Genomic DNA, 72,089 nt, shown 5'->3' with positions numbered 1-72,089 from the left:
AATAATTTTTACCAAATAATGCATACTTATCCCAACCTTTTAAGTCTTTACACTTGTCAAATACAAAAGTATTCTATTTATTTGCTGCTATAACTTGTATGTCTACTGTGCTTCACTTTTCTCTTTTTATTTCTTAGCCAGTACCAGATAGTTTTGATAATTATTGCCTTATAACATAGTTTAAGATCTGGTACTGCTAAATCACCTTCCCTTACATTTTTCATTTGATTTTATTTAGTTCCTTTGATATTCTTGAGTTTTTATTCTTCCAAATGAATTTTATTATTATTTTTTTCTAATTTAGCAAAATAATTTTTTGATAATTGAATTGGGATGATATTGAATATGTAAATTAGTTTAGGTAAAATTGTCATTTTTATTATATTGGCCCAGCCTACCCATGAACAATGAATATTTCTCCAATTATTTAAATCTGAGGTTACTGGTATAAAAAGTTTTTTTAAAAATAATTTTATTTATATAGTTCTTGGGTTTTTTCTTTGGCAGGCCTACTCCCAGGTATTTTATACTGTCTAGAGTTATTTTAAATAGGATAACTTTTACTATCTCCTATTGGAGGGTTTTATTTGTTATACATAGGAATGCTGATAATTTATGTGGATTAATTTTATATACTGCCACTATGCTAAAATTATCATGTTTTAACTAATTTTTAGTTGATTTTTTGGGATTTTCCATGAGGGACTAGCTTTCAAACCTGATCACTTGTGGAGAATACTCAACAGCTTCTCCTAGACTTCATAATAAGAATTCTTTTGACAGTATAGGAAGGAGCAGTCAGGTAGCAAATACCTACTTGTCAGTTGCACAAAGTGGTTAATTCTATGATTGTACCTGCCTGACTCTGAAGGCAATGAATGGTCCCACAGTTGCCTCTAAAAGTCTTTTGCTAAAATTATTTATGTAGGGGTTTCATTAGTGATTTAAAAACTGGAGTCCCTAAAGGCCTTTTTATTATTCACCTAGTTGATCCCTTTGCACCTGTTGCAGATTAAACAAATAAAAGAGAGATCATTGGTTCTTAGTATTTCATTTAGAGGGAAATCTGTGTCCTTTCCAGATTGTACATGTTTTCTCTATGATGCAGACAAGGACAGGTCTTGATGTTCCCTTAATTTTACAGTCCCTGTCCTCCTTTCTGCTGTGTAGAGCAAATGGAAACGTGTCCTACTTTTAACTTGGATAGGCTCCTTGATGAGACATCATTTTAGAGCTGGAGGGTGGGAGAGCAAGTTGGCTTAGGATTCTTGGATGTCTGAAGATATGGTAGAGCTGTGGCAAAGTCTACATTTGGTTGTGAGTGAGAGGGGGTGGGTGCACAAGACAAAGTTTTCTCAGAAATGTACATGCACTTGTCCACTAACATGTTATCTCTAAGCTTTGTGTTACACCAGAGTTAAAGTGACAACTGAAATGAAGTACAGTCAGAAAAGTAAGCATGAGAATGATTTACCACATCATATTTTCCCTTTTAGGGGCTGTGGTCATAGAACATATATTGTTCTTTCCCTCATATCTAGGCACAGGGATTTGAGATCTCTCTCTCTCTCTCTCTCTCTCCTCTCTCTCTCTCTCTCTCTCTCTCTCTCTCTCTCTCTCTTTCTCTCTCTCTGCCCTCAAATCCCAAACTTAGAAAATGACTGGATTTTTTCCAGTGAGGGGAATCGACATATATGAGATGTGCTGCTTCTCCTGGTCACCCAATCTTCAAATTTTCTCCTTGGATGAGAATGGCTTTGTGGGGGCCAGCTTTCGTGTACGGCAATTATATGGCCTTCTATGAAGTTTGCAGGAGACCTCTGGTTCCCAAATTTATTTTCCATGCTCACATTATACTCTTCCTAAAGTTCAATTCAATTCAACAAACATTTATTAAAGGCTTATATTGTGTGAAGTACCCTGCATTTAGGAGATGGAGTTGCAAAGATTAAAAAAAAAAAGATAATCCCTGCTCACATGGAACTTACATTATAGCATAGGTGATGTAGTCATCATAAACCAGGTTTTCTTAGCCTTTTTTACATCATGTCTTCTTTTGGTAGTCTGGTGAGGCCCATGAATCCCTTCTCAGAATTGTGGTTTTAAATGCGTAAAATAAAATACACAGGATAAGAAAGGAAACTAATGATATTGAAATAGTTATCAACATATTTTAAGAAATACACACATACATGTGCACCCCAGATTAAAAACTCCTGCCATACATATAGTCCCTGTGTGAGAATATAAGCTCCTTGTGGACAGAGATTTTTTTTTAAAAATCTTTGCATTAACAGATAGATACAATACATAGTAGAGTGTATTGGAGAAAAAGAAGAAATTCTGAGAAAGTCCTCTAGGAAAATATAAGGTGAGAAGACACTTGAGGTAAGCCTTGAAGAGATAAGTGGTTTTATGAATGAAAGGAGATGATAAATGGCATGCTAAGTTAGGGAAATGGGTAGAAGTCTATATTAGCTGGAACATAGTGTGAAGGGAACAAATGTGAAATAAGGTTGGAAAAAGCAGGCTGGACCCAGATTGTGGAAGGCCTTCCATCTCAGCCCAAAGAATTTGTAGTTGGTGCTGTAGGAAATAGTGAGACACTGTAAGTTTTTGAGAAGTAAAATGACATGGTAAACATTGCACTAGGAAATTTATTTTGGACAGTTGGACATGATGGATGGAAGGATGAATATGGAGGGAGAGATAGTTGAGACAAGGAGATGAGGTAGGAGATTATTTCAATAGTCCAAGAGGAAAATGGTAAATATTCTTCTAGGCAAAATGTTCTTAACCTGGGATCCACGAGATATCTGAGCATCTGTGGATATGAATCAGGAAATAATTCCATCTTTGTTTTCTAATTGAAAGTAAGCATCATCTTTACTTATTTTTGGTGAGGTAATTGGGGTTAAGTGACTTGCCCAGGGTCACACAGCTAGTAAGTATCATGTGCCTGAGGCTGGATTTGAACTCAGGTCCTCCTGACTCCAAGGCCAGTGCTCTATCCACTGTACCACTTAGCTGCCCCTAGTTATTTTAATACATTATTCTAATAAAGGGTCCAGAGACTTCACCAGATTGTCAAAGGCGTCTATGTCACAAAAAAGCTTAAGAATCCCTAATCTAGGAAGTAATTAGAAAGAATGGAAGGATGGAGGAGAGGTTGTATGGGTAGAAGTAACAGGACTGGGCAAATGATTGACTTGGGGTGGAGGAAGTGAAAGAGAAGGAAGAGTCAAAGATTATTTTGGAGGCCTGAAATAAGGATCATCGTGCCATTGACAGAAGGAGGAGCAGGTTTATTGGGGATCAATGTTGAGTTCAGGTTTGGGCATGGTGAGGTTGAGGTGCAAATGTCCCTTGTTGGAAGTATGGAATTGGAGAATCCAGAAAGCTCTTCACTTACAATTCAAATACTCCTGAGAGGATTACCAGAGCATTGGAAGGCTCAGAAATGATTTCAGTTGACATGCACTGGCAAAAGGACACTGAAAGAATGAGAATGTTGATGAAGGAGAAGAGAATTGTGGAGTTTGGCATATTGGCTAAGGAAGGTAGAGCTAGGGAATAAAAGGGCCCTTAGTTTCCTGAGGATAAGGATTACAGGAAAGAGAGGTAGGCAGGACCCAAGATGACTTATGGCCAGCCCATAAATTTTTTTGTTTAGGAATTCCCTTTCTGAGTCATCAGTACTTGAATCAGAGATCTCACATACTGAGGTCAGTGTCCCTGACCTGTGATATTGTCTGTAATCACTGAATAATATAGATCAAGCACATGTGTGAGATGACAACAAACTTATGAGTGGAAAGATAATATGGTTCTTTCTCTAGTCTCAGGGAAAACACTCTCAAGGGCTCTTTGTGGGAAATGTTTTAAAATGATCAAGTACAATTCATTCCTTTAATTAACTGAGGTCTCCTGAGAGGATCTCATTCCTAGCATATGGAGCGAATATCCAAACCTAGTAGAAATTGATTATAGATGAACATATTCAAGTATTTGTAAATATTTGAGTAACTCCCAATTTAGTTAATTAGTAAATTTTGAGGAGCAACTGAGCTCCAACCAGAGTATTGGAATGCCTTCCATATGACTTTAAAAATCACTTGGCCAGATAGACTAACCAGCAGAGGTGGCATCAGCAAAGAGATAACCTCACCAGAGGAAGGAGATACTTGAGTATTGCTGTCACCTAGCCAAAGGACTCCCTTTTCACTAATTCCAAGTACCAATATTTCTTAAAGCCCCATGATGAAGCATTTCTGCTAAAAGCATAATCATTATTAAAAGGTCATCTAAATCTCTCTTTCCAAAATAATTTTGCTTCCTACCCTGAGTTCTGTGGTTCACTGAATCTGTGGATTGGGTTTGTTTGTTTGTTTTTTTAAATGAGTCTTCCTACCTCACCCAGGCTAAAATTACTACCACCTCTCATGGATCCCCATTCCAGGGCTGATCACCATGTAAACTTTGACTCTGCTCTGTTTCTGACCAAGAGAAGCTTTGAACTACTCTGTTTCCATTCTGACCTAGGTGATTCCTCCTCAGGCAGCCTGGTGTCCTCCTTGCTCTTAGAGGCTAATCGTACTATGCCAGACTTAGTGAGGACTCCCAATTTACTCTAGCCTCACTTTAGCTCAGAACTCATGACCCTCAAGCAATGCACTGGCCTCAGCCTCCCCCAACAGCAGGGATTACAGGCAGGTACCATCACACCTGGCATTCTGTGGGTTTTTGACACTTCTGATGCCTAGGCAGGTTTTTTGCTAGATTGTGCTAAAATTTTTCTTTCTGATACTTCCATCCATTACATCTACTAGAATAACTACTAACAGTTATCTCCTCTCTGCTAGCACTTTCCCTGTTTTATATGGAAAAATAAATATGCTTCAAATTCACCAAGTAAACAAACACTATGAAAATATACAAATAACAATAACTGACATTTATATAGGTTCAAAAGACATTTTCCATAAAGTAACTTGTTTAATAAATTGAATTTCTTTGCCTTCTGTTTTAGGGCAGAGAAAGTTATTCTGGTGGCTTTTTTCTTCAAAGGTTTTGGATGTCTGGTGGTAAAAGAATTCTTTTTCCTGCAGAGTATTGATGGGCTGCAGGAAGGTGCAGAGCCAAGATTATTCAGAGGGATTCCATTCTTAGCTCATCAAGAAAGCTTGTTCTTTTGTTTTTATTTCTTTAATAAAGTGTCAGATAAAAACCATGCATTTGTCCCAATAGTGTCATTTGGCTAGGTGACAGCAATATTCAAGTATCTCCTTCCTCTTGTGAGGGCATCTCTTTGCTGATGCCACTTACGCTGGTTAGTCTATCTGGCCAAGTGATTTTCAAAGTCATATGGAGGGCATTCCAATACTCTGGTTAGGGTAGGGTCCATCTTGGTTGCTCCTCAAGAATTTCTAATTAATTAAATTGGGAGTTCCTCAAATATTTACAAATATTTGAATATGTCTATCTATAATCAAGTGAGCACATATGCTTTAATAGAGCTAATGACAATCCACCAGCACAGGAGCAAATAGTAAATCAGTCCAATAGAATCAGTGATAACTACATGGTCCAAAGGTTATTCAGCAAAACAGTCTACTCGAGGGGACAATGGGACTATGGAAACAGAGTTCTATGGGTCTTTTCTGATTTCTCCCTGACAGTATTTCTTTTCTCCTTCTTATACCCTTAGAACATTAATGCGAAAGTTTTAATTATCTCTTAATGAGGGGAAAACATGTCATGTGAATATGCCCTCAGAGGAGTACAATACCTGGAGTCATTTATCCAAGAACAGCCTTTCTTAGGAGCATGACATTCTTACTTTGGTCCTAAGTACCATAATGAGGGCTAGGTTCTGAGAAGGTTCAGACATTAGGGTTTTGTTTTACTAATATAGATTAAAGAATTTGTTTCTATTTGCAATTAGATATGCATACTATCCAAATTCTACAAAGTACGAGAGAGCCATCTTTTTTATACAGTAATCTCAAATGGATATCTGTCTGCATCAGCGATAACAATACTTCCCCACATTTTTTGTCTAGTACAGAAAAACAATACTCCATGAGGTAAAGCTGTATCTTTACTCTCTTTGTCCTTATCAGAGAATTACTCTACCAAATATTTAATAATAAGCAGGGATACTCAATGATAGAGTGTGATGGTAAATGTGTAAGAATTTCTGGAGAATGACAAACTTTTAAGTTTAAAGTGCATTAGTATCATTTTCTCCATCACTTTAAGAAATTTACAGAATCAACAAAACAATAAATTAAGCCCTAATTTGTAGTGTTTGCAGATTTCTGAGGTACAAATAAATGTTCACACTGAAAATTTAACAATTGACTCACTCCTGGTAGGAAGGGAAGTCAGAGGCCATCTACTTCAATGTATGTCTAAATAGCAATCTCTTCTATAACAGCCCCAACAAGCCCTGATTCCTCTTCCAGGAAAAAGGAACAGAATACTGAAGAAGAAGCCCATTTTGGGGTATCTGTAAGTGATGGAAAGAAGGAGTGGCTGTCTACTTCTGGAGGATTCTAGATCATAGGAAGTGGACTGTGCTCTCAGGAGGCAGTTGGATTCTCACCACTGAAGAAAGGGTAGATAAACACTTGTCAGAGATGCTCTAGTAAGAATTCCTGTTCAGGTATGCCTCAGAATAGATGAAATCTATGCATTCTTCCAAAACTGAGATTGTGTTACTCTGGGAAAAAATGCCTTGCCTTTTCCCTGGTATACAACTTGAAAGAACAATGCTAATATTGGAATTATTAAAATATATATATGAGCAAATAGCTTCATTTTTCTTCTTTACTCTCTTTACTAATTGTTCACTGTTTCAGTTTCTTTCTTTCTACATACAGATCAATCAGAAATCATAAGTCAGAGATGCAAAACCACACAAGGATAACATTATTCATCCCAAGGGAACTGACAGATGACCCACAGCTGCAGATCCTGATTTTCATTTTTCTGTTTCTGTCCTACATGCTGAGTGTAATTGGCAATCTCACCATCATTACCCTCACCTTGTTGGATCCCCACCTTAAGACCCCCAAGTATTTTTTCCTTCAGAATCTTTCCTTCTTAGAATTCTCAATCACAAATACTTACATTCCTAAATATCTCTACAGCATGTCAACTGGGGACAATACCACTTCCCGTAATGCTTGCTTCACCCAAATATTTTTTGGCATCATTCTTGGGGCAATAGACTTTTTCCTTTTGGCCATTATGTCCTATGACCGCTATGTGGCCATCTGCAAACCTTTGCATTACACAGGCATCATGAACAACAGAGTCTGTAACCAGCTCCTCTTGGGTTGTTGTCTGACTGGGCTGAGGATCATTTCCCTACCACTCAGCCTGGCTGTCCAGTTGGAATTCTGTGACTCCAGTGTCATTGACCATTTTGGCTGTGATGCATTTCCTGTGCTGGAGATTGTGTGCTCAGACACAACACTCATAGAAAAGATGGTTCTCTTTTTTGCTGTGTGTACACTCATTGTCACCTTACTCTTAGTGTTTCTGTCCTATGGATACGTCATCAGGACCATTCTGAGATTCCCATCAGTGCAGCAAAGGAAAAAGGCCTTTTCCACCTGTTCCTCCCACATCATTGTTGTCTCTATGTCTTATGGCAGCTGCATCTTCCAATACATCAAACTGTCCACTACTGATGGAGTGCCTTTGAATAAGGTGGTAGCCATGTTCACAGTTTCTGTCATCCCCAGTGTCAACCCTTTTATATATACTTTGAGGAACCAGCAAGTGATACAAGCTCTTAAGGACTCAGTGAAAAGAATTACATTCTTCTTTAAGCAATAAGAGACTACTGAGATTGATGTGGCAAACGGTCTGGGAAAACCTGAGTAACCTTCAACTATCTGTCTTTAGTTCAATACTTTTTTTTTCTTTTGCTGATTGTTTTAGATATGCAGTGTGACATCCTGTACAGAGGACTAGTCCTGGAGTCAGGAACACCTAGGCTCCAGTCTTGTCTCCAATGTAGTAGATGTAGAGGTATGTCAGTCACTGAACCTTTCAGGGCCTCAGGCAACTCTGTAATACTGTAAATTGTGAATTTAAAAAATTATTTCATTTTCAATTTATGGGATAAGATAGGCATTTGCTTAACATAGCACAATAGAAAGATAATCGCACATGAAACGGCGAATCTATTATGTATAACTTGCTATGCCTTTTAAATATATAATAAAGTTGTCATGTAAATTTATTTTTCCTCCTTTTCTTCCCTCCACCCTTCCCATGCTAGAGATGGCTACCATTAGATACAAATATATATGTAATTGCATATATATGTACATACATATATATACAGACAGACACACAAAGACACACACACACACACATATATATATATATATAATTATTCTATACAGACTTCTATTTATCAGTTTTTCCTCTTGATGCAGATAGCATATTTGTTCATATGCTTTTTATTTTTAATTTGTGTATTTACAGTAGTCAAAATTATTTAGTCACTCAAAGACATTCTGAAAACAATATTGTTGTTACTGTACACAATGTTCTCTTGGTTCTGCTCACTTTGCTGTCCACCATTTCATTCCAGTCTTTCCATGCCTTTCTAAGATCATTGTAGTGTATCATAACAGTATACCACAACTTGTTCAGCCATTCCCCAGTTGATGGGGATGGCTGCAATTTCCAGCTGTCTGTCACCACAAAGGGAGCTGCTATAAATCTTATTCACATTCAAAGTTACAATTACTTTTTGTGAATTTCCCTCTATCTTATTTTCACTCACTATTTTCTTTCTCAGTCTCTCTTTTTACCCTAACCCCATTACCTTATTTTCTGCCTCCACCCTTCTATTCCCCATTGTACCCACACCTCCAAGAGCTCCCACCTTCTCTTGCCTCCAATCGCAATCCACATACTCCTCCAAAAGACTCCCTCTCACCCTCCCAAATCTCAATATACACACCCCTTTGAAAATCCCTCCCCCACCCTATCCCTCAGGTTTTCCACCTTTCTACATGTTCAGAAGACTTCTACATCCTTCCAGATGTATACATCATTTCCTCTTCAATGCAGATGAGAGTAAATTTCCAACATTACCCTCTACCCCCACCTGCTTCCTCTGTATTAGCTCTTGTTTTATGCCCCATTTTAATAATACAATTGATCCCTTTAATCTTTTCCTATGCAGTTGTATTTTTTAGAATCACTCGATGATAGGCAATTCAGGCCAAAGCTTTCTTTAAAACTACCTTAGTAATGATGACAGTTTCAAGAATTCTGATAACATTTTCATATATATATATATATATGAATATATATGTATATATATACACACACAGACACACAAACATATAGTAAACAGTCTGACCTTAATGAGTGCCTTATATTTAGTCTTTAATGTTTTCCTTATGGGTTTTCCTTCTGGATCTTTCATAGCAAAATTTCCACTGAGTTCTGGTCTTTTTGATACAAATACCTGAAAGTCATTCAGATTGTCAAATCTCTCTCCCCTGCTGCCCCCCTCTTTTTCCATTGAGGATTGTACTGAACTTTACTGGGTAAGTTATTCATGGATGAAACCTCATCTCTTTTAGTATTTGAAATATAATGTCTAAGACCTATGGTCTTTTAGAGTAGAAGTTATTAGGTCTTGTGAAATCCCAACTGTATTTCCACAGTATTTAAAATGTTTTTCCTTGTTGTTTGCAATGTTTTCACCTTAATCAGGGAGTTTTGAAACTTGGCTATGACATTCCTGTAAATTTTCTTCCTGGGATCTCTTTCAAGGGGTGAATGTGCGATTTTTTTCTATTTCTGTGTTATCTTCTTGTTCTGGAACTTCAGGGCAATTTTCCTTAAAAGTTTCCTGTAATATTCTTCACAGATTTTTTTTGATTATAACTTTCAGGTAGTCTGGCAATTCTCACATTGTCTCTCCTCAGTCAGTTCTCCAAATCAGTTCTTTTTCGAATGGGATGTTTCAGATTCTCTTCTATTTTTTCTAGTTTTATTACATCTTGGTGTCTTACAATGTCATTTGATTCCTCTTCCCCAATTCTAGTTTTCAAAGACTTATTTTCTTACTTAAAATTTTGTATTTCCTTTTCCAATTGGTTAACTCTTTTCATAATTTTCTTGGATTGCTTTTATTTTTCCCCTAATTTTTCCTCTATCTCTCTTATTTGATTTTTTAATTCCTTTTTTCAGTTGTTCCAAGAATGCTTTTTGGGCTTCTGGTCATCTGATGTTGCTCTTTGGGGTAGGAGTTGCTTTTTTTAAACTCAAATTTCCAATTTAATGGAGGAAGTTTCTCCAAAAGGAATCCTCTTTACCAGAGGTGTCAAACTTGTGGCCCCTTCCAAATGTTGGCTGAACCACATTAAAATATAATTGAGTAATGTTTAACAAAAATATAAAAAAACCATAGATAATGTCAACTTGAGGTTTTCTAAGTCAATATGCAGCCAGCAAGAATTCAGTTTCTATTTGAGTTTGACAACATTGCCCTATCCTGATGAAGTCACAGGTTTCTGTCTCCTCTGGGCCTCGAATGTATTACATACAATCCAGTCATTTTAACCTCACAAATCCTTTTCTCTTATAGGCAGAACCACCAAACATAAATGTTCTCTTTTATCCTCCTAAGCTGAATTCCACTTGAAGTTTGAGATCAGTTCTTGTTCCCAGCTCCTCGTTGAGACACTCATCAATCCTAGTGAACTGTAAGACTGTAGAACTCTTCCAGCCTCTTTAGCACTGTATAAAGTTGCCCTTGTGGTGGTGATATTTTATCTGTTACGTTGATTTCTTGTCTGGATTCTGTCTTTTATTTCTCCATTTCCTTGTCTCAGTCCCTCACTCATGTTTCCCACTTCCTTATCTTTACTGCCTAATTAACCAACTAAATAGGTTCCTTATTTTCTCCTAGCACTGAATTGCAGGAGAGATGAGGTTAATATTTCAAAAACTTGCTTGTAGAATGGGATTTAAAGGGTCCCAATGTACTTTTTGTGCACCTCCATAAGGAAAAAGAAAGTCAGGAAAGATCTCTGTAAGTCTCTTTCAGGGTTCAAATTAACTTTCTACCCTTGTTTGCTCACCTAGTTTTCCAATCTCTTGCCTGCTTCTGCTCTTTACTGCTAGGAAATGACTCCATTTTGACTGTGACTTGATCCCAAGCCTGAGCTATACTGTGACCAATATACATGTCAGCTATGTTCTGCTGTTCTCTGGTTTATTGCATATCCAGTCTTTGCTATGACTCTTTTCAGCCTGTCCTTTTCTGGCAAAATCTGTCTTTTTTGCTACCCAATGGTGGGATTGAAAGTATACTATACCTCACCTCATAATTGCCCTTATTGGGGCCATCATGAATCTTGTCCTCCAATTGGTGCTGGACATCCATGGTTAAATGAGCTGGAGAAGGAAATGGCAACCCACTCGAGTACCTTTGCCAAGAAAACCCCACATGGTGTCACAGGGAGTCAGATAGGCTAAATTTGCTCACAAGATAAAAAAAAAATTACAAAAGAAGATAGAAGAATGGATTAGAAAGTAGGAGCCAATGATGTGTTACCTGGGCTCTTTGTTGAGCATAGGCTTCTTGGGCACTGATGTTACTTTGTTTGCTGTTGTAGTTCTTGTGGGCTGATTCCATGCTGTGCCGTCCACCTACCTGGCATATTTACTCTCTGAGCCTCCATCGGTTTCTGGTAGTTTTCTTGTGAAGTCCTAAGGTGTATGGATGCCCTTGTCCCAGTTTCCTTTTGTTGTTCTTTGTGGTGCAGTTTTAGAGCTTCTCTAGCAGCCTACTTCCATCTTAGCTGAAGAATGACAAAGTGTGTGAGTGATAACATTGGTACTTATGTAAGGTTGTGGGATGAAATCCATGAGTAGACTTGGTCTTTGAATGGATATCTTTTTTTTTTCAAAAGAAACAGAGTAGGTAATAAGAATTGGGGGTAGTAGTATTATGTATTGAGAAGGTATACTCATGTAAGGATATCTATGATCACAGTGAGAGGTTATTTGGATAAAGGTCAATGGAGAGAAAAATAGAATTGATTTTTGTGGTTGGAATATAGTATAGACTTCCTGAACAGAAAGAGGCATTAGATGAGGAGTTTGGGGAACAGATCTCATGCTTGGTAGAGAGTCATGATATAATAGTGACCTCCTCTTGCCCTTCCCTGCCTTTTCCCTGGAATTCAGATTCCTCATTCCTCAATTTCCTTGCCTGGAAGCCTGATCTTTCATATTGAGAAGAAGCATAATATAATGGAGACAAGAATAAGAAGCATTTATTTAGCATTTATCATGTGCCAGGTATGGCGCTAAAATGCTGGGAACATAAGTATGAGCAGAAAGAAAAAAACTGTCCTTCCTACCCAGGAGTTTACATTCTATGAAGAAGCTAAGAATGAGAGAGAGGAAGCAAGGTGGCCAGTGTCAGAGCATGCTATGGAACAGAGAGGTCAGAGACAGCCATATACAGTTCACAACAGTCCCAAGTCTGGCTCAAACTAGAGAAAAAGGTAGTTGAGAAATAAATAACAAGTAAAGAAAATGTAATAAAATAGATAATGTCAATCTTTCTAAAAGATGTCCTTATGTGCTTTAGTGGCCCCCAATTCTATTTGAGTTTGACACCACTGTTACAGAAATTCCACAGATTTGGGAGTATAGACTGCAGAGGAATGAAGACATGGTTGGTCTAGGCATCCTCCTTAAAATGGAGGTTCTGGTAGGTACCAGCTAATCAAAGGGAGGAGCCCTAGGGATTGAAGCTTATGATGTGAAACGTATTCCAGTGGTGGAATAAGCTTCCAGGATGAAGAAGTTTCTTTGGCATGGTAGAGAAAGTTCTCTTTACAGTTAGGTGTATAACCTAGAAAGAGTCCTGAATTTGAATTTAGTGAAATGATTTAAAATCTTTGAGCCTCAGTTTCATCACCTGCAAAATTGGGATAACATTTAAAACTACATGCTTTACAGGATCATTGTGAGGAAAATACTTTTAAAGGTGGCATATACATGTGACTTGCTACCATTAATATAGATGCATTTTGGATTATTCCCTTACTTGAGCATAGTAAACCCCTCTATAACAAGAACTATCCTTCCAGATACGTGGTATAGTGGATAGAGCGCTGGGACTCTAGTCAGGAAGATCTGAGTTCAAATCCAGACCCTGACACTTACTAGCTGTGTGACTCTAGGCCAGGCACTTAACCCCTATTTGCTTTGGTTCTTTATCTATAAAATGTGGACATCCTGGAGAAGGAAATGGCAAATACTCCAGGATCTTCGCCAAGAAAATCTCATGGACAAGTCTGTGGGGTCATGAAGAGTTAGACAAGACTGAAAGGCTGAACAACAATTCTTGTTTTTGGTTATAAATCATTTTTTCCAATAAAGTTGGAAAATTTTATAGTTTATCTTTGTACGATTCTAACATTTATGAGTTCTAGCTTTTCATCATCCTCTCAACTTGTTGGATATGGGGTAAGACCACAGAGTTGTAATAATGTTCATCATTTATTATAGACTTAGCAGTAAATTTTTCTGGACGTTTTGCATTTTTTACCCATCTAGGATTTGTGCTAAGAATTTTAGAATTTGGTTCCTTGCTCAGTTTCTACAGACTGAGTAAAGAAATCTTCAACTCTGCCCTGAAAGCATTTAGCCTAAACAGATATCTAATAAAGGACAGATTTTCACCCCACAGAAAATGCAAAACCCAATGGACTTACCCCTGAACCCTTCAACAAGCAAGATAACTCTCCTTTCTCCAGGGGTTTCCACTCCCCAGGGAAGGGAAACATCCTTGAGGTGTATACAGATTCCTCATCCTCCAGAGACCTCATTATGATGAGATAAAGACCAATTCATCAGCTTTGATTTTCTGTATCCATTGTTATCATATTTCTCTTAGGATTCCACAGTATATAGTACACATTTTACTAATCAAGTGCATTGTACCAGTTGTACCACTGTGCTAGTCCTGAGGCTGAACATGTGCTGGTTTTCTCCCAGGTGCTTCATTATTTTCAATCAACAGTTGCTTAACCCTCCTTAAGCTTTGTTAAATTAGTAAGACTTAACCTCAAATCCTGCCTTTGAATGTTACTTAGGAAGACCTAAGTTCCAATCCTGCCCTAGAATTTAACTAACTATGTGACTCTGATGTGGAAACATATAAAGCCCCATTCTCCATTTTCTCTTCCCACCCCAGGACTCTGCATCCACTTTTAGAAATATTAAGAAACATTTTACAAGTATCTTTGTCTGAAGCCTTTGGACTAATAAGAAAGGGGAACCCTCCTCAGTCTTCCTCTAAGTATTAATTTCAAAATGAGATCCTCTTTTCATTTCTCAGGTTAGCCCAGGGAGGCCTCCCTCATGAATTAATTAGGGTGGTGTCTGGGCAAAGAGAAAGGAAAGGGACTCTTCACTGATCAACCTTGCCTGTATTAGGGCTATTACTCATTTTGGAAGAGCAGTATCTTTTTCCATGACTTGAATGGAGTGGTCACAGAGGGACTGAGGGAATTTAGTAAAATGGTTCTCCAAGATTCGTGACTTTTTTTTTCTGGATAGATGAACTAAAGTGTTAACTTTACCATGAGTTGTGTAGTTATGTTTTATGATACAGTGAAATTTCCATTTTTCAATTTGTGGTGATATAAATATTCCTCCAAAATGTTTTGCGTAGAGAGCAATGTTTCAGTGCATGAGAAGATTCTGTCACTTCTCTTTCTAAGAAGACTGATGCATGGCCTAAAATAATGATAAATCAACACAATTTTTTTTGGCATGCCTAAAATTGTGCCCACAAGGTGGGGTAAAATATATATTTTTCTTTCCATGTTGTACAAATCACTTAATCTTCATCAGCTTCAGTTGGCTAGTTGGTAAGATAAGGCCAATAGTAATATCTACTTCACAGAGTGGTTGTGAGGATCAAATGAGATGATTTATGGAAAGCACTTTGTAAAAATTGAAATACTGTCTAAAAATTTTGTATTCTCATTCCTTGCTGAACAGAATTTACAGTTGTTTTTGCCAAGAGTCAGCTCCTATACACTTTTCAGTCTTTGCCTAGGTCAGTGTCCAACTATTTTACGATCTCATTTACTCCTGTGTGGAATGCCACTCAAATTAAAAAAAAACACAGAGGTATCCAAGGAGAAACAGAGAGTTAATTTATTAGTTGCTATTCTCAAGAATAGGGTGTCCCTCCACCAGTATGCTCTGATGAGGAGAGACAGAGCACAGGAGTTAAGAACCAGATTAAATAGCCCTAACAGGGAAATGCCCCCTCCCACCAACTGGCCAATGTTTTGGCTCACAATCTGTGGAAACAGAAAACAAAACAAAGAGAGCAATATACATGTCTGTATTTAGCCCCTTAGTTTGCTGAAGTAATACCAAAGAAGCAATTAAAGATGTGCAGTCAAGCTAGACACTGTACTGTATAACCAGTTCATCATGACCGAAATATAGCAACAGATACAACAAGATATTGGGGGGGGGAGGGCTCCTTCAGGAGTTTCAGGCTTGGCAAACTTTAACTACTGATATAACAATGGCCTAGAAAGGAGGGGGGTAGTTGGGACTGGACTCCTGTAACTCAGGTGATTTCTAGTAAACCAAAACTTAGGCCTGTCAGGCTGTTATGCCTGCCTTGAGTCTAATACAATTTCTATTTATTCTTCTAAGAAGTCTTCACAGGACCCCTTATCCCACTCAGCCTTATCCCAAACCTTAATTACACTGAGGAGTCTTCACTGGGACGTCCCATTCAATGCCTCCTCTTCTTTCATACTATCTGAAGACTCCTCGCAGCTAATCATCAGGGTGGTCTTGGACTGGCACCCAACCCTGACCCTTTCAGAACCATCAGCTTGATTTCTCCTTTCCCTTCCATCTTAACCAAGGTGAACAAGGAGTCTTGCATACGGGGGAGACACACCAGGAGTAGGACAATATTTCCCTCAAATTTTACAATCTAAGAATTTTAAAAATACAATACAATTTAGAACCAGTAATAACTTTTGTAATACCAACAATATGCAGCTGTCTGGCAGAGAACATCATCAATGAAGTCCTCTGGTCCTTGGTGTTTGTTCCAGCCATCTCCAGCACAGCATCTCAGCATCTTCTTCTTGTCTTCTTGTAGGAACCAGCTTTCTCTCCATTTTCCTACAAAAGTCATCTTAGCATGATTTAAAATTACCATTTCTAATAAAAACTCAAAATTGGAATCATGGCCAATTGTCATATTTAAGAAATTCACATCAGAACCCAGTGTCTTATAATTTACATTAATCCATTATTATTTTCCTCACCAGGAGGATGAGATTTCACTAAAGGAATAATAACAGGCTACAGTACATACATAGATATATTAAATAGTCAATTTTAACACAGTACATATATGATCTTAAACTTTTAGTCATGCCATGTTTCTCTGATGACATTTACAAAATAAACCACAAGCCATCCTTCTTTTCACAAGCCCTTAAATGTCTCCATACCATTACCAAGCATTAAAGTACCCTAACTCATATGACAACACACACAGGAGCACTAGTCCCAGTTCTATAGTAATCTAAGATGTCTCATAATCAATTATTTTAGTAAATTTGTTACTGTACTTACAAAACCTTCTGATTATAGAAACTTGCCACTAAGAGATTAGAGTAAGGGAACAATATTTCCCCCAACTTCCTGTCAACTCCAGGCAGAGTGTTATGTCAAACTGCAAACTGCATTGAGCCAGACTTAAAGTCTGCCAAGTTTCAGTTAAGGAATCAAGTCAAAAGGGTCCCACCTCAGCACATGCAGAACAGTTGCCCTCTCAACCTTCCCATGACATCATGGAACAGTGGCTCAGACAGCCTTCCTTGATATTTACACCTGGAGTTAGACTCAGAAACAGTCAGTCATTAGTCCCAGCAAGTTCCAACAATCCGTTTAAGATAAGACTATAATCTCACATTGCCTAAGGAATATCTCCAAAGTAAGCCCTAGATAGCTTGCATGCATATCCATTCTTGTTCATAAAACCTTACTAAATTGGTACAAAAGTTCTTAAGTAACACAAATTCCAGAGTATTATCAAGAAACTAAGTTCTTAGTTATCACAGAATCCCTAAATATGACAAAGTTCCTTGGTTATAGTGAAATCTCACATTGGTAACAGTAAGAGACTGATTACAGAAAAAAAAACTACTGCTCTTAGAATCCTTTTAAACAAAGGGAACATCTTAAGGTGAGTCTTAAGCGGTTTGCATAAGTTTCTGCGCATGTTCTAGATTTAGATAAAAATATTATTAGATTTCCCAGTAAGATAACACAAAAGAGCTCATATCTTATACTGACTACTTGCTCTGATCATAGGAACTTAGTATAGAAGGGGAAAAAAAGGAGGGACATCTGACATGTCAAATATGACAGGACAAAACATCCTTAGTTTTATTTAAATTCAGATAGAGTCATAGTTCTCCAATCATGCACTATCTGTTTCACATCATAGCCAGACTCAGGAATAGTCAGGTGGGAAACAGTCCTTTCTAAAGGAACACAATGGGAAAATGAGCCAGGAGAATCCCATCCTAGATTGAGACTAAGGTTGTCCCCTTGGCCTTTTCCCTAAATCTAAATAGACCTCCACCAATACAGAATCACATTCACTGGCATGTCTCAAATACTGATTTTAATGCAGACAATTATATCCAATTTCAAACTCAAAACAAAATTAATTATAGTCCCAAGAGCCTTTTACTTCAAACAGCAAGTCTCACTAATCACAGATTAAAGCCAGATACAGTTAATTTTACTCCCATGGAGTTGCAATAAACAATAAAAATTTTCCAGGACTCACATACATGAGAGATTTCACTTTACATCTTTCCTTCTTAAATTTAAACTTGTCTTGGTGTAAAAGCCAATCATTAGCCAGGGACCTTGGCAAGTTTACAAAAGAAGGGGGAATTGCCATGTGTCCCTCCTTTTCACACACAAGTAATCAATTAACAATTCTAGGTTTTAACATTAAAACAATAACCCCAAATAACTTAGTTAACAATCTCACAAATTTCATAAATGATAACAAAACAATTATAACTGAAAATTCCCTTTACATAAAGACAAAATTTGGAAATTTTATGCTTTCTTAAATTACAATACTTAAAATGAAATGTTACAAAACAGGATCATATAGGATGTCCCAACAGCCAAATTCATTCCTTTTTCTCTTTTCTCTGATTTCACAATTAATTTAACATTCCAGATTATAAAAGAAATTGCCCTTCCAGCAACATAACTAATACAATTGAAAACAGACCCAATAAAAAATCTTTCTTCCTTTTTAGACCCCTTCACCAGGTCCAACTGTCTTCTGGGGCCACTCTCACCCCTATAGACTGGATTCCTTTTTTTTTTTTAATGTCTGCTAGCCCATCATTGTCTTTTACTGGTCTGATAGCCCCAGACTACATCCATATTCGTGATTCTACCTGAATGCCACTCCCAATCAAAGTACTTCAAAGCCTAGGCTTCCCCAGGACCAGCAGTCCCTGCTTTAAGAGCCTGGCTCATACTGCCCATCCCCCAACAAACCTGGTTGTTAGCCTAAAGAAGGAAGCTAACAACATTTAGATTATAAAAAAATTGCTTTTTCTAACAACACAGATGATACAGTTGCTTACCAAATTATGCAATAAAGAAAAAAAATTAGAAATACAAGAATACCATACTTCAGAAGCAAAACCAATTAATTACCACTCTGGTGGTATAATATCCCTGGGAATGAATTCCACCACCATCCCCTTACTAAACAGTAAACTAAAGTAAATAGAATTTTCTTGGGCCACATAGTTAATAAATTTCTTAATGCCAAATATCAATATGTGCTCTTAAACTTATACAAATATACATTTCTAAATTCAATACCCTTGGCCCTTTATAAAGGAATATTATCCATAAATTCATACATTTCTTCAATATTTCAGTTCCCATTCATGACCATGTTTTCTTGCAAAGTTTTACAGTTTGGAATTGCCTATTGTAATCAGGTCAGTTTAAAATGTACTGGGCCAGTATTCTAACTATTTCTTTTTGCTTTCCCTCCAGGTAGACACCTCCGGAGATTAATAATTAATTGAACACTACACAGCTTTCTTTTTGCATTTCTGAAGGGAGATAATTGAATAGGGCTTTCCCTCCTTCTTTTTCTTGCCAAACTGCTTTTACAGCTCTACTATGCATTCTAAACAATTCACTCGTCCTACACAATTTTTTCCCATTATTCTTTAGTTTCTTTCAGTTTACTTTAATAGCATTATCCTTACGTTTTCTCAATTTATCTTAGTGCCAAACAATGTAATAAGTTCTGAACATCACATTTTACTACCTCAGCAGCCACCGAACCCAGTCATCCCCAACAAGCCGCCGCCCTCAGCACAGCCCCAGCTGCCCATAAATTACCTTCTGTTCATGTTCTAGTACACAAAAACTTTTCTCTTTAGCTAAGGCAGGGAATGGTTAAAAGCTTATTCAGCCTGCCTCCCTTTGATCTGATTTCCCCCCCTCCTCCTCTCCCTTTTCTACATTCAACAATTTGGCCAAAATTGAATGCAGGAGAGAGGAAGAAAATATTTTCCAACAACTCTTCAAGAGTTCCAAACCTTTTTACTTTCAAAACCTCTATTCATACTACAAAGTATTTCTCTCTCTCTCTCCCATCCACCCCACTCCTTTAAGGTTGCTGTTATCAGGGAGGAAGGGGTGGGGGAGAAAGAAAACTGAGTCCAGCCTCAGCCCTTGGAATGCTCTTCTTGCTGCCTGACTGCAAAAGATCAGATTACGCATGTGGACAATCAATCATATCACACACACAGAGGCACAAACACAGAAATTAGACATATAACAAATTGCTGTAAAATCCTCAAGTCATCTTTTCTCTTTCCCTTTATATTTTGGTGGTTCATTCCAATTCTAAAGCTTATTCCCTAAGGGACTATTTTCTTGGTATACCTTCCTTCTGCTCTGTGGTTCTGGGTTTGGACTGCTCCTTACCCATTTTAAAATTTGGTTGAAGACCTGTGGCCAAGCCCTCCCAGGTCAATGACCTACGAACTTTCTCAGGACCTCACCTTAGGCCCTCCTGGAGGGGTCACCCCCTTCCCTCAGTCACTTGAACGCTCACTTGTTGGCATCTCTCTAGGGATAGTCCATCCTATCCCAAAGATTCACAAGTTCTGGCACATCCTCAGGTTATATGCCTATAACTTACATGACTGCTCTCTCCACCAGCTGGAGTTTCTCACTTGCACCACACTACTGGAGATTTCCTTCCCCCCCCCCTTTTTCCCAGGGTAGTTTCTGTTCCTCCCAGTTCCTCTCTTTGGGACACCTGCCCCCCAGGAGGGAGACGGATTCCCAAGTCTGAGAGCCACCAAGAGAAATGGTTGGTGGGCACTTGCTCTCAGCCCTTAGAGAGACTCCACTCCTGAGGGGCTTATTTCCCGGCCAATGCACCAAACTGTGTGGGATGCCACTCAAACTAAAAAAAACAAAACACAGAGGTATCCAAGGAGAAACAGAAAGTTAATTTATTATTTGCTATTCTCAAGAATAGGGTCTCCCCTACCTTTGTTTTTTTTTTTAATTTGAGTGGCATCCCACATACTCCTGACCCCTTTTGCCAGAAACAACTTCAGCATTTTCTCTCATTGACAAATTCCATTTAAATACATTTTATTGAATATCTGGTATGCACAAAGGACTTAGCTGCATGTTCCACATCATCATGAAGGTGGATATAAATAAACCTGGCCCTAGGAACTTCTAATTTTGTTATGGAGGGAGGAAAGGTACACACCTAATTATAGTGCAAATTGGAACAAAGAAGAATACATAAATGCATAGGAGAACTATAATTAATGTGTTCCAGGGCTTCTGAGGAGAGGCTGATGCTTCAACCTAATAGTGACAGGGAAATGGTGAGAAAAATTAGTTAGGATAGTGTGAGAGCGAATGGACCAGGAAGTTGATTAATCAGTCAGCAAAGATAAGGGAACTAGACATGGAAATGGGGCAACATAGGATCAGTGATAGTAGAAAGGAAATTTAAACATAAAGGAGAGAATCTAGGCAAGAAATGTTGCAAACTGGTATGGGCACTGGCAATAAGAAAAATTTATTTTGGTGCAAAGTAATCTGGCTCTATGACTTTTTAAAGTTGCTTGGCTCTTACAGGTTTTAATGTTTTTCTTTTCAAACATATTTTATTTGTTTCCTCAATACATGTCAAAACAATTTTTAGCATTTTTTTTCAAGTTTTGAATTCCAAGTTCTATTCCTCCTTTGTTCCCTCCCTTCTCCCTTCCCTGAGCTAGTAAGCAAAGTATCCCTGATAAAGGCACCATGAGAGTCTTAAAGAATTTTCTATAATTTTCTGGGAAGGTTTTGGATTCTATGCCTTTGTCAATTTGGGCTTTCCTGTTGCTTTGTGATGCCAAAGCAGGAATTAGTCTGAGAGGGTGGGTGTGCTTGAACCTACAGGTAGAGATAGAAACTTCCCTGGGGAGAGAGGTGAGTGAGGTGTCAGAAAGCAGGGCAGATCCTGACAAAAAGGAGCAAAAAAGAACTCTCTCTCTCTCTTTCTCTCTCTTTCTCTTTCCCTCATTTTCTCCCAGAATGGGAAAATAGGCTAGAAAGTTAAACAGTATAGCCTATAGCTAAGGGATGATTAGCAAGGAAAATTGCAAAGAATTGCAAAATCTTGGAAAGCTTACCCCTTTGGCATCTTGAACTCAGTAGCCTCTTACTGCTTGGAGAGAAACACAATCCTTTTAACTAAATCCTTAAAGCTTGTACAACTTGCTTATTCCTCAGAGTGCAAATAAAGGGGTTCATTACTGGGGTGACAGATGTTGTTAGTACTGACACTACCTTGTTCAAAGCCACTCCTTCCTTTGCAGAAGGTTTCATATACATGAAGATGCAGCTGCCATAAGTGATGGAGACAACAATCATGTGGGAGGAACAGGTGGAAAAGGCCTTTTGTCTGTGCTGGGCAGGAGGGAATCTGAGGACTGTTCTTATAATGTAGGCACAGGACCAAAGCACCATGAGTAAGGTGATGATGAGTGTCAATATAGCGAAAATTAAAACCATCTTCTCCATGAGCTCTATGTCTGAGCTCACAATCTTCAGCAGGGGAAATGCATCACAGCCAAAATGATCAACGACATTGGAGTCACAGAATTCCAACTGGAGGCCCAGGCTAAGTGGTGGGAGGATGATCATCAGCCCAGATAGCCAGGAACCCAGCAGGAGCTGGTTACAGACTTTGCTGTTCATGGTAGTTGTGTACTGCAGAGGTTTGCAAATGGCCACATAGCGGTCATAAGACATGGTGGCCAGAAGAAAGAACTGTGCTGCCCCTAAAAAGATGACAGAGAATATTTGGGTGAAGCAAGCATCAAGGGAAATGGTATTGTCCCCAGTTGACATACTATAGAGGTATCTGGGGATACAAGATGTTGTGAGTGAGATTTCTAAGAAGGAGAAGTTTCTGAGAAAAAAATACATTGGTGTTTTCAGGTGGGGATTCACCAAAGTGAGGATGATGATGGTCAGGTTCCCAATTACACTCAACATGAAGTTGAAAAACAGAAAGATAAAAAGCAAAACTTTTAGCTGTGGGTCATCTGTCAGTCCCTGTAGAATGAATAATGTAATCCTCGTGTGATTTCTCATCCTCTCCTTTTGAATTCTGATGGACCCGAACACAGAGTAGAGAGGGAGAAGTTCAGCCTGAAGATGAGGATGGAGACAAAATAATAGTCATAGGAGTCAGGAAGAAAGAGGAAGCAAGGAACTCACATAAGTTTTGTCTTAAATATGGTCACCTCATTATATTCCACTTTTTTCTAGGTTCTATCAGGATTGCTCTTTTCCATGTATCTTTAGAAGTAACATTTTTTGCCCTTTCAAACATGGTCTTCTGTCAAAATTTTCTATTTTATCCATCTTCACTCAAAGCCCTTTCCTCCCCCTTTACCTTAGCCATATCCAAGAGAATTGAACTTTGAGTTAAGATATCTAATTTCTAATCCTGGAGGTGACGTCTACTGGCTCTGTAATATAAGTGACTCTGAACCCACATTTCCTTGTCTGTAAAATGGTAGTTGCACTACCTACTATTTATGGCACAGGGATATTTTGAAAAAAAATACCCACCTTTGTAAAGCTTAAGTGTGAGCTATTATCATTATTGGTGTTGTTACTCTGGGCAGATTGAAAACTACCTCTTACATTCCTCATATGACTTCACCTTTCCTTCTCTACTCCCCTATATATGAAAATTTTTTTCTTGGAATCGTTTACCAGTACACTCTTTCAAGGAAAAGTTAGGAACCTCTGACCTAAGATGGTAAGCAGGTTGGCCTTGAGAAATATTGTGGGGCTCTCCACAGTCCCTCTCCCTGCTATTCATGCTTCCAATTTCCTTTATCATTCAGTCTGCCTGAGGTTTTCCCCTTACTGTCTGAAATATGTCCTGGATGTGTTCCTTTGTATAATTCCTCCCGGGTTTTGTTTTTTGTGAGTGACATGAATCTCATTCTGTAGGAATCTACTTGCTGTACCTGTGATGTCTGGAAAGACGTACACTTGAAATCAGAGTTTCAAATTCAGCCTCTCTTCTTAAAATTTTTTATCTTTGGTAAAGTTCTTAATTTCTTAGGGTCCAGTTTCTTCATTTATTACATGGGTGGATTGTACTACTTTGTTTTTCAGTTTCCTTTTAGCTGGAAATCCTACTGTCCCATGTAAATGAGTTGACAATAAGATGTAAACAATGATTTCTTCTAAGGGGGGTAATTTCATTTCAAGTGGTCATTGAGTTGCTATTTTCCTAGAAAAATCTCAAATTCTTTCTCCCCAGAGAGATGTGATTATAGACTTTATTGAAAATGATCTTATTAGATGTCCTACTGTTTTTTACTCAAATTCTTTGTTATATTACATTTGTTCTCTCTTTCTAGTATGCTGAAATGAGCTATTTCAGATAGATTTTGTTAAAAACAATTAACTAAGGGTTGCATGGATTTTTAAACAATGGAAGTTGTGTCATAGGAAGGAAATGCCTTCACTTGTGAAATTTTTGGAAGGAGGTGGCACAGTGGCATTTCTGAAGGAAGTTTTGAGAAAAAGAGAAGCTTTTCTAACACTTTTCAAATCAAACAAGCAAGTGCATAATCCACTGTCAGTGCAGCTGTCTCTGTGACCCAACTCTGAAGAGAATATTAAATTCAAAGGTTTTCCTATTCTGTGTAAAATGCGACATATCAGAAATTATGGTTGAATATTTCTCTGAAATTGCCCTAGTAATTCCTAAAGATTTAAATAGTAGGAATGGCTGGATCTGGTCATTTTGCTTCTGTTGGAAAGGAGGAAATAAACAATACAACTACTATGTGCCAGGCAGCATGCTAAGTGCTTTATAAATATGATCTTATTTGTCTCTTTCAACAACCCTAGGAGGTAGGTGGGTTATTATCCTCTTTTCACAGTTGAGGAACCTGAGGCAGACAGAAGTTAAGTGAGTTGTCCAAGGTCTTCCTGACTTCAGCCCCAGTGCTCTACCCACTGTGTCACCCCAATCTTTTGTATGCGGGAAATAGCCATATAAATTTGATCTTGCTAGATCCAAAAGAAGGAAAATATATGACCTAATAAATTGTTGCCATACCTACATTTCTGAAAGTTCTTCATAACATCAATGGCCAGAATAACCCCAAAAGTCCTTTGTGTGACTCAAAACTGCAAATAGAGTGGAGAGAAATGATGGTAGCATGGGATGATTGGAAGGTCAACTTGATTTGAAAACTTCTAGTTATTACTAATGACTTGTGTGAAATTAGATATATCACTTTACCTCTTGGATTCCCAAGTTCCTCACTTGCAAGTAATAAGGTTAGATTACATGATCTCCAATGCTTTTTACAGGTTTACTTCACAGATCCTGATTGTAGTCATTTTTATCAAAAAGATCTCTGGGTTCTAGGACACCATCACTTTACAGGCAACTTTTTGCACGATTCCCATTTCCCAGGATACCCAAAGTTCCTGGACTAACCTCTGTCAAAACTGCCTCTAAATTGGTTATGAATTAGTGATCCTGTACCATTTTTAAAAGTCAGAAATCATACCTTGAAGCTGAAAGGAAGACTGGACTTCTGGAAGAGGAAGGTGATGTTATTAGCACTTGCTTCTGTATCCTTCGGGTGAGAAAGTGTGACATGCCTGGGCAGGGAGATGAGTTCTTCTCATTTTATCTTCTCAGTCTGCAAATGGCATTTGGAAAATTAAGTGAGTACACAAACAACAGGTTCCTTGGGGATTAAGGTTCAAAATAAGTCATGAATCTACCATGTAATCATTAGACAAAAACAAACAATACCTCCCCCACAACACCAACCCTAAAATTTAAATGCACAGTGTTGGTGTTGGTGTCCATTGCTTCTGTTTATCCTTCCTTCTAGAAGAGGACCATGACATCAGGGAGGTGATGCCATGACATACAAATGATTTGGATTTAAGTGAGCGAGCACTGTGCAAAGTAACCAGCCTCACTTTCCCTTCAGGAGCCATCTGAGTCCAGTGGCCAGATATGGATCAGGACAACTGGAGATGGCCCAGAATGCAGTGGGGGATCTTGCCCTTTTTAAGCTAGGGTCTTTGACAAGTCTCAGTTTGACTGAGGCAGTATACATTCAGTCATTAAGGCTTAATAAGAAATGAGGCAAAGAATGGCCTCTTTTAAAAAATAAATAGATCTGGGAGGGGAAGACCCTCAGTGTTTCTGACCAAAATAGAAATATTTTTTATTTACATTCATTCTGAGCCAATCAGGTCCCCCAAAATGACCAAGTAGGGCTTCACCTGTGACCCATTGTTGGCCAATGAATGAAAGCCAAAGTGGTTTGGAATTAAGGCTGATGTTTAAGAGAAATAACAAAAACAAATTTCAGAGATTAAAATTTACATTCCCTTTGGGCAGAGATATTGCAGGTAAGGGTGTGATACCTTATGTGGAGGGAGAAGAAATAAATAGAGATCTGTGTTCCCCAACTGGAAGTTTTGTCCCAAGTGGGCAGCTCCTTTTCTACTCATAGAGGTTGCTATTTATCCTTGGTTCTTCAAGAGGACTGCAGCATCAGGGAGGTGATGCCATGACATGCAAGAGAACTGGATTTAAGTGAAAGAGTGCTCACTTTCTCCACTGGACCCATCTGGGTGCAGTGGCTAGATAACAAGGTTGATATCCACAGAGACAGTGCAGCTATAGTACCAGAGTTCTCAAATAGTAATATGTGGCCGAGTCCCTGACATTTTCTTGTTCCTTTGTACATCATGTAAGGGATCTAATTTTGAACTCTGAGGAGAAGCTATGGAGGGCTCCCTGAGGGACAGCAAATTTTCATGGGATTTTCAGTCACTTTATATCCCTGGGGACCCTGAGATCTTCTGTTCCTTTTTGCTGACTTTCTCTTCCATGTTTACTTTCATGGTGCCACATCTAGACATTAGTAATTTTTAATCTTATTGATGGGACATTCTTTCCACCTATGCAGCCTGTGACTCATCTATGCTTTACCATCTTGTGTGATTCTTGTCCATGTAATGCCATAAGACCCCCATGGAAATTCTGCCTAGTCGACTGCAGGTCTTTCTCTATGTCTTTTAAGATTTCATGGGTACCAATGCAGTACTCAGGCTGCCCATTTGTGACTGTTTTCTTTCCTTTCATGACAACCCCACTGCCTTCTCTGATCATTTCCTGTATGCTATATTTCATGCTATTCCTTGCCCACAAGTCATTGTTGATAATATCCTGCAGCCTGCTTTAATGTGCTCTTTGTTTATCCATTACCTCTTTAGTTGTCCAGATGTTTGACACATCATTGAGTTCTGTAATAGTATAGCACAACCATGAATATAATATATAAAAAGTATTGGGCAGAAAAAAGAGAAAGAAAAATATAAGAGAATAGGATGAAGAAAATGCACAGTTAATGATCATAACTGTGAATATAGATCAGCTAAACTCATTCATAAAATAAAAAAAATTTAAAAAGATAGAATAGATTAGAAAGCAAAAGCCAATGACATTTTTTTTGTAAATAGTAAGCACACTTAAAACACAAAAGATTTGATGGGGTACAGGCCAAAGCTGAGGCCTTTTCCCTTTACTCCAAAATGAATTTGGGTCACATTTTTCTAAAGGATTCTTCTTGAGTTCTCCCACTTGATCAAGGAGGTCTCTGGCATTCTGCTTAGGCTATAATCCTATTAACTGGCCTTTCATTATCTCCTATGCCCAGTCTCCAAATTGTCTGTTATCCTTAACCTAGCCCAGCCCTCCATTGTCTATTACCTCCCAATGGTCTCTGGCTACTTCCCACCCTTGATCCCATCTAGAACCCATTCTCAACCTCCCAGTCCCTAGATCCTTCCTAGATCCCTCCCACAGTCTTTCTTCATGTAAGGTCCATCTTGTCTCCATTAAGGTGCTCAGATTCCTTAAGAACCTAGCCAATAGCTGACAGATGTTCAGATTTTTTGAGTCTGCCAATAAGACAGGTCTTTAATAACCTTGACTTAGGCTGAAAGAACGGTTGGGTGAAATTCATTCAGGAAGGGCCCGTGTGTTGTGATTTTGGGGTCCCAGCATCCCTAAACTCCTAAATCTCAACAGATTTACCCAGAGTTAAAAAATCAGGGAATGGAGAAAAATCTTTTATTCTTCAGTTGAAGTAGAAAGGACAAGAGTCATCATCTGAAGCAAAAAAATTATAAGAATGGATGTGATTGAAAGAGATAAACATAGAAATTTCATTTTACTGAAAGGTACCATAAATGAAAAATTAATATCAATAATGAATGTGGAAGCATCAATTGGCATAGTATCTAAATTCATAAAGCAGAAGTTGAATGAGTTACCAATAGAAAAAATGTTAAATTTTAATAATGTTTGACCTCTATCTTCTTCCTGACTTAGATCTAACCAAAAACACAAGAAATTAAGACTCTGATTAGAATTCTGGAAAAGTTAGATGTAAGAGACCTCTGGGTATTAATGAATGGCAATTAAAAAGTGTATACTTTTTTTTTCCAAATGTGCATGACAGTTTTTTTAAAAATCAAGAATGAGTAGGTCCAAATCCTAGAAACATTTGATAATTTCATTAAACATGATAACAATTAAACAACATACATAAAATTCTGGGTTTCTGTCAAAGAAGTCCATAGGGCAAATTTTATATCTCTAAATTCTTTCATCAAAAAAAGATAGAATGTGTAGAGCAATAAATTAGAATGCACCTAGAAAACTAACAAATTAGCCTCCTCAATTAAACACCAAAAAAAATGCTAAAAAAAAATCAAGAAAGATACTAATCAAATTGGAAGCAAAAATCCTAACCAAACAACAATAAATAGAAAAAAGACCAAGAAAGAAAGATGTGGATTGTTGAGGTATAGACTGTAGGGGTGGTGAGACCCCAAAATCACATCACGTAGGTCTTTCCTGAATAAATTAACCCAAGTCTTCTTTCAGCCAAAGACAAAGTTTATTAGAGGTAAGCCATATAGGCCAGACTCTTAAGGAATCTGAACATTAGTGATGCCTGTAAGGATGAGTGGGCATGAGGAAATCTCAGTGTTTAAATAGAGGCCAGGATGGATTTTATATACAGCCAAATAACTTGGGGTGTTTGGAGGAGAGTCCAGGAGGAGGATCCTGAAGCTGGGGTGACTGGAGGAGGAGTTTAGGGAGAATCCTAATGGCAATATCTGGGAGGTTGAATAGGGTCATCAGGGAATAGACAATGGAGGGCTGGGTTCCATCAGGGCAACAAAAACTGGAAGATAGGGAAAGAGGAGGTTGAATGGGGTCTGGATAAGATCAAAGATGGGAAATATACTAGGCTTTATTAGGGTATCAAAAGAAGATGGGCCTAGGCCATAAGTCCAGTTGATAGGAATAAGAATAAGAGATAAGGAAAGGCAAAGAAAGTTTGAGAGTTTTCTGGGGCCCATAGACAAGTGGGACCCAAATTATTTTTTGGGGGAGAGACAAAGATCTTCGCTTGGGTCCATACCACATCAGGAAGATATGAGTTGATGGGATGATTCTGAAAAACAAAATAAAACTACATAGGCAGAGATAAAAAAGAAATAATTATCTCATACAAATGAGGCATAAAAGGAAAAAAAATTGTGATACAGAAGGGAGTTAATTGGGAGGAGGGAAGGTAGTGCTTAAACCTTATTCTCATTAGGAATGGGTTAAAGAGGGAACCATATGTATATCTAGAAGAGTATAAAAGTCTTCTAAATTCAGAAAGAAGAGGGCAAAGCGATAGGGGTGGGGGAGAGGATAAAGGAGGGACTCTTAGAGGGTTGGGTAGGTTAAGGATCAGGAGGGCAAGGTAGCAGGTAGAAGTAAAGCAGAGGAGTGAGGAGAGATAGGGTAAGTAGAATCAGAAGGATAGTTAGAAAGAATAGGATGGAGAAAAACATACAATAAGTAATTGTAGTTTAGAATGTGAATGGGATGAATTTACTCATAAAGTGGAAACAGCAGATTAAAAATTTGAATTCAACAACATTTGTTTTCAGGAAACATTATGAAAATCGGAGGGTCAACTAGGTGGTGCAGTGGACAGAACTCTGGCCTTGGAGTCAGGAGGACCTGAGTTCAAATCTGACCTGAGACACTTGACACTAGCTGTGTGACCTTGGGCAAGTCACTTAACCCCTACTGCCTCATCAAAAAGAAAAAAAATATACACAGAAAGATAAAATAAAAGGCAGGAGTAGAATTTAGTATGTGAAGGAAGCAGAGATAGTAATCATGATCTCAGACAAAGTTAAAGTTAAAACAGATTTAATCAAAAGTGAAAAATAGAGAAACTTTGCTGTGTTCCAGCAATATTATTCGCTATTATTTTAGACCATTTAATATACTTAGACAATATAAAATGCCTGCCAAAACAGACACAGGAACTATATGAACATAAATATAAAATACTTTTCATACAAATTAACTCAGGTTTCAGTAATTGAAGTAATATTTATTGTTCATGGGTAGTTAAAGCCAATATAATTTTTAAAATGACAATTTTACCTAACTAATCTATTTCTTCAATATCATCTGAATTAAATTGCTAAAATTTATTTTACTGAGTTAGAAAAAATAATAACAAAATTCATATGGAAGAACAAAAGGTCAGGAACTTCAAAGAAAGCAGGGAAAAAAGATGTAAAGGAAATAGATTCAATAGTATCAGAACTTAAAGTATATTATAAGGTGAGACAATTGTTGAAGTGTAAAAAGGATACTTTTCAGTATTTCAAATTAAAATTTTCTTGTATAAACAAAACTTGTGTAGCCAAGAACAGAAGGAATGCAGAAAATTAGGGAAAAAAAAACCTTCATAGACAATCTCTTAGGTAAGATGTGATTAGGTCAGAACATTATTGTAATGTGGGAAATGATTTGCAGGTTGATTTAGAAAAACAAGGAAAGACTTGGACTTATGCAGAAAGATGCTTTCCACCTTCAGAGAAACAGAAGACAGGAGGAAATAAGCATAGTGTGGTCATTCTTATTAGCATATGAGTGAATATGTGCATATGTGTAGGAAAGAAGGGAAAAGTATGTGTCTATGTGTAGAGAAGGGAAAGAAGAAAAAATATAAGAAAAAAGTACAGTGGAGAACAAAAGAAAACCAACAAAAAAGCAAAGAACAGCTGGGCAGCTTTGAAAACAATGTGTAATATTTATTATATAGGTTTTCTTGAAATCAAAATTTGTTTCATATTGAATCATCTCTTATGGTCTGCTGTGTGCGTGGCATATTTTCTTTTTTCTTTTTTCATTTTGTAGTTAAGTTTAAAACAAAAAAAGATTATGAGTTCCAAGGAAGATAAATGAGATTTTTCAATGTAATAGTTTAATTGTAATCTCATAGGTATCATTGAGACATGGGATGAATGAAACTAATGACTGCAATATGACTCCAGAAAGGTATACTTTATTGAAAAGAAAGAGGTAGGGAAAAATGGCATATATATTAAGAAGATATATTTATTTGAGGATATTCAAGAATTAAAGTAAGCAAATAGAATGGAGATCATGTGGATGAAGATAAATGGAAGCAAAAACAGAAGCAACATTATCATCAGAATGTACCACAGATCACCTGGACGGAAAGAGGAAATAGATGACAAATTCAGGAAACAGGTCACAAATATGGTGTGGAAGTACAATGTAGCTGTAATTCGATGTATGCTGGGACAGTCTTTCTTCTCAGAGCATAATAGCTTCATTATATCTTGACTTGCCTTAATGATAATTTTATCGTTCAGAAGGCAGAGAATCAATGAGAATGAATTCTATTCTGGAATAAATTCTCCTGAACAAGGAGGAACTGTTTGTTAGAGGGAACTAGAGTGTGAATGACTACTATATCTTACATTTTTAGATTAGAGTAGAGTTAGGGATGGTTACTAGACCTATTTCTTTGGCATAGGGAACTCGTGGATGAGGAAACCCTCTACTAATGCAAGTAGTTGGCACCTTTTCTGCAACTCATAGTCTTAGAGAGTAGTCCAGAGCTCTAAGAGGTTAGGTGATTTGCCCAGGCTCACACAGCCCATACTTGTCAGAGGTCCACTTTGTGGGCTTCAAGGTCAGTTCTTTTTTTACTATACTGCCTCTTTTGTGATCAAGTAGGAGAGAAAATTCATGCCTCTTAGTCAACCAATCATTCAACAAGAATTTATTAAATGCCCAGTGTGTGCAAGGCTTTGTGTTAGGCACCTGGAATACAAAGAGAAAAATAAAAAAGTCCTTGCCCTCAAGAAGCTTACATTGTAATTGGAGAGGCAACATGTACATAAAAAAGTACCATATATGGGGCAGGTAGATGGCATAGTGGATAGACCACCAGCCCTGGAGTCAGGAGGACCCAAGTTCAAATCCAGTCTCAGACACTTGACACTTACTAGCTATATGACCCTGGGCAAGTCACTTAACCACATTGCCTAGCGAGAAAGCAAAACAAAAAACTGACAAAAAAAAGTATACGTGATACAAGAAAAGGTAGGGTTTTTTTTTAGTGGTGGTGGGGAGCTGTTGGGAGAACAGAAAATGCACATTAAAAGGTACTACTTGAACATTTGAAGGAAACAGGGATTTTAAGAGGTATAGGTGAGTTGGGAATGCATTCTAGGTATCAGGAATGGCAAGGGCAAAGGAGTAGAGATAGGACATTGAGTGTTTTGTGTGAGGAACAGAAAGATGGTTACTGTAGAGTGTTGGGGGTTAAAAAAACCAGATAATTAAGTATAGTGCTCCTTTCAGAGGTCAGCTAGGATTGGAGATTGGACAGCTAGCCATAGAGCCAGTACTTTCATGTGGAGAGTTGTGGTTCTCCCTGGTTTGGGAGAATGTCAGAGCCTGCTCTTTGCCCTGCTTCTCCCATGACCTTCAGGAGAGTTGGGATTCTGACAATAAAGAATGGCAGAGATGGGGGAGATGGGTTGGAGAGTGGCAGGACAGCTGGCATTTTGAACTGTTATTTTTTATTTTTTATAATTCATCTCTCTCTCTCTCTCTCTTTCTCTCTCTGTCTCAGGGCAATTGGGGTTAAGTGACTTGCCCAGTGTCACACAGCTAGTGAGTGTTATATGTCTGAGGTCAGATTTGAACTCAGGGCCTCCTGACTCCAGGGCTGGTGCTCTATCAGCTGCACCACCTAGCTGCCCCGACCAGTTATCTTTTTAAAAAAATTTTATTTTATTAATTTATTTTGATTTACCAACAATCACTTCCATATGTTTTTGAGTTCAAAATTTTTCTCCCCCATCCTCCTCACCACGCTCCCCAAGATGGTGCACAATCTGACATAGGCTATACATTTACATTACTATTAAACATATTTTCACATTAGCGAAGTTGTAAGTAAAAATTAAAACCAATGGAAGGAACCATCAGAAAGAGGAAACAAAACTCAACAGAAGAGAAAAAAAAAGATAGCGATTCAACTTTCACAGTTATGATTACTATCTGTCTTTTTCTCCATCCTTTTTTCCCCTTGTTTATGCTTTTTTTTCTCCTTTCTCCTTTCCCCCCCACTAGTGTTTTGCTTTTGACCACTGCCTCCTCTCTTCTATTATCCCTTTCCCTTTTCTTCCCCTTTGCCCTTACTGCTTCTTCCCTTCCTTCTATCCCCCTTCCCTTTTCTTTCCCCTTTTCCCTCCTACTGTCTATAGGGCAAGTCAGATTTCTATACCTAACTGATTATGTTATTCCCTTCTTGAGCCAAATCTGATGAGAGTAAGGTTCAAACAATGCTCACCCCCCTCCCTTCTAATCTACTTACTTGGATCCATTTAACCCACTTGATTAGATTTTTTTTTATCATTACATCAAAGTCAACTAACATCCACCCCCTTTGTGTATATACTCCTTTAACATGGTGTAATAACAATACAATTCTCAAGAGTTGCAAGTGTCATCTTCCCTTGTAGGAATGTAAACAGTTTGCCCTTATTAAGAACATTTTGTATCTTTCTGTCCCAATTTACCTTTTTATGTCTTTCTTGAATCTTGTACTTGAAGATAAAATTTTTTGTTGAGCTCTGGTCTTTTTATCAGGAAGGTTTGGAAGTCCCCTATTTCATTGAATATCCATCTCCTTCCTTGAAAAATCATGGTCATTTTTGCAGGGTAGTTGATCCTTAGCTGCAATTGAAGCTCCTTTGCCTTATGGAATATCATGTTCCTTGCCCTGTGGTCTTAATGTAGAAGCTGCACGGTTCTGTGTAATGCTGACTGTGGTTCCATGATATTTAAATTGTTTCTTTCTGGCTGCTTGCAGCACCTTCTCTTTCATCTGGTAATTTTGGAATTTTGCTATTATATTCCTTGGCATTGTCAATTTGGGGTCTCTTTCAGGTGGTGAGCAGTGTATTCTTTCTATGGTTATTTTACCTTCTGGTTCTAGGACTTCTGGGCAGTTTTCCTTTATGATTTCCTGAAAGATACTGCCCAGGCTCTTTTTTTCATCACCAAACAGTTACCTTTTAAAGTCCTGCTTTGGATTTCCTGTTAAGCGTTTGAGACCAAAAAGCTACTGATTCTGTGTCAATTCAACTTCTTTGAATGAATGCTGGATATTGGAAAGGAGGAAGTAAGAATGTGGAGGGTAGGGAGTGAGTTCTAAATGAATGAGATTTTGCAAACCCAGTTAGGAAGCTGGCTGGGGTTTTGGAGCCACACAATCAAAAAGGACAGGAGTTTAAGTTATTTAGTGATTGCCTAGAGAGTAACTATCTGGGAAGATAGTAAGCTCAGACGATTATGATCACCAAGGCAGGTGAACAATGTAAATCGGGGCACTCGTTTTTCTTCTCTCTTGGAAGGCAATGTGTGCAGGGTTTGGAAGGAAAACCACACCCCAGAAGAGGAGTAAGTTGTTAAGGAATTATTGTCCTATGAAAGGAGGTGGGAGTGCTCTCCAGTCCCAAGTTATATCAATTAGGAAAGGTGGGTTGGGATTAGGTGGTGAGGTGATTTTAAAAAAAATGTGTTCGGTGATGTTTGATTCTAATAGCAATAGGAAGGTATAGGAGTTTCTTGAGTAGACTAGCAACATGGTCAGACTAATATTTTAGGAAAATTCCTTTTGCAGCTGAGCAGAGGATGGATAGAAAGGGGAGCAACCTGAAGTAGGAGGACCTCACTATTTCTTCCATTTCTCCCCCCGTGGATCTTTTATGAGGTTCTAGAACTGTTATATTTTCCTCTCAAGTTTCTCGATTTCCTTAGAGTCATACGTCTGTTTCAAGTTCAAGGCTATTTCACTAGCCCTTTCACTTATTCTGTTCTTTTTGAGCAAGGTATACCTTTCTAGAGTCACAAGTTCCATTGAACCAAATGTCAGTGATGCCTGAGGCAGAATTTGCTTCCTTCTATTAATATATCTATTTAACTCTGCTTATTTTCACCCCTGCTTTACACATTTGTATACGGATATCTGAAGCTGTAGAATTAATTGTGCTTCTCCTCTTGGATAGTGACTCCAACAAATTATTGATCTTTACTTCTGCTATTCTGCCTACTGTTATCTGCTGCTCTTATGATATCTGATTTGATGTGTATATATACATGCAAATATACATAGAATATATTTGCTTGTGTTCCTTAAAATGGGGAGAAGAAAAACTTGCTCACATATATCTGTGTATGCAAATATATGTATATTTGCATATATATACACATGTATTTGCATATGTATTCCCTGTATGTGTGTGTGTGTATCTGTGTGTGTGTATATGGAATATTTTCCTGCAATTTTTGAACCAAAAATGGGAAGAAAAACACTTGCCCTCCTATTTTTAATTCAAAGATTCCAGGAAAAACACACACACACACACACACACACACACACACACACACACATTTACCAGCTCTCATTAGGTACATTTCACTTAATTAAACATTTATTATACATGTACTAGAGAAATAATAACTAACATTTATTTAGTGGTTGCTATGTGCCAAGCATTCTGCTAAGTACTTTACAATTTTCATCTCATTTGATCCTCACAACAACCCTGGAAGGTAAGTGCTAATATTATCCTCATTCTATGATGGGTAAACTGAGGCAAACAGTGGTCAAGTAACTTGTCACACAGCTAAGAAACATTGGGGTTGGTATTTGAATGTAAGTCTTCCTGACTCCAGGACCAGCATTTTATCCACTGGGTTACTTAGCTGCTCATCCCTAGCCAAAAGTGCTAAGTTTGACTGTTTTTCAGAAATTCAAATCACATTCATCACTGTGTAGATAAATTCAACCTATGAGTTGTTTTCCTTTTTTATTTGTCTATTTTGGTAGGAAGTCACTATTTTTCTGTGGTTGTAGTTATGAAAATACCACTTGTGTTCCTAAGGTCTTCAGTTTTATGCCCAGGGAATGGGTGGGGAACCTGTGACCTCCAGGCCACATGTGGCTGTCTAGGTTCTCAAGTGCAACCCTTTGACTGAATCCAAACTTTACAGAACAGATCCCCTTAATAAAAGGATTTGTTCAGTAAAATTTGGACTCAGTCAAAAGGCCACACCCAAGGACCACATGTGGCCTCAAGGCTGCAGGTTCTCCACCCCTGGCCCAGGGTTTCTAATCCTGTCTAATCCAGTGCTTCATCCCTGTTTCCTCTAGTTATCTAAAGTGAAAGGCTCCTTTCAAACCTGGTCACCTGTGGGGAATACTCAACAGCTTGTCCTTGATCTCAGAATAAAAATTCCTCTGACAATATGGGAAGTAGCAGTCAGGTAGCAGATAACCTGCTTGTCACAGTTGCACAATGTGGTTAATTCTATGATTGTATCTTCCTGACTCTGCAGGTAACAAATGGTCCCACAGTTGCCTCTTATAAGTCTTTTGCTAAAATTACTTACATAGCGGTTTCATTAGTGACTTAGAAACTAGAGTCCCCAAGGGCCTTTTTATTTATTTACCTAGTTGATCCCCTTACACCTGTTGCAGATTAAACAGTGTTTCATTTAGAGGGAAACTTGTCTCCTTTCCAGATTGTACATGTCTTCTCTTTAATGCAAAGGCAGATCTTGATGTTCTCTTACCTTTAAAGTCCCTGATCTCATTTCCTATGTAGAGCAAATAGAAACATGTCCTACTTTTAAAGTGGATAGGCTCTTTGATGAGACATTTTAGAGCTGGAGGGTGAGAGAGCAAGTTGGCTCAGGAATCTTGGATGTCTGAAGATCTGGGAGAGCTATGGCAAAGCCTGCACTTGGTTGTGAGTGTGGGGGTGTGCATGTAGAAGACAAAGTTTTCTCAGAAGTGCACATGCACTTCTCCACTAACATGTTATCTCTAAGCTTTGTGTCACAGCAGAGTAAAAGTAACAACTGACAAAATGAAATACAGCCAGAAAAGTAAGTATGAGAATGATTTGTCACATCATGTTTTCCCTTGTAGGGGCTGTGGTTACAGAACATATGTTGTTCTTTCCCTCATATCTAGGCACAGTGATCTGAGATCTCTCACTCCCTTATCCCAAATCCTAAACTTAGAAAATGACTGGATTTTTCAATGAGGGGAATCAGCATATATAAGATGTGTTGCTTCTTCTGGTCACCTGGTCCTCAAATTTTCCTCTTGGATGACAGTGGCTTTGTGAGGGCCAACTTTTGTGTATGGGGATTACCTGGCCTTTTATGAAGTGTACAGGAGATCTCTAGTTCCCAAACTTCTTTTTCCATGCTCACACTATGCTGTTCCTGAAGTTCAATTCAATTCAACAAACATTTATTAAAGGCTTACATTGTGTGAGGCACTCTGCATTTAGTAGCTGGAGTTGTAAAGTTTCAAAAAAAGATAATTCCTGTTCACAAGGAACTTACATTATGGAATACGGAATGTAGTGGTCATAAACCAGGTTTTCTTAGCCTTTTTTACATCATGTCCTCTTTTGGTAGTCTGGTGCACCCCATGAATTCCTTCTTAGAATTACGTTTTTAAATGCATAAAATAAAATACACAGGCTAACAAAGGAAACTAATGGTATTGGAATAGTTATCAAAATATTAAAAAAACACACATACACACACATGCATAGTCCCAGATTAAAAACCCCTGTCACACATATATTCCTTGCGTGAGAATAGAGAATAGAATAGTTCCTTGTGGATAGAGATATATAAAAAATCTTTGAATTAGCAATACATGGTAGAGTGTATTGGAGACAAAGGAGAAATTCTGTGAAAGTCCTTTGGGAAAATAAAAGGTGAGAGGACACCTGAGGTAAGCCATGAAGAGACAGATCATTTTATGAGTGAAAGGAGTGGGTAAATTGTATGCTAAGTTTGGGAAATGGGTAGAAGTCTAGATTAGCTGGAACACAGAAGGGTTGAAGGGAACAAATGTGAAATGAGGTTGGAAAAACAGGCTGGACCCAGATTGTGGAAGGCCTTCAGTTGCAGCCCAAGGAATTTGTACTTGGTGCTGTAGGTAGGAGTGAGACACTGAAAGTTTCTGAGAAGTAAAATAACCTGGCGAACACTACATTAGAAAGTTTTATTTAAGCAGTTGTAAGATGGATGGAAGGAAAGGGAGAGACTTGGGATGAGACCAGTTAATGGGCTATTTCAATTCAAGGGGTTAAAGATAATTAGTCTTCCTTGTGAAAGGGTTCTTAACCTGGGATCCAAAATATATCTGGGCATCTGTGAACTTGGATGGGAAAAAATTCTGTCTTTGTTTTTTAACTGACAGTAAGCATTATCTTTAGTTATTTTGAAACATCATTCTAATAAAAGTTCCATAGGCTTTACCAGACTTAGATGGGTGTATGTCACAAAACAGCTTAGGAATCCCTAGTCCAGGAAGTAACTAGAAAGAAGAGAATGGATGCAGGAGAGGTCATATGGGTAGAATGAACAGTGTTGAGCAAATGATTGACTTGGGGTGGAGGAAGTGAAAGAGAAGTCAAATATTATTTTGAGGTTCTGAAATAAGGATCGTGGTGCCATTGACAGGAGGAGGAGCAGGTTTATTGGGAATCACTGTTGAGTTCAGGTTTGGGCATGGTGAGATTGAGGTGCAAATAAAGTATGGAATTGGAGCAGCTGGAAGTATGAAATTGGAGAGTCCAGAAAGCTCTTTACTTACAATTCAAATACTCATGAGAGGATTACCAGAGCATTGGAAGGCACAGAAATGATTTCAGCTGTCATGAACAGGTAACAGAGCATTGAGGGAACAGGAATGCTGATGAAGGAGAAGGGAATTGTAGAGTTTGGCACACTGGCTAGGGAAGGCAGAGCTGGGAAATAAGAGGACCCTTGATTCCTTGGGGATAGGGATTACAAAAAGGAGATGACTTATGGCTAGCCCATAAGTTTTATTGGTTAGGCATTCCATATCTGAGCCTTGAGTACCTGACCTATCCAATAATCAGAGATTTCCCATACTGAGGTCAGTGTCCCTGACCTGTGATATTGTCTGTAAACACTCAATAATATGAATCAAGCACATTTGGAAGCTTGCAACAAACTTCTTAGTGGAGAGACAATATTGCTCTTTCTCTATTCTTAGCAAAAACTCTCTCAAGGGCTCGTTGGGGGAAATGTTTTAAAATGATCAAGTATAATCCATTTTCTTAACTAATTGAGGTCTCCTGAGATGAACTTATTCCCAGCATATGGAGGGACTATGCAATCCAAGTAGAACATTATTATAGATGGATATATTTAAGTGTTTGAAAATATCTGGATAGCTCCCAATTTAATTAACTAGTAATTTTTGAGGAGCAACTAGGCTTGCTTCTTCCCCAAACAGAGCATTGGAATGTGAGGCATATGACTTAAAAAACCTCTTGGAAAAAGAAAATTCTGAGTTTTGCCACCAGACATCCAAAACCTTTGAAGAAACAAACCACCAGAATAACTTTCTTTGCCCTAAAACAGTAGGCAAAGAAATTTAATTAATTAAATGAAATACTTTATGGAAAGTGCCTTTTGAGCCTATGTAAATGTCAGTTTTTGTTATTTGCATGTTTTCATAGTCTTTGTTTCCTTGGTGAATTTGGAGCATACTTAGTTTTCATATAGGACAAGGAAAGTACTAGTATAGAGGAGATGCTATTAGTCTTTATTCTAGTAAGTGTAATGGATGGAAGTAGCAGAGAGAGAAATTTTAGCACAACCTAATAAAAATCTGCCTAGGCACGAGAAGTGTCAAAAACCCACAGAATGCCAGATGTGATGGTACCTGCCTGTAATCCCCGCTGTTGGGGGACGCTGAGGCCAGTGGATTCCTTGAGGGTCATGAGTGCTGAGTTAAAGTGAGGCTAGATTCAATTGGGTGTCCTCACTAAGTCTGGCATAGTATGATGAGCCCCCAGGAGCAAGGAGGACACCAGGCTGCCTGAGGAGAAATCACCTAGATCAGCTTTTCTTGGTCAGAAACAGAGCAGAGTGAAAGTTTACATGTTGATCAGCCCTGGAATAAGGATCCATCAGAGGTGGTGGTAATTTTAGCCTGGGTGAGATAGGAAGACTCATTAAAAAAACAAACAAACACAAACCACAGATTCACTGAATCACAGAACTTAGGGTAGGAAGCAGAATTGTTTTGGAAAGAGAGATTTAGATGACTTTTTAATAATGATTATGCTTTCAGTAGAAATGCTTCATCATCGAGCTTTCAGAAATATTGATATGTGGGATTAGGAAAATGTGAGAATCAGAGATATGCACATGTTCTTTAACAGAGCTTATGAGAACCCACCAGCACAGGAGCAAATAGCAAATCACTCCAACAGAGTAATTGATAAGCACGTGATCAGAGGGTTATTCAGCAAAACAGTCCACTCCAGAGGGCTATGGGACTGGGAAAGCCTTAATGATCCCTAAATGAGGAGGGAAAATGTCATGTGAACATGCCTTCAGAGGAGTACAAAACCTGGAGTCACTTATCCAAGAACAGCCTTTCTTAAGAGCATGGCATTCATACTTTGGTCCTAAGAACCATAATGAGGACTAGGTTCTGAGAGGGTTCAGACAGCAGGGTTTTATTTTACTAATGTGGGTCAAAGAATTTGTTTCTATTTGCAATCAGACACACATATTATCCAAATTTTACAAAGTACAAAAGAGGTCCATCTTTTTTATACAACAATCTCAAATGAATATCTGTCTGCATCAGCGATAAGAATAGTTCCCCACATTTCATTGTCTAGTACAGAAAAATAATGCTCCATGAGGTAGTCATCTCAATCCTCTTTCTCTTTATCAGAGAAACATACCACCAAGCATTTAATAATAATGGATACTGAATCATAGAGTTACTGGAGTATGGCAGTAAACATATAATAATCTCTGGAACATGATACACTTTTTCTTTTTCTTTTTTTTTTTTTTGATGGGGGCAATTAGGGCTAAGTGACTTCCCCAGAGTAACAACAGCTAGTAAGAGTCAAGTGTCTGAGCCTGGATTTGAGGTCCTCCTAACTCCAAAGCTGGTGCTGTATCCACTGGGTTACCTTGCTGGCCCAACTTACTACATTTTGAAGTTTAAACTGCATTAATAATATTTTCTCTATCACTTTCTTCAATCTAGCCAGTTAATGCAATAAACCAAGCTCTGATTTGTAGTGTTTGCAGATTTCTGAGGTATAAATAAATGTTCACACTGCAAATTTAATTGACTCATTTCTGGTAGGAAGGGAAATCAGAGATCATCCAGTTCAATGTATGTCTAAATAGCAATCTCTTCTATACTATCCCCAACAAGTCCTGATTTCCCTTCCAGGAAAAAGGAACAGAATATTTGAAGAAGCAGTCCACTTTGGGGCACCTCTAAGTGATGGGAAGAAGGAGTGGCTGTCTACTTCTAAATGGCTGTAGGTCATAGGAAGTGGACTTCACTGTCTCAGGAGGCAGTTGAATTCTTACCACTGAAGAGAAGGATAGATAAACACTTGTCAGAGAGGCTCTAATAAGAATTCCTGAGGGACAGCTAGGTGGTGCAGTGTGTAGAGCACTGGCCCTGAAGTCAGGAGGACCTGAGTTCAAATCCAGCCTGAGACCAAACACATGAGACTTACTAGCTGGGCAAGTCACTTAACTCCAATTGCTTAAAAAAAAATCCTGTTCAGGTGCGCCTCAGAATAGATGAAATCTATGCATTCTTCCAAAACTGAGATTGTCTGATTCTGGGAAAAAAGTGCCTTGCCTTTTCCCTGGTATACAATTCAAAGGAGTAATGCTAATATTGGAATTATTAAAAAAAATGTAAGCAACTAGTTTCCTTTTTCTTTACTCACTTTACTAATTTGTCACCTTCTAGTTCTGTTTTAATTTCTTTCTTGTACATACAGGTCAACCAGAAATCATAAGTCAGAGATGCAAAACCACACAAGGATAACATTATTCATCCTAAGGGGAATGACAGATGACCCACAGCTGCAGATCCTGATTTTTATTTTCATGTTTCTGTCCTACATGCTGAGTGTAATTGGCAATCTCACCATCATTACCCTCACCTTGTTGGATCCCCACCTTAAGACCCCCATGTACTTTTTCCTTCGAAATCTTTCCTTTTTGGAATTCTCAATCACAAATACTTACATTCCTAAATATCTCTACAGCATGTCAACTGGGGACAATACCATTTCCCGTAATGCTTGCTTCACCCAAATATTTTTTATCACCCTTTTTGGGGCAACAGACTTTTTCCTTTTGGCCATTATGTCCTATGACCGCTATGTGGCCATCTGCAAACCTTTGCATTACACAAGCATCATGAACAACGGAGTCTGTAACCAGCTCCTCTTGGGTTGTTGTCTGACTGGGCTGATGATCATTTCCCTACCACTCAGCCTGGCTGTCCAGTTGGAATTCTGTGACTACAATGTCATTGACCATTTTGGCTGTGATGCATTTCCCGTGCTGGAGATCGTGTGCTCAGACACAACACTCATAGAAAAGATGATTCTCTTCGTTGCTGTGTTTACACTCATTATCACCTTACTCTTAGTGTTTCTGTCCTATGGATACATCATCAGGACCGTTCTGAGATTCCCATCAGTGCAGCAAAGGAAAAAGGCCTTTTCCACCTGTTCCTCCCACATCATTGTTGTCTCTATGTCTTATGGCAGCTGCATCTTCCAATACATCAAACTGTCCACTACTGATGGAGTGCCTTTGAATAAGGTGGTAGCCATGTTCACAGTTTCTGTCATCCCCAGTGTCAACCCTTTTATATATACTTTGAGGAACCAGCAAGTGATACAAGCTCTTAAGGACTCAGTGAAAAGGATTACATTCTTCTTTAAGCAATAAGAGACTACTGAGATTGATGTGGCAAAGGGCCCAGGGAAACCTGAGTAGCCTTTAGTTATTTGTCCTTAGTTCAATACTTTGTTTCTATTGCTAATTGTTGTTGATATACAGTGTGACTTCCTGGATAGAAGACTGGTCCTGGAATCAGGAACACCTAGGCTCCAGTCTTGTCTCTAATGTACTAGACGTAGAGGTATGTCAGTCACTTAACCTTTCAGGGCCTCAGGCAACTCTGTAATACTGTAAGTTACTAATTTGAAAAATTATTTCATTTTCAATTTATGGAATAAGACAAGCATTTTCATAACAGTATAATTAATAGATAATTGCATGTGAAACTGGAAATCTATTTAGATTTATAATAAAGTTACCATGCAAATATCCTTTTTTGCACCTTTTTTCTTCCATTCCCCCATCCCACCCTAGAGATGGCCACCATTAGACACATACACTCACACGCTCACTCACACACACACACACACACAGATGTAATCTATATAGACTTCTATTCATCAGTTTTTCATCTGGATGTAGCTAGCATCTTCATAGGATTTTTATTTTTAATTTGTGTATTTATATAATCAAAATTACTTAGTACCTCAAAGACATTCTCAAAACAATATTGCTGTTACTGTATACAATGTTCTCTTGGTTCTGCTCACTTTGCTCTCCACCATTTCATTCAAGTCTTTCCATGCCTAAGATCATTGTAGTATTCCATTATAACCATACACCACAACTTGTTCAGCCATTCCCCAGTTGATGGGGATGGCTGCAATTTCCATTTCATTGCCACGACTAAGAGAACTGCCATAAATATCCCTTTCACATTCAAATTTATAATTGATATTTGTGAATTTCCCTCCATCTTATTTTTACTCACTCTTTTCTTTTTCAGCCTCTCTTTTTACCCTATCCCTGTTACTTTATTTTCTCCCCCCACCCTTCCACTCCCTATAGTACCCACCCTTCCCAAATCCCAATATACACACCCCTCTAAAATCCCTCTCCCAACCTATCCCTCAGGGTTTTCACCTTTCTACATGTTCAGAAGAATTTTATACCCTTTTAGATGTACCTGTAGTTTCCTCTTCAACTCAGATGAGAGTAAGATTGCCATGTTACCAGCCCTCCACCCCGACTTGTTTCTTCTATATTAGTTCTTCCTTTCATGCCCCATTTTGATAATATAATTGCTCCCTTTTACTGTTTCCTACCCAATTTTGTTTTTTAGAATCACTCCATCATACACAACTCAGCCCCAAACTTTCTTTTAAACTACCTTAATAATGATGACAGTTTTAAGAATAGTGATAACATTTTCATATGTGTGTGTGTGTACGCACACACACACACACACACACACACACACACACACACACACACACACACACATATATACATATATATAATGTTCCCAAACCTATGATCTTTTAGAGTAGAAACTGTTAGGTCTTGTGAAATCCCAAATGTCTTTCCACAGTATTTAAATTGTTTTTTTTCTTCTTGCTTGTAATGTTTTCTCCTTAACTGGGAGTATTGAAACTTGGCTATGATATTCCTGTAGGTAGATTTTTTTGTCTTTTTCTGCTTTCCCTTCTTGTTCTGGAAGTTCAGGGCGATTTTCCTTAAAAATTTCTTGTAATATTCTCTCCAGATTCTTTTTTTGATCATAACTTTCAGGTAATCTGACAATTCTTATATGGTCTCTCCTCAGTCTGTTCTCCAAATCAGTTGTTTTTCTAGTGAGATGCTTCAGATTCTCTTCTATTTTTTTCCAGTTTTATGATATCTTGCTCTTTTATAACATCATTTGATTCCTCTTGCCCAATTCTAGTTTTCAAGCAGTTATTTTCTTCCTTAAGATTTTGTATCTTTTTCTAATTGGTTAATTCCCCCCCCCCATAATTTTCTTGGATTGCTTTTATTTTTTTCCCAATTTTTTCTTCTGTCTTTCTTACTTGATTTGTAATGCTTTTTGGGCTTGTGACCATCTGATGTTGCTCTTTGGGCGTAGGAGTGGCTTTTTTTTAACTCAAGTTTCCAATTTAATGGAGGAAGTTTCTCCAAGAGGAATCCCCTTTATCAGAGGTGTCAAACTTGTGGCCCCTTCCAAATGTTGCCTGAACCAGATTAAAATGTAATTGAGCAATGTTTAACAAAAATACAAGAAAATATAGGTAATGTTGATTTGTGGTTTTCTAAATCAATATGCCAGGGGCAGCTAGGTGGTACAGTGGATAGAGCACTGGCCCTGGATGCAGGAGGACCTGAGTTCAAATCTGGCATCAGACACATAACGATTATTAGCTGTGTGACCCTGGGCAAGTCACTTAACCACCGTTGCCCAACCAAAAAAAAAGGTAAGAAAAGAAAAAAATAAAGAAAAAAATCAATATGCCGCCAGCAAAGATACAGTTTCTATTTGAGTTTGACAACATTGCCCTACCCTGATGAAATCACAGGTCTCTCTGCTTCCTCTGGGCCTCAAATCTGTTACATACAATCTACTCATTTTAACTCATTTCCTTTTACAGACAGAACAACCGAACATAAATGTTCTCTTTTATCCTCCTAAGCTGAATTCTACTTGCAGTTTGAGATCACTTCTTGTTCCCAGCAGGACATACACAAGTTCCTAGTTGAGCCAGTCATCAGTCCTCTGGCACTGTATAATGCTGCCCTTGTGCTCCTGGCATCATGTTGATTTCTTTCTGGATTCTGCCTTTTATTTTTCCATTTCCTTGTCCCAGTCCTTCATTCATGTTTCCCACTTCCCATTCCTGTGTTCCTTATCTCTACTGCCTAATTAACCAACTAAATAGGTTCCTAATTTTCTTCTTGGACTGAAGTGTAGCAGAGATGAGGCTAATATTTCAAAAACTTGCTTGGAGAATGGGATTTAAAGGGTCCCAATGGACTCTGTGGGCACCTCCATAAGGAAAAAGAATGCCAGGAAAGTTCTTTTCAAATCTCTTTCAGGGTTCAAATTTACTTTCTGATTTTATTCATCTAATTTTTTTTCCAATCTTTTGCTTGACTCTGATTTTTTTTTTTTTTTTGGCGATTAGGGTTAAGTGACTTGCCCAGGGTCAGAGTGCTAGTGAGTGTCAAGTGTTTGGTCTGAGGCTGGATTTGAATTCAGGTCCTCCTGACTTCAGGGCAGGTGCTCTATCCACTGCACCACCTAGCTGCCCCTTGGCTCTGCTCTTTGCTGCTGGGAAATGGTTCCATTTTGACTTTGACTCAATCCCAGGCTCCAGCTCTACTGTGACCAATGTATATCTCACCTGTATTCTGTTTTTTCTGACCTACTGCATCTCTAGCCTTAGATATGACTCTTTTCAGCCTGTCCTTTACTGGTGAAGTTGGTCCTTTTTTTGCTACCCGATGGTGAGATTGAAAGTACAACATACCTCACCTCATAATTGCCCTTATTGGGACCATCATGAGCCTTGTCTCCAGGTGGTGATGGACATCCTTGGTTAAAGAGCTGGAGAAGGCAATGGCAAAGCACACGACTATCTTTGCCAAGAAAACCCCACACAGGGTCACAGAGAGTCAGACAGGACTGAATAACAACAACAAATTAACACAAATCAGTCATGGTTTCTGGGTGGCCTTAGAAGTCTACCTCTGATAATTTCTTTTATCTATAGAAGCCCATCTCTGCTCTTTGAATCACTAGCGTTTGGCCCAGCTGTGCCTGCTGAACTCCCAAGGATTACCCCTGAATTTCTCTAGATGCTAACATTGACCCCTGAGTCTTCAAAGTCACAGAAGCTTGCTGGTGTTTCCTGACAAACACCTAAATTTGTCCCTGTTCTTTGGTCAATGCCTCAAAATTCTGCTCCAGCTGCTTTACGATTGGTACAGCTATTCCCCTGCCTCCTATCTTACTCTTATCCCTGAGTTCAAGTTCAGCCATTACCTAGGAGGTTAAATTCCATGTGCTCTGAGTTAAAGGAAAGGTGTCACCTGAATGAAGAAAGTAGATCCAAACTGGTTCATCTGAATTTTGAAAGCCACACCCAGATGTTCTCCCCTAAAACTAGGGTAAGTATTACCTGCTGTGTCAGTGGAAGAAGCACATTGTGCCTTTGGAAGAAAAACTCTCCCCTAGGTGCACTAGGTGAGCATGAGGAAAATGCATGTGAAGAAATGTCTCTTTAAGGCTCTTACTAGTGGAGTAATCGTTTAGGCACAGTTTGGACAATCTGCCTGCTGATGTGGGTCTAAGTCACTAAAGACCCTGGAAGTTGTCTTTTTTTTTTTTTCCTCCAAGGTCTCTCTTTTTATTGATTTATTTTTATTTTTTACTTTGCAAACCTAACTTTTTGAAAGTATTTTAATTTTTCCCCAGTTGTACGTAAAAACAATTTTTAACATTTGTTTTTGAAACTTTGAGTACCAGATTCTCTCACTTTCTCCTTCTCTACCCCCTGTCATCGAAAAGGCAAGGGATTCAGTATAGGTTATACATCTGTAGGCATGCAAAAACATTTCCATAATAGTCATGTTGTGAAAGAGAATATGGACAAAAAACTCAAGAAAAATAAAGTAAAAAAAGTTGCTTCAATCTGTATTCAGATACCATTAGTTCTTTCTCTGGGGATGGATAGCATTTTTCATCCTAAGTCCTTCAGAGTTGTCTTGCATCCTTTTATTGCTGAGAAGAGCTAAGTCACTCATAGCTGATCATTTTACAATGTTGCTGTTACTTTGTACATAGTACGTTTCATCAGCTTATGTAAGTCTTTCCAGGTTTTCTGAAAGCTTCTTGCTCACTGTTTCTTATAGTAAGATAGCATTCCATTATACCACAGTTTGTTCAGCCATTCCTCAACTGACTGGCATCCCCTCAATTTCGAATTCTTTGCCTCCAGAAAAGAGCTGCTATAAATATTTTTTGTACATACTCATCCTTTTCCTTTTTGTTTTTTATCTCTTTTGGGATGCAGTCTTAGTAGTGGTATTGCTAGGTCAAAGGGCTTGCATAGTTTTATAGCCCTTTGGGCATAGTTCCAAATTATTCCACAGAACAGTTGAATCACTTCACAACTCCACCAACAGTGCATTAATGTTTTATTTTCCACACATCTCCTCCAACATTTGTCATTTACCTTTTCTGTCCTATTAGCTAATCTAATAAGTATGAGGTAGTACCTCAGGATTGTTTTAATTTGCATTTCTCCAATTAATAGTGAGTTAGAGCATTTTTTCATATGGCTATTGACAATTTTGATTACTTCATCTGAAAATTGATCATATCTTTTGATCATTTATCACTTTGGGAATTGCTTTTATTTTTATAAATTTGAAACAGTTCTCTATATGTTTGAGAAATGAAGCCTTTATCAGAGAAACTGGCTTCAAAAAATGTTTTTCCCACAATTACTATTGCTAACTGTATTTCCCTCCATTAAACTCTCCCTCCATTTATTCTATTCTCTCCTTTCATCCTGTCCCTCTTCAAAAGTATATTGCTTTGAGTACCCCCTCCCGCAATATACCCTTGCTTCCATCATTTCCCCCTTCTCCTACCCCCTTACCCTCCTTTCCTATAGGGTAAGATAGATTTCTATACACAATTGAGTGTGTATGTTATTCTCTCTCTGAGCCAATTCTGATGAGGGTGAAGTTCACTCACTCCATCTCACCTTCCCCCTCTTTACCTCCACTTTAAAAACTTTTTCTTGCCACTTTTATGTGAGATAATTTACCCCACTCTACATTTCCTTTCCCCTTTCTTACAGTACATTCCTCTCTCAACCCTTAATTTTATTTTTTTAGATATCATCCCTTCACATTAAACTCACACGTATGCATGGTGTTTATATATATTCCTTCTATCTGCCCTAATAACAAGAAAGCTCTTACGAATTACAAGTATCATCTTCTTATATAGGAATATAAACAATTTAACATGATTAAGTCCCTTAGGGTATCTTTTTCTTGTTTACCTCTTTATGCTTCTCTTGAGTCATATTTGAAAGTCATATTTTCTATTCAACTCTGGTCTTTTCATCAGGAATGCTTGAAAGTCCTCTATTTTATCGAATGTTTATTTTTTTCTTCTGAAGGATTATACTCAGTTTTTCTGGGTGGGTGATTTTTGGTTGTAATCCTAGCTCCTTTGCCTTCTGGAATGTCATATTCCAAGCCCCCTGATCCTTTAATATAGAAACTGATAAATCTTGAGTTATCCTGACTGTGGCTCCATGACACTTGAATTGTTTCTTTCAGGCTTCTTGCAATATTTTCTCCTTGACCTGGGAACTCTGGAATTGGGCTATAATATTCCTGGTAGTTTTTATTTTGGTATCTCTTTCAGAAGGCAATCAGTGGATTCATCCAATTTCTATTTTGCCTGCTGATTCTAGACTGTTAGGGCAGTTTTCCTTGATAATTTCTTAAAAGATGATATCTAGGCTCTTTTTTTGATCATGGCTTTCAGGCAGTCCAATAATTTTTAAATTATCTCTCCTTGGTCTATTTTCCAGTTCACTTGTTTTTCCAATGAGATATTTCATATTGTCTTCTATTTTTCCATTCTTTTTACACCTTGATTTCGCATAGAGTCATTAGCTTCTATTTGCTCCATTCTGATTTTTAAGGAATTATTTTCTTCAGTGAGCTTTTGGACCCCTCCTTTTCCATTTGTCCAATTCTGCTTTTTAAGGCATTCTTCTCCTCATTAGTTTTTGAACCTCTTTTACCATTTGGCCTAGTTTGTTTTTTTAAGGTATTATTTTCTTAAGTATTTTTTTGTGTTTCCTTTACTAAGCTGTTGACTTGTTTTCATGATTTTCTTGCATCACTTTCATTTCTCTTCCCAATTTTTCTTCTACCTCTGTTACTTGCTTTTCCAAATCCTTTTAGAACTCTTCCATGGCCTGAGACAAATCCATATTTTCCTTGGAGGCTTTGGATGTAGGAGTTTTGGCTTTGTTATCTTCTTCTGAGTGTTTGTTTTATGTTACTTGTCACCATAGTAACTTTCTATAGTCAAAGTTTTTTTTTCTTTTCTGTTGTTTGCTCATTTTCCCAGCCTTTTACTTGATTTTTCCTCTTTGTTAAAGTAGGGCTATGCTTCCAGGTTGGAGGGCTGATTGTCCCAAGTTTCAGGGTTTTTTTGCAGCTGTTTTCAGAGATACTTTTAGGGACCAGTAAGTTCAGTTCTTTCCACAGTGGTATGATCTAAGGAGAGGTGTTTACTCCTCTCCTGGCCTATGCTCTGGTCTATGAGTGATCACAAGCATTCTTTTCTACCCTGGAACTGTGAGGAGGGTTCCCCTTCCACTGTGGCCACAAGCTCTTCTATGCTAGTGCTGCTTCTCGCCCTGTGATTGCCACCCAGGACTATATCAGAAACTGAGTATTAGCAAAGCAACAGAGTTCTGCCTGAATGCTAGCAAAAACACTCTTGCAATCTCCTTCTGACCAGTTGTTTCACCCCCTCACTGTCTGTGGGTTGAGAGCTCTGGAAGCAGCAGCAGCTGCTGCTGCTGCTGATTCAGTTACTCCCATAGCCTGCTCCTTGTTTGCTGGGGCTGCGGCTTTTGTGCTGGTGTGGCCTGTGTTGTGCTGTGCTTCTCTCTCACCTGGTATGACAGACCTTTGCTACTGACCTTCTAAGTTGTTTTTGGCATCCGTGGGCTGAGACATCTGTAAACTGACACTGCTGCCAATGATTCAGCTACCCTGAAGCTTGCTCCTGGTTTGCTGGGGCCAGGTCTGAGCTGGTATGACCTGCCCTGCTCTGCTCTCCTCTCTTACTGTGGTGTAACAGAGCTTTCCTGACAATTTTCTAAGTTGTCTTGAGCTGGAAATTTGTTTCACTCTGTCTTTTCTGAAGGTTCTGCTGCTCTATAATTTTTTTAGAGTAATTTTTTACAGGTATTTGGAGGGGTTTGGGGGACAGCTTAGGTGAATCCCTGCCTTTATTCCACCATCTTGGCTCCACCTCTTGAAGTTGTCTTTCTTTCTAGCAAGCTGAAACCAAGACATTGAAGGATAAGTACTGAAGGGCAGCAGGTCTTAAATCTCTTTCTAGAGAGAGATATGTAGAGAGAGCTGGTAAGTGTTGAGGACCTGGAGCGGCTAAGATGGTGGTGGGGTCAGATGCAGGACACTTTCCAGAATGCTGAGTAAGCCTTATCTCTGTTAGTGTCTAGAGTCTTGTTCTGTCTTGGATTTGCTGCTTATCTCATGAAGAGAAGAAAAGGGAGGAAAAGTCTTTGTCTACTTAGAGAAGCTGCTGTGTTGATGGTCAATCAACTCTCTTCCTGATTCTTCTTTTTAAAAGGGAGAATGCTTCTACATGGTCAATATTTATTACCACTAAGGGTTTCTTTGATCTTTAAATTTGCTTGTTAATAGTTTATATTTTAATGTGGGTTCTAGAAAAAGTTAAGATAATTTTTATGATGTCTTGAATTATTATGTCTTTCCTAGAGAAAAGATGGATTAAAGACTCTGTGTGTGTGTGTGTGTGTGTGTGTGTGTGTGTGTGTGTAAACCCATTAATAATTAGCTGCATTGAACTCAACAAGCTGGGTGACCAACCTCCATGCTTCTTAATTGATACATTGCCTGGGGATACAGAATATTTTGTGAATTTTATTAACAATCTGTATTTATAAGCTTTTAAACTTTTCAAAGAAAGGAAACTATGTGGGATTTGGGCCTTTTCTCTAGACTAAAACCTTGGGAGATTAATATCAGCATCATTAATAGTTGTACCAGGGATCCTTGGATTTTCTTTATCACCAATGTGAGGGGACTGGTAGAGAGAGGCAGGGGCCTCCTGAGCAGTGTTCCAGTGGGCACAGACAGACATGGTTAGGGAGAATCAATTCTGCTCAGTCACCTGAAGTAGAGGAGGCGAATGTCCTTCAGCCAAAATGCCTTTCACAGTAACATCTTCTGGCTAATGCCAGGTGTGGTATTGCTTATAGATAGTACTTTGAATGTTTTAGATCTCTAGTGTATTAGGTCAAAACTTCAAATATCAAGAGAAATGAGCAGCCTTTACTGATGGTATAGAACCAGGATAAAAATAGTGGTAATCTGTCCCAGCCATTTCCTAAGCCTGGAATCTACTCTTCCATATCAGGTTTCCATTTCATCTTCTCTGCCTGTTGAAATTCTGGTTGAAATTCAGTATGGAAAAGCACTTTATACTTCTTCTAAAAACTTGCCTTTTTCCAATTTGCATTACAATAACTTATAGCCCTGAATTTTCTGCTCAACTGGATTTTAAGCACCTGGATTACAATAATGAGTTGTTTGTCCTCATACCATCCAGAGAGTATAGAATGGTACTTTGTATATGACAGACATTTAGTTCATCTTTTTGTTCAGTTAAATGGGTCAATGGGAGAAAAGAGTAAGAATATTTCATGATCGAGGATGTCAAACAACAGGCAAGGCCAAAGACATTCAGATGCTGGCTACAGTACAAGTATAACCCAAGGCCTTGGACTGATGCATTGGATTTACATGAAGCAAGTTCCATATTGAGGGCTTCTTAATAATGCTGCTTTTTGACAAGGTTTGTTAAGTTCAAAATAAAAAATAAATAAAAGAAAACAATTTGGAACTGTGCCCTAATGGTCACTAAATTGCACATATCCTTTCACCCAGAGAAATCAGTACTAGGCTTATACTTCAAAGAGATCAAAGTTGAAGGGAAAGGACCCACATGTACCACAATATTTGGAGCAGTACTTTTGATTGCTGCAAAGAGCTTGAAGTACAGTGGGTCCAATCAATTGGTCATTGACCGTACAAACTGTGGTATCACATGGACAGTGAAATAGATGAAATGAAACCACAATTAAATAGAAAGTTATTATGCCATAAGAAATGAATGCTGATCTAGCCTTCTTTCCTGCTGTGGTGTGGGCTTGGGTTATCTGGGTTCTGTGTTGGGCATAGGCTTCTTGGACACTAATGTGACTTTGTTTGCTGTTGTAGCTTGGGTTTGTGCTGATTCCATGCTGTGCCATCCACCTACCCTAGCATATTTAATCTCAGAGCCTCCATAGGTTTCTGGTAGTTTTCTTGTGAAGTCCTAAGCTGTATGGAGGCCCTTGTCCCAGTTTCCCTTTGTTGTTGTTTGTGGTGCCATTTTAGAACTCCTCTAGCAGCATATTTCCTCCTTAGCTGAAGGTTGATAAAGTGTGCGGGTGGTAACATTGGTGCTTATGTAGGGTTGTGGGATGAAATCCATGAGTAGAGTAGGCCTTTGGTATCTTTTTTTCAGAAGAAAGAGAGTAGGTAACAAGAGTTGGGGTGTTAGCATTATATATTGAGAAGGTATACTGGTGTGAGGATATCTACATAGTGAGGGAACATGAGAAAGGTTATTTGGACAAAGGTCAATGGAGGGGAAAACAATTGATTTTTGCTGTTAGAATATACTATAGACCACCTGAATAGAAAGAAGAATTAAATTAGTAGTTTGGGCAACAGACCACATGTTTGGTAGAGAGTCCCCTTGCCCTTCCCCCTTTTCACCCCCAAATTCAGATTCCTTATTCCCCAGTTTCTTTACCTGAAACCTAGATATTTTATATTTGAGAGGAAGTGTGATAGAGTGAAAACAATAACAAGGAGCATTTATTTAGCATTTATTATGTGCCAGGTCTGATGCTAAAATGCTGGGAATATAGGTACAAGCAGAAAGAAAAACAGTCCCTCCTCTCCAGGAACTTACATTTTATAAGGAAGCTGAGAATGGGAGAGGGGAATCAAGGGGGCCAGTGTCAGAGCATGCTGTGGAACAGAGAGGTCAAAGACAGCCACATACAGCCCATAACAGTCCCAAGTCTGGCTCAAACCAGATTAAAATGTAATTGAGAAATATTTAACAAGTAAATAAAACAATACAATAGATCATGTTAATGTTAATATGTGGTTTTCTAGAAGATGTCCTTATGTGCTTTGGTGGTCCCCATTTCTATTTTAGTTTGACACCATTGGTCTAGAAATTCCAGAGAATCAGGAGTGTAGACTGGAGAGGAATGAAGACATGGTTGGCCTAGGCATCTTCCTTAAAATGGAGGTTCTGAGAGGTACCAACTCCTCAAAGGGAGAGGCCCCAGGGACAGAGGGGACTTCTGATGTGAAAAGTAGTCCAGAGGTAGAATGAGCTTCCAAGATGAAGAGGTTTCTTTGGTGCATTTGAGAAAGTCATATTTAGAGTTAAGAGTATAAACTGGAAACTTGGATTTAGTCAAATAATTTAACATATTTGAGCCTCAGTTTCATCATCTGTAAAATTGGAATAACACTCAAAACTACATGTTTCATAGGATTACTGTGAGGAAAACACTTCAAAAAATGTCAGATACATGTGACTTGCCATTATTAATACGTAGCCATTTTGGATGAGTCACTTACTACCTGTGTGACCCTGGGCCAATCACTAAACCAAACCTCTTTTTGCTTCAATTCCTTATCTATGAAATGGGGACAACTTGGAGGAGGAAATGGCAAACCACCCTAGTATCTTTTCAAAGAAAACCCCATGAACAAGTCCATGGGATCACGAAGAGTTGGACAAGACTGAAAGGCTGAACAACAATTCTTGTCCTTAGTTACAAATTATTTTCCAGTAAAGTTGGATGAATTTATAATTTATCTTTATATGATTCTAACTTTTATGATTTCTAGCTTTTCAACACCCTCTCAACTTGTTGGGTAAGGGGTAAGACCACAGAGTTGTAATAATGTTCATCACTTATTGTAGATTTAGCAGTGCATTTTTCTGGACCTTTTGCATTTCTTTTTCCCTACCTAGGATTTGTACTAAGAATTTCATAATTTGGTTCCTTTCTTATTTTCTACAGACTGAGTAAAGGAATGCTCAACTCTGTCATGAAAACAGATATCTAATAAAGGACAGATTTTCACCCCACAGAAAATGCAAAACCCAATGGGATTACCCCTGTGCTCTTCAACAAGCAAGATAACTCTCCTTTCTCCAGGGGTTTCCACTCCCCAGGGAAGGGAAACATCCTTAAGGTGTATACAGATTCCTCATCCTCCAGAGGCCTTGTTATGATGAGATAAAGACCAATTCATCTGCTTTGCTTTTCTGTATCCATTGTTATCATATTTCTCTTAGGATTCCACAGTACATAGTACACATTTTACTAATCAAGTACTCTGTATCAGATGTACCACTGTGCTAGTCCTGAGACTGAAGATGCTCTTGTTTTCCCACAGGTGCTTCATTATTTTCAATCAACAGTTGCTTAACACTCCTTAAGCTTTGTTAAGTTAGGAAGACCTAACTTCAAATCTTGCCTTAGAATTTTATGTAGGAAGACCTAACTTCAAATCTTGCCTTAGAATTTCACTTACCGTGTGTGTGGAAGCATATGAAGCCCCATTCTCCATTTTCTCTTCCCACCCCAGGATTCTGCATCCACTTTTAGAAATATTAAGAAACATTTTACAAGTATCTTTGTCTGAAGCCTTTGGACTAATAAGAAAGAGGAACCCTGCTCAGTCTTCCTCTAAGTATTAATTCCAAGATGAGATCCTCTTCCCCTTTCTCAGATTAACCCAGGGAGGCCTCCCTCATGAATTAATTAGGGTGGTGTCTGGGAAAAGACAAAGGAAAGGAGCTCTTCATTGATCAACCTTGCCTAGATTAGGGCTGTGATTCACCTTGGAAGAGCAGTCTCTTTTCCCATGACTTCAATGGAGTGGTCATAGAGGGACTGAGGGGTTTTAGGAAAGTGTTCTCCAAGATTAAGTGACTTTTTTTTTCTGGATAGATGAACTAAAATATTAACCTTTTTCTTACCCTGAATTGTGTAATTATGTTTTATCATATAGTGAAATATCCTCTTTTTGAGAATACTGTAAATATTACTCCAAAATATCTTGCATTAGAGAGCAATGTTTCAGGGCATGAGAAGACTCTGTTTGTCACTTCTCTTTCTAAGAAGACCATTGCCTGGCCTAAAATAATGATAAATTGATGGAATTTTTTGGCGTGCCTAAAATTGCGCCTACAAGGTGGGGTAAAATATTATTTTTTTTTCTTCCATGTTGTACAAATCACTTAATCTTCATCAGCTTCAGTTGGCTAGTTGGTAAAATAAGGCCAATAGTAATACCTACTTCACAGGGTGGTTGTGAGGATCAAATGAGATGATTTATGGAAAGTACTTGGTAAAAATTGAAATACCATCTAAAAGTTTCTTATTATCATTCCTTGTCTGAACAGAATTTGCAGTTGTTTTTACCCAGAGTCAGCTCCCACACACTTTTCTGTCTTTGTCTAGGCCAGAGTCCAACTATTCTATGATCTCATTTATTCCTGACCCCCTTAGTCAGAAAATAACTTCAGTATTCTCTCTCATTGACCAGTTTCATTCAAATACATTTTGTTGAATGTCTAGCATGCACAAAGGACTTAGCTGCATGTTCCAGATCATCACGAAGGTGGATATAAACAAAGCTGAGCCCCAGGAAATTATAATTTTGTTATAGAGGGAGGAAAGGCACATACATAAGTATAGTGCAAATTGGAAAAAAAAAAGAATACATACATGCAAAGAGAACTGTAATTAAGGTGTTCCAGGATCTCTGAAGAGAGGTTGATGCTTCAGCCTGATAGTGATAGGGAAATGATGATGAAAATCAGTTAGGATATCAAGAGAGAGAATGGACCAGGAGGTTGATTAATCAGTCAGCAAAGATAAGGGAACCAGACATGGAAATGGGGCAACATAGGATCAGTGATAATGGAAAGGAAATTTAAACATAAAGGAGAAAATCTAGGCAAAATATATTGCAAATGAGTATGGCTACTGACAATAAGAAAGGATTTTATTTTGTTGCAAAGTAATTGGGCTCCATGACTTCTAAAGAACTTTCTAATTGGGAAGGTTTTGAGTTCTACGATTTTGTCAGTTGGGGATTTCCTATTGCTATATTATGCCATGGCAGGAACTAGTCTGAGAGGATGGGTGTGCCTGAACCTGTGGGTAGAGGGAGAAGCTTCCCTGGGGAGAGAGGTGAGTGAGGTGTCAGAAAGCAGAGCAGAACCTAACACGAGAGGAGCAAAACCCAAACAGACAAAAAAACCAAAAAACTCTCTCTGTCTCTGTCTCTGTCTCTCTCTCTCACTCTCTGTCTCCTTTTCTCCCAGAATGGGAAAATAGGTTGGAAACTTAAACTAGCTAGTCTATTATTAAGCAATGATCAGCAAGAAAAATAGCAAAGAATTACAAAATCTTAGAAAGCTTTCCCCTTTGGCTTCTTGACCTCAGTAGCCTCTTACTGCTTGGAGAGAAATACAATTCTTTAAACTAAATCCTTAAAGGCTTGTATGACTTGCTTATTCCTCAGAGTGTAAATAAAGGGGTCCATTACTGGGGTGACAGATGTTGCTAGTACTGATACTACCTTGTTCAAAGCCACTCCTTCCTTTGCAGAAGGTTTCATATACATGAAAATGCAGCTTCCATAAATGATGGAGACAACAATCATGTGGGAGGAACAGGTGGAAAAGGCCTTTTGTCTGTGTTGGGCAGAAGGGAATTTGAGAATTATCTTTATTATGTAGGCATAGGACCAAAGCACCATGAGTAAAGTGATGAGTGTCAACACAGGAAAAATTAAAACCATCCTCTCTATGAATTCTGTGTCTGAGCTCACAATCTTCAGCAGGGGAAATGCATCACAGCCAAAATGATCAATGACATTGGAGTCACAGAATTCCAACTGGAGGCCCAGGCTAAGTGGTGGGAGGATGATCATCAGCCCAGATAGCCAGGAACCCAGCAGGAGCTGGTTACAGACTTTGCTGTTCATGGTAGTTGTGTACTGCAGAGGTTTGCAAATGGCCACATAGCGGTCATAGGACATGGTGGCCAGAAGAAAGAACTGTGCTGCCCCTAAAAAGATGACAGAGAATATTTGGGTGAAGCAAGCATCAAGGGAAATGGTATTGTCCCCAGTTGATATGCTATAGAGGTACCTGGGAATACAGGCAGTAGTAAATGAGATTTCTAAGAAGGAGAAATTTCTGAGAAAAAAATACATGAGTGTTTTCTGGTTGGAATTCACCAAAGTGAGGATGGTGATGGTCAGGTTCCCAACTACCCTCAACATGAAGTTGAAAAACAGAAAGATAAAAAGCAAAACTTTTAGCTGTGGGTCATCTGTCAGTCCCTGTAGAATGAATAATGTAATCCTTGTGTGATTTCTCATCCTCTCCTTTTGAATTCTGATGGACCTGAACACAGAGTAGAGAGGGAGAGGTTCAGCCTGAAGATGAGGATGGAGACAAAATAATAGTCATAGGAGTCAGGAAGAAAGAGGAAGCAAGGAACTCACATAAGTTTTGTCTTAAATATGGTCACCTCATTATATTCCACTTCTTTCTAGGTTCTATCAGGATTGCTTTTTTTCCATGTATCTTTAAAATTAACATCTTTTTGCCCCTTCTAACATGATCTTCTGTCAAAATATTCTATTTTATCCATCTTCACTCACAAATCTTCCCTTTTCCCCTTTCCCTTAGCCACACTCAAGAGAACTGAACTTGGAGTCAAGAAACCTAGTTTCTAATCCTGGAGGAGACATCTACTGGCTCTATGATATGAGTGACTCTGAACCCACATTTCCTTGTCTGTAAAATGGTGGTTGCACTACCTTTATTGCTTACTACACAGGGATGTTTTGGAAAAAAAGCCACCTTTGTAAACCTTAAATGTGAACTATAATCGTTATTTGTGTTGTTACTCTGGGCTGATCGAAAACTACCTCCTATATTCCTCATATGACTTCACCTTCTTTCTCTACTCCCCTGTACGTGAAATTTTTTTCTTGGAATCTTTTTCTAGTACACTGTTTCAAGGAAAAGTTAGGAACCTCTGACCTAAGATGGTAAGCAGGCTGGCCTTGAGAAATATTGTGGGTCTCTCCAGGGTCCCTCTCCCTGCTATTCATGCTTCCAATTTCCTTTGTTATTCAATCTGCTTGAGGTTTTTCCCTTACTGTCTGAAATATGTCCTGGATGTGGTCCTCTGTATAATTCCCTGTCTTTTTTTGTGTGTGTGTGAGTGACATGAGTCTCTTTCTGCAGGAATCTACTTTCTGTGCCTGTGATGTCTGAAAAGATGTGCTCTGGAAATCAGAGTTTCAAATTCAGCCTCTGTTCTTAAATTTTTTTTTCTTGGGCAAAGTTCTTCATTTCTTAGGGCCACAGTTTCCTCATCTGTTACATGGGTGGACTGTACCACTTAGTTTTTCAGTTTACTTTCAGCTGGAATCCATAGTCCCATGTAAATGAGTTCACAATAAGATGTAATCAATGATTTCTTCTAAGGTGGTGATTTCATTTCAAGTGCTGACTGAGTTGCTATTTTCCTAGAAAAATCTCAAATTCTTTCCCCCTAGAGAGATGTGATAAGATGTTTCAGACATTATTGAAAATGATCTAATATAATGTCCTACTGAATTTTACTCAAATTCGTTGTTATATTACATTTGTTCTCTCTTTCCAGTACGCTTAAATGAGCTATTTTAGATAGATTTTTAAAAAAACAACTCATGGTTGCATGCATTTTTAAACAATGGAAGTTGTGTCATAGGAAGGAAATACCTTCACTTGTGGGATTTTTGGAAGGAGGTGGCACAGTGGCATATCTGAAGGAAGTTTTGAGAAAAAGAGAAGCTTTTCTAACACTTCTCAAATCAAATAAGCAAGTGCATAATCCACTATCAGTGCAGCTGTCTCTGTGACCCAACTCTGAAGAGAATATTAAATTCAAAGGTTTTCCTATTCCATGTAAAACGTGACATCTCAGAAATCATGGTGAATATTTCTCTGAAATTGCCCTAGTAATTCCTAAAGATTTGGATATTAGAAACAGGTGGGTCTGATCATTTTGCTTCTGTTGGAAAGGAGGAAATAAACAACACAACTACTATGTGCCAGGCAGTGTGCTAAGTGCTTTACAAATGTGATCTTATTTGGTTCTTTCAACAACCCTAGGAAGTAGGTGGGTTATTATCCTCTTTTCGCAGTTGAGGAACCTGAGGCAAGCAGAAGTTAAGTGATTTGTCGAAGGTTACCCAGTATCTGAATATAGATTTAAACTTAGGACTTCCTGACTTCAGGCCCAGTGGTCTACCCACTGTGTCTCCTAAATCTTTTTTTTTTTGGCTACGCAATGGGGTTAAGTGAGTTGCCCAGTGCCACACAGCTAGTAAGTGTTATGTGTCTGAGTCTGGATTTGAACTCAGGTCCCCCTGAATCCCAGGCCACTAGTCTATCCACTGTGCCACCTCGCTGCCCCCACTTAAATCTTCTGTATGAGGGAAATAGCCATATAAATTTGATCATGCTAGATCCAAAAGAAGGAAAATATGACCTAATAAATTGTTGCCATACTTACATTTCTGACAGTGCTTCACGACATCAATGGCCAGAATAACTCTGAAAGTCCTTGGTGTGACTCAAAGCTGCAAATAGAGTGGAGGGAAATGATGGTACCATGGTATGATTGGAAGGTCAACTTAATTTGAAAACTTCTAGCTATTACTAATAACTTGTGGGATATTAGATATATTAGTTCACCTCTCTGATTCCCAAGTTCCTCACCTGCAAGTAAAGAGGTTGAATTAGATGATCTCTAATGCTCTTTACAAGTTTACTTCACAGATCCTCACTCTGTAGACGTTTTTGTTGAGATGATCTCTGGGCTCCAGGACATTACTTTACAGGAAACTGTTTATGTGATTCCCATTGGCAAGGATGCCCAAAGCTCCTGGGCTAATCTCTCTCATAACTGTCTCTAAATTGATTATGAATTCGAGATCCTGTACCATTTTTAAAAGTCATAAATCTTGCCTTGAAGCTGAAAGGAAGCCTGGACTTCTGGAAGAGGGGGGTAATATTATTAGTACTTGCTTCTCTATCCTTCAGATGAGAAAGTGTGACACGTCTGGTCAGGGAGATGAATTTCTTCCAATTTATCTGCTCAGTCTGCAAAAGGCTTTGGGGAATTAAGTAAGTACCCAAACAAAATGTTCCTTGAGAATTAAGATTCAAAATAAGTAATGAATCAACTAGGTAATCACCATTACATGAAAACAACACCCCTTCCCCCCATGTGAACCCTAAAATTTAAATACACAGTGTAGGTGTTGGTGTCCATTGCTGCTTTTTATCCTTCCCTCTGGAAGAGGACCATGGCATCAGGGAGATGATGCCATGACATACAAATGAATTGGATTTAAGTGAGGGAGGGCTGTGCAAAGTCACCAGCCTCACTTCCTCTTCAGGAGCCATCTGAGTCCAGTGTCTAGATATCAGGGTTGGTGTCCATAGAGACAGGAATGTACAGCCATAGTATCAAACAGAGTTGTCAAACAGTAACATGGGGCAAGGCCCCTGACATCTTCTTGTTCCTTTATACGTCATCTAAGGGATCTAAGGGGGAGAAGCTATGGACAGCTTCCTGAGGGATAGTAAGTTTTCATGGGATTTTCAATCATTTTGTGTCCCAGGGGACCCTGAGATCTTCTGTTAGTTTTTTTCTGACTTTCTCTCCCAAATTTACTTCCATGGTGTCACATCTAGACATTGATAGATTTTTAATCTCATTCACGAGACATTCTTTCCACTTACGTGACTCATCTATGCCTTACTATCCTGTGTGATTTCTGTCCATGTGATGCCATAAGTCCCCCAGGGAAGTTCTACACAGTAAACTGGAGGTCTTTCTTCATGTCTTTTAACGTTTCATGGGTACCAGTGCATCACTCAGGCTGCCCATTTGTGCCTGTTTTCTTTCCTTTCATGACAACACCACTGCCTTCTCTGATCATTTCCTATATGTTATATTTTACACTACTCTTTGCCCAGAAATCATTGTTGATCATATCCTGAAGCCTAGTTTAATGTGCTCTTTGCTCATCCATTGCCCCTTTAGTTGTCCAGATGTTTGATACATCATTGAGTTCTGTAATAGTATAGCACAACCATGAATATAATATATAAAAAAGATTGGGCAGAAAAAAGACAAAGAAAAATATAAGAGAATAAGGTGAGGAAATACACAGCTAATGATCATAACTGTGAATATAAATGGGTTCAACTCAACTCACAAAATAAAAAAATGAATAAAGTAGATAGAAGAATGGATGAGAAAGCAGGAGCCAATGACATGTTTCTTTTTTTAATCGTAAACACACTTAAAACATGAAGATTTACACAGAGTTAAAAAATAAGGAAATGAAAGACAATCTTTCATGATACAGCTGAAGTAGAAAGGACAGGAGCTATCATCTCAAGCAAAGAAAGTGTAATAATAGATCTGATTAAAAGAGATAAATGTAGAAATCTCATTTTACTGAAAGGTACCATAGACAAAAAATTAATATCAGTAGTAAATATGTAAACATCAATTGGCATAGTATCTAAATACATAAAGGAGAAGTTAAATTAGTTACAGATAGAAAAAGAAAGTAAAATTTTAATAGTGGTTGACCTCTATTTATCTTTTTCCAGACCTAGATCAGTCTAACCAAAAACACAAGAAATTAAGGCTCTGATTAGAATTTTGTTAAAGTTAGTTATGATAGACCTCTAGGGATTAATGAATAGCAATTAAAAAGTGGATACATCTTTTTTTCAGATGTGCATGGTATTTTTTTTTTTTAAATCAAGAATGGGTAGGTACAAAAACAAATCCTGGAAACATTTGATAATTTCATTAAACATGACAACAATTAAAAAATATAAATAAAATTCTGGGACGCTGTCAAAGAAGTCCTTAGGGGAAATTTTATGTCTCCAAATACTTTCATTAAAAAAAAAAGTCCCGAATAATAAATTGGAACTCACCTAGAAAATCAATAAATTAGTTCCCTCAATTACATACCAGAAAAGACATTCTAAAAAATCAAGAAACAGATTAACAAAATTGAAAGCACAAAACCAAACCAAACAACAACAAAAAGTCCAACCCAGCAAATTAATAGGTAAAAGTAGCATCTGGCTTTCTGAAAAAAACCCAAAATACCCAATTCATAGATAAATCATAGCTAATTGGATTTTTCAAAAAGAAAAATGAAAAACAGAGTTTAGAAAGACAGAAAAGAACAAATTTACACACACTAAAGAAGAAATGAAGGAATTTCTTAGAAATAAATTTTGCCTAATCATAAGCAAATGAACTGACATTGTAAATGAAATGGATGAATGTTTACAAAAATATAAAAAGTCCAGATGAGCAGAACAAGAAACAGAGTACTTAAATAACTCAATCTCTGAAAAATAAATTGAACAATCCACAAATGAGCTCCCAAAATAAAAAAAAAACCTTGGAAAAAAAGGAAAAAAAGCAACCCTTGAGAACTAATTGAACGTGTGGGTTGCAACAGAGAGGGGTGTTGAGGATGACTCTTGGATTATGAACTTAGTTAAATGGAAGGATGGGATTGCCCTCAACTGAAAATTGGCAATCCATAACACTGGTAATTTTGAGACAGATATAATGAGGTGTAATTTAGATATACTGAGCTGAATATACAAATAGGATATTTAATTTGAAATATCTAAAAGGCAGTTTGTGATTTGAATGTACAACATTCTCTATGTTAGTGGCTCCCATTTAGTGGATTGAAAATCCCTTGGAAGTTTTTGATTGTCTAAAAGGGTTGTGCTAATAATTATTCAATGACTCCTCAAGTAGTAAATGATTGCCTAATTATGTTACACACACACACACACGCACACACACACATTACTCTGTGATAAGCACACGCAAGTTTGAAAGACTATAGTTTTGTTTTTGCAGTGATTCAAAACAATGATGATGGTGTATACAACAATTTTGGCTTCATGCTGTTGTTTGTCCTTCCCTCTCAAAGGGAAGTCATGACATCAAGGAGGTGATGCCATGATATACAAATGAATTGGATTTAAGTGATGGAGGATTGTGAGAAGTCACCAGCCTCATTTTCTCCTCAGAACTCCAGGTCCAGTGGCCAGATGTGGATCAGGACAATGGGAAATGGCCCAGGAAGCAGTGGGGGATCTTGCCCTTTTCAAGCTAAGATCTTTAAGAGGTCTCAGTTTGACTGAGGCAGAGCTCATTCAGTGATTAAGGGTTATTAAGAAATGGGGTAAAAAATGGCCTCTTTTTTAAAAAAAATTAGATCTGAGAGGGGAAGAAGACCCTCAGGGTTTCTGGCCAAAACAGAAAAAATTGCTATTTGTGTTCACTCAGAGCCAACTGGGGCCCAAACAAAGACCAAGTAGCTCTTGGCCTGGGACCTATTGTTGGCCAATCAACAAGAGCCAGAGTGATTTGAGTTTAAGGCATGGAGCTTAAGAAAGAAATCTAGCCTGTAAACCCCAAGACATCTTGTGAGCTTTCAGTGTTCAAAATTTACATTCCTTTGGGCAGCACACCTGCAGGTAAGGGTATGATAGCCTGTGTGGTAAGAGAAGAAAGATAAAAAGACAGAGAAAGAAAGACAGACACAGACAGACAGTAAGACTGAAAGAGCCATGTTGACTACATGGCTAGCTCCAGTTGTGTCTGCAGTGAGGCAGCTCATACTACTGTCATGGAAGTTGTTGTTTGTACTTTGTTCCCAAAGAGAACCATGCCATCAGGGAGGTATTGCCATGACACATAAGTGAATTGGGTTTAAGTGAGGGAGAACTGCACAATCACCAGCCTCACTTTTTCCTCAGGAGCCTTCTGGGTCCAGTGGCAATGAAGAGGTCTAGGACTTTTTGGGGTGCTTCTGGGAACCCCAAGATTGCAATGCTGGGCCCTGCCTGAATGAATTCAACTCAAATCTTCTTCTAGCCAGAGGAAAAGTTTATTGTTAAGCTTTTCATCGGGCAAGGATTCTTAAGGATCCTGTGATCTTAAAGGGGTACAGTTAAAGTTTATATAGGATAAAATACAATAAAACATGTGCCAAATATGCTAACTAGGTGATTCAAGGTGGGATTAGGGAGTGGTTAAGGAATGGTCAGTTCTTAAAAGAACATGCACTTCTTGTACCTACTGCACAGGCGTTTTACCCAGAGTTCACTAGGAAAAGCTCACAAGGGGGTCCACATGGAGGTGTGTTTTTAGACCTGCTATGTCACTAAGTTAACTAGAGTTCAGGGGTAACTGAGAGTTGTCCAGTCTGCCACCAATCAATGTCTTGTTTGACGAGATAGATGTAGGGAGTACACATGTGTCTTAAGTCTAGAATACAAATAACGAGGAATCCAGGATGTAGATAATGAGGTAGGGCAGTAGTATAGATAGTCCAGTGGGTAAGAATATCTTTATGACCCAGTGCAAAGCCAGTTCAAACTAATAATTCCTTCAGGTGCTGTTTGTAACTGCACCAGGGAAAGAGATAAGGGTCTTGCTGGGGCCCACTCATGAGTAATTGCTAGGCACAGTGTCCTTGGGCTGGGGAGTGTTAGAAATAGACTTGACACCAAAAATTTAGTATCAAGAAAATTTATTATAAAGAAAGTCCAGAGGATTTAGACATTTCTGGCCAGAAGCGGCTCCACCCCTCTTCAGGAGGGGTGGGCCTTGAGTGTAAGGGCAAGTGTGCTTTTATGCAGTTGTATTCGGGCGCGAAACCTCCCAGGCCGGGATTGGTCCATCTCTTCCCAGGCCACATCCCTCCTAACATGTTTCCCCTTGACATGCTCAAGTATGTTCCCCCTCCCCTGGTCATACATCTCATGACTCGTTAATGAGGCTCCAATTTTATTCGGGGCATGTCAGATAATAGTAATGAAGTTCATTAAGCAGGCGCACTAGCACTTTTCAGGTGTCCTCAGGTTGACCCCAACTGGTCTGAGCTGGCTTGACCCTTATCTTGATTTTGGGGTCTTCTTGGAACAATCCACTTACTTCCTATTGGTCAAGCCCAGCCCACCTACAGTGTACCACTTCCTGGGACCTTTGTTCTTTAAATCTCTGCATTATTCTCTTTCTCTGTGGAAATTTAACCTTTACCTGACTCTCACAGGAGAAACTGTCAGGGATAGTGTTTCTGAGACTACGGAGAAATTGGGGTCCAAGTACAGGCACCCAAACACAAGCACCCGAGCACCCCATCAGCAAGATAAAGATTAGGATGATTGGAGATGGCCCTGGATGCAGTGGGAGATCTTGTCCTTTTAAAGCTAAATGTTTATACAATGATTACATCAAACTCTGCTTCTAAGTGAAATGTATTTTCACTGATTCTTAACCAGTTATCAGATTGTTTCCAAAGTACTACAAGGGTTCAGTATGAGTGCAAACTGATTCCCAACATGTGGTCAAACTCATGCATATACCCTCCTTTTCTTCCCCCCCCCAATAGTATTTTATTTTTTCCAATGACATGTAAAGAGAGTTTTCAACATTCACTTTTATAAGATTTTTAGTTCTAAATTTTCCCCCCTCCCTACTTTTCCCCAAAATAGCATGCAATCTGATACAGGATATACATGTACAATCATATTAAATTTATTTCCATGTTAGTCATGTTGTGAAAGAAGAATCAGAACAAAAGGGAAAAAACCAAGGGAGACAAAAAACAAAAATAACAATAAAGAGAAAATATTATACTTTGATCTACATTTAAACTCCATAGTTCTTTCTCTGGATATAGGCAGCATTTTCCATCACTAATCTTTTGAAATTGTCTTAGATCATTGCATTGCTGAGAAGAGCTAAGTCTATCAAAGTTGGTCATTGTACAATGTTGATATTACTGTATACAATGCTTTCCTGGTTCTGCTCACTTCAATTTGCATCTGTTCACATAAGTCTTCCCAGGTCTTTCTGAAACCATTCGGCTCATTGTTTCTTATAGCGCAATAGTATTCCATCACAATCATATACCCCAATTTGTCCAGCCATTTCACAATTGATGGGCATCCCCTCAATTTCCAATTCTTTGCCACCACAAAAATAGCTGCTAGAAATATTTTTGTATATGTGGGTATTTTCCCCATTTTTATGATCTCTTTGAGATACAGTCTTAGAAATGTGTTGCTGGGTCAAAGGGTATGCACATTTTTATAGCCCTTTGGGCATAGTTCCAAATTGCTCTCCAGAATGGTTGGATCAATTCACAACGCCACCAACAATGCATTAGTGTTCCAATTTTCCCACATCTTCTCTGACATTTATCATGTTCCTGTTTTGTCATGTTAGCCAATCTGATAGGTGTGATGTGGTATCTCAAATTTGCATTTGATGCAAATGCATTTGCATTTCTCTAATCAATAGTGAATTAGAGTATTTTTTCCGTATAACTATAAATAGCTTTAATTTCTTCATCTGAAAACTGCCTCTTCATATCTTTTAGCCATTTATCTATTGGGGAATGACTTGTATTCTTATAAATTTGACTCCATTTTCTATATATTTTATTAATGAAGCTTTTATCAGAGATATTGGCTGTAAAAATTGTTTACCAGCTTTCCGCTTCCCTTCTAATCTTGGTTGCATTGGCTTTGTTCATGCAAAATCTTTTTAATTTAATGTAATCAAAGTTATCCATTTTGCATTTCATAATGTTTTCTATCTCTTATTTGGTCATAAATTCTTTTCTTATCCATAGATCTGAGAGGTAAACTATTCCTTGCTCTCTTAGTTTGGTTATAGTCTCATTCTTTATATCTAAATCATGTACCCATTTTGACTTTATCTTGGTATAGGGTGTAAGATGTTGGTCTATGCCCAGTTTCTGCCATACTCTTTTACAGCTTTTGCAGCAGTTTTTGTTAAACAGGAATTTCTTATCCCAAAAGCTAGAGTCTTTGGATTTATCAAATAGTAGATTAGTATAGTCATTGACATGAGCTTGCATATGTGTCTTGCATACCTAAACTATTCCACTGATCCACTATTCTTTTTCTTGGCCAGTACTAAGTAGTTTTGATGCTTGCTGTTTTATAATACAGTTTTAGGTCTGATACAGCTGGGCCACTTCCCTTGCATTTCTTTACATTAACTCCCTTGATATTCTGGACTTTTATTCTTCCAGATGAATTTTGTTATTATTTTTTCTAGCTGTGTAAAATAATTTTTTGGTAGTTTGATTGGTATGGTGCCAAATAAATAAATAAATTTAGGTAGAATTGTCATTTTGTCATTAGCTTAGCATTCCCATGAACAACTGATATTTTTCCAATTATTTAGATCTGTCTTTATGTGTGTGAAAAGGGTTTTGTAATTATATTCATATAGTTCCAGGGTTTATCCTGGCAGGTAGTCTCCCAAACATTTTATATTGTCTACTGTTACTTTAAATGAAATTTCTCTTTTTATCTACTGCAGTTGGGCTTTATTAGTAATATATAGAAATGCCAGTGATTTATGTGGGTTTATTTTATAGCCTGTAACTTTGCTAAAGTTATTACTTATTTCAAGTAGTTCTTTTAGTTGATTCTCTAGGATTCTCTAAGTATATACCATCATATTATCTACAAAGAGTGATAGCTTTGCTTCTTCATTGCCTATTCTAATTTCTTCATTTTCTTTTTCCTCTCTTGTGTTTTTAATAGGAATGGATATTGTATTTTTTCAAAGCTTTTTCTGCATCTATTGAGATAATCATATGATTTCTGTTAATGTTATTATTGATACGGTAAATTATGCTGATAGTTTTCCTAGTATTGAAACAGCCCTGCATTCTTTAGTATAAATCCCACTTGGTCATAGTGTATTATCCTTGTGATAATTTGCAGTAATCGCTTTGCTAATATTTTATTTAAAATTTTTGCATCTATATTCATTCGAGAAATTGATCTATAATTTTCTTTGTTTTGGCTTTTCCTCGTTTAGGTATCAGCACCATATTTGTATCATAAAAAGAATTAGGTAGGACTCTTTTGCTTACTTTTCCAAACAGTTTTGATGCTAGTTATTTGGTTTTCTTCTTCTTCTTTTTTTTTTTTTTAAAAATCAGATTAAAGCAAAGGTTTATGTGTTTTTTCATAACAACAGCTTTTAGTTTTATTTATTAGCTCAATTTTCTTAATTTCAATTTTATTAATCTCTACTTTGATTTTCAGAATTTGTAACTTGGTATTTAATTGAAGATTTTAAATTTGTTCTTCTTCTAGCTTTTTTAGTTGCATGCCCAATTCATTGGTCTCCTCTTTCTCTATTTTATTCATGTAAGCATTTAGAGATATAAAACTTCCCCTAAGAACCACTTTGGCTGCATCCCATAAGTTTTGGTATGTTGTCTCATTATTGTCATTCTTTCTGATGAAATTATTTATTGTTTCTATGATTGTTGTTTGACCCACTCATTCTTCAGGCTTAGTTTATTTAGCTTCCAATTAATTTTTAGTCTATCTAAATCCTGTACAATTCTGACTATGGTTCCATGATATTTCAATTGTTTCTGGCTGCTTGCAGTATTTTCTCCTTGACCTGATAATTCTGGAATTTAGCTACAATACTCTTTTGAGTTTTCATTTTGGGATCTTTTTCAGGAGGTGATTGGTGGATTCTTTTAACTTTATTTTTACATCAATATATTCAGTTCTATATTTTTCTTTGCATTTATCTTTGCATTAGACATATGCAAAACTGAGAGAGGGACACTGAATCCTCCTTCCATTGTGGTGTCACTCTTTATGTCTTCTTATAGTTTAATTAAGTTTTAATTTGTGAATTTATATGTTAAGGCATTGGGAACATATATATTTAATACTCATATTGATTTGTTGCTATTACCTTTCAGCATAATGTAGTTTCCTTGTTTATCTTTCTTTATGTTGGGATTTTTTTTTTTTTGCTCTGATAGTATCATTATAACTTGTGTTTATTTGGACTTATCTGATGCATAGTAAAATTTGTTTCCAGTCCTTTATTTTTATTCTGTTTCTATTTTTATTTTTAAAATTTGTTTCTTGTAGGCAAAAAAAATTGTGGGCTTTTAAAAAAGTGCATTCTCTTACTTTTAAAATTTTATTGTATTGTTCAATAAATCATTTTTAAAGTTATGAGAATTAAATTTATGTTTCTCCATTTGCTTGTAATATTGCATTTTTATTCTTATTTACAATTTCCCATCTTACTCTGTAGACACAGTCGATGTCTCTTCTGTTATTTTAACTTAATCTTCTTTATGGCACCCCTATTTCAACCACCTCTTTTCCCCATACCTTCCTCCTTTCACTCATGTCTTTCCATTTGTTACTCCTTTCCCTAGTTTTACTTAATTTACTACTTTTCTCCTTCTTGCTTTCATCCAGTTTTTATTTCTTCTCCTCCTTTTTTCTCCTCTCAGTTAAGCAGTCAAGTAAAATGCCTACTCTTTACCTCTCCTTCAACTTGTTTGTTAGTGCTTAAAATTTCATTTTTTTCATATTTTTCTAAAGAAAGTTTCTTTCTCTCATTCTCTTCATTATTTGTCTCTTTCTATCTATTCTAGACTTTTATTCTTTCATTTAAGGCCCTCATTTTTATTTAGTCCTTCTTTAGTCTCTATATTCTTCATAGAATTAAAGCTTCTATGATGCCTATTTTGGGCTTCCACTTCTAAATAGTTTCCATGTTATTGCATTGTTTATATTACCTCAGTCTTTTTTTTTTTTTTAGTGCTGACTCATTTTTAGGAGTGCCAATTTCTGAAAGAGACAACATTGTTCCATGGTAGGTATTTTTCTGTGTTTGATTGTGTAATTCATAATTAATTAATCTTTGCTTCCCCACTTTCTTCTCCACCACACCATTTGTTTTGAAATATTCTTGGGTCTATGAACTCTCACTCCTCTTGTCAGTTGCCTGCAGGAGCTCTGATTCCTCTTCTTCTGGGTTAGGTTGAGTGGTCTCTCTAAGTGTGAATCTCCTACAGCTTATAACCATTGTAAGGTCCATCTTTATAAAATAAGATCCCTTTATAGAATTTCTTTTTTCCTACAGGACCACATTCCTCAGTGGTACCCTTTGCCATCACTGAAACAAATTTTCCACTTTCTTTCCCTTTGTATCAATCTCTCCTTTTTCTCCTCACTCATTCTTCTGTGGGCTATTTTCTTTTCATCATGAGCTTTTGACTTGATCAGGGTCCCTCACGTATTCCCCTTCTTCCTCACTTTATTTGCACTTCCATTATGTAATATTCTCTCTCTCTCTCTCTCTCTGCCTCTATCTCTCTGTCTCTGTCTCTCTCTCCCTCTTCCCCTCTCCCTCTTTGTCTCTCTTTGTCTCTCACTATCTCTGTTTCTCTCTCTGCCCTTCCCCCTCCATATCCCTTCTTCTACCTCTCTCTTCCCTGCCCCCGCTGCAAATGTTTCAGGCCTGTTTCTCTATCATCACTTCAGACTTCTGCTTTCAACTTTGTCTCCTTGTATACTCTCACATTTAAATCTATTATTGGTTTATTGTTATTTTGTTGTCCTTAGTTTCTGTATTCATTTAACCTTTTCTGTATATTTGTTTTCTGGGGTGCATGCAAATAAAATAATTCATATATTTTCTTCTAAGAATGTTTTGAATGTCTCTTTTGTATTGAATGTCCACTTTTTACATAATGGTTAGGCTCAGTTTTGCAGGGTAGGTTACCTTGTGTTTTAGCTTCTTTGCTCTTTGGAATACATCATTCCATTCCCTCCTGCTGTTACAGGTGGGGGGGGTAGAATCATTTTATGTTATCTTATTTCGCTTTATTTTATATTTGAAGGTTTTTATCCGAGTCACTTGAAGAATTTTATTTTTTTGCCATGGCCCAGTCATGAGCACTCAATATTCTTCCAGAAACTTAAGTTGTCTTTTTTTTTGTCTGTTTAAAAACCTCTTTGTAACTGAAACTCTAAAAGTATTATTTTTACTTCAGTAGGCTAGTTTAAAAACATTTCAATGTATTTTGTGCTTATCTTGAATGGGACTTCTTTTTCTATTATTGTATTTTTCATTTTTTACTTATATAAGATGTTTATTTTGGTTTATTTTTTATTCTGATATTTTTATGAAGCTATTATCTGATTTTCTCTGCTTCTTCCCTCAGGTTTTTATATCCTTTTTGTTTATCTTTATGCCTTTAATTTTTTTTTGTTGTCTTATTGCATTTGTAG

The 72,089-nt window shown here is 37.9% G+C and overlaps 4 protein-coding genes and 1 pseudogene across 4 annotated transcripts; 2 read left to right on the top strand and 3 right to left on the bottom strand.

Annotated features, from left to right (window-relative positions):
- Window positions 1–3,546, bottom strand: part of LOC110211122 (serine/threonine-protein phosphatase 2A 55 kDa regulatory subunit B alpha isoform pseudogene) — a 5,926-nt pseudogene extending 2,380 nt beyond the window's left edge.
- Window positions 3,547–6,888: 3,342 nt separating this feature from the next.
- On the top strand, window positions 6,889–7,848 carry LOC110211107 (olfactory receptor 6C2-like). Its single transcript, XM_020990293.2, has one exon. It carries the CDS (start codon window positions 6,910–6,912, stop codon window positions 7,846–7,848), a length of 939 nt encoding a protein of 312 aa, XP_020845952.1. The 5' UTR covers window positions 6,889–6,909.
- A 14,011-nt stretch (window positions 7,849–21,859) lies between these two features.
- LOC110211100 (olfactory receptor 6C2-like) lies at window positions 21,860–22,839 on the bottom strand. The gene is given in 2 exon segments (XM_020990287.2): window positions 21,860–21,906; window positions 21,909–22,839. Coding segments are annotated over 2 exon segments (936 nt in total). The 5' UTR covers window positions 22,798–22,839.
- A 19,189-nt stretch (window positions 22,840–42,028) lies between these two features.
- On the top strand, window positions 42,029–42,988 carry LOC110211104 (olfactory receptor 6C2-like). The gene has a single exon (XM_020990291.2). The coding sequence runs from the start codon at window positions 42,050–42,052 to the stop codon at window positions 42,986–42,988; it is 939 nt and encodes a 312-aa protein (XP_020845950.1). The 5' UTR covers window positions 42,029–42,049.
- A 14,331-nt stretch (window positions 42,989–57,319) lies between these two features.
- On the bottom strand, window positions 57,320–58,228 carry LOC110211101 (olfactory receptor 6C2-like). Its single transcript, XM_020990289.1, has one exon. It carries the CDS (start codon window positions 58,226–58,228, stop codon window positions 57,320–57,322), a length of 909 nt encoding a protein of 302 aa, XP_020845948.1.
- Window positions 58,229–72,089: the final 13,861 nt, after the last annotated feature.

The sequence above is a fragment of the Phascolarctos cinereus genome, unplaced genomic scaffold (assembly GCF_003287225.1).
Source record: "Phascolarctos cinereus isolate Bilbo 61053 unplaced genomic scaffold, phaCin_HiC Scaffold_1;HRSCAF=81, whole genome shotgun sequence".
In the NCBI taxonomy this organism is placed as follows: Eukaryota; Metazoa; Chordata; class Mammalia; order Diprotodontia; family Phascolarctidae; genus Phascolarctos; species Phascolarctos cinereus.
This window is presented reverse-complemented; position numbering and strand designations above follow the sequence as displayed.

Coding starts and splice junctions, on each gene's coding strand:
- LOC110211104 (XM_020990291.2), top strand. CDS start 42,050: ATGCAAAACCACACAAGGATAACATTATTCATCCTAAGGGGAATGACA.
- LOC110211101 (XM_020990289.1), bottom strand. CDS start 58,228: ATGAGAAATCACACAAGGATTACATTATTCATTCTACAGGGACTGACA.
- LOC110211107 (XM_020990293.2), top strand. CDS start 6,910: ATGCAAAACCACACAAGGATAACATTATTCATCCCAAGGGAACTGACA.